The sequence below is a fragment of the Pleurodeles waltl genome, chromosome 1_1 (genome assembly GCF_031143425.1).
Source record: "Pleurodeles waltl isolate 20211129_DDA chromosome 1_1, aPleWal1.hap1.20221129, whole genome shotgun sequence".
Classification (NCBI taxonomy): domain Eukaryota; kingdom Metazoa; phylum Chordata; class Amphibia; order Caudata; family Salamandridae; genus Pleurodeles; species Pleurodeles waltl.
The window spans coordinates 25154055-25226143 of NC_090436.1; the positions used below are offsets into that span (position 1 = coordinate 25154055).

At 47.2% G+C, this 72089-nt stretch overlaps 1 protein-coding gene across 1 annotated transcript; it reads right to left on the reverse strand.

The window, feature by feature from the left end:
* Window positions 1-2759: 2759 nt before the first annotated feature.
* On the reverse strand, window positions 2760-51205 carry LOC138257708 (uncharacterized). Its single transcript, XM_069205903.1, has 9 exons — window positions 50835-51205; window positions 36365-36700; window positions 34317-34574; window positions 32691-32810; window positions 30495-30593; window positions 30179-30313; window positions 21779-21862; window positions 8052-8174; window positions 2760-5075 (listed from the first exon to the last, which is right to left on the reverse strand). Exons 1-9 carry the CDS (start codon window positions 50911-50913, stop codon window positions 4933-4935), a joined length of 1377 nt encoding a protein of 458 aa, XP_069062004.1. The 5' UTR covers window positions 50914-51205; the 3' UTR covers window positions 2760-4932.
* Between the last annotated feature and the right edge of the window lie 20884 nt (window positions 51206-72089).

A 72089-nucleotide genomic window follows, 5' to 3' on the forward strand; every position in this document is an offset into this window, starting at 1 on the left:
AACACACAAGGCCCTAGCAGGACTTTTAAGAATTTAGAAAAATTTCAAATTGCAAAAAATCAATTTCTAATGACAATTTTGGAATTTGTCGTGTGATCAGGTATTGGCTGAGTAGTCCAGCAAATGCAAAGTCTTGTACCCCACCGCTGATCCACCAATGTAGGAAGTTGGCTCTGTATGTGCTATTTCAAAGTAAGGAATAGCATGCACAGAGTCCAAGGGTTCCCCTTAGAGGTAAAATAGTGGTAAAAATAGATAATACTAATGCTCTATTTTGTGGTAGTGTGGTCGAGCAGTAGGCTTATCCAAGGAGTAGTGTTAAGCCTTTGTTGTACATACACAGACAATAAATGAGGTACACACACTCAGAGACAAATCCAGCCAATAGGTTTTTGTATAGAAAAATATATTTTCTTAGTTTATTTTAGGAACCACAGGTTCAAATTCTACATGTAATATCTCATTCGAAAGGTATTGCAGGTAAGTACTCTAGGAACTTCAAATCATCAAAATTGCATGTATACTTTTCAAGTTATTCACAAATCGCTGTTTTAAAAGTGGACACTTAGTGCAATTTTCACAGTTCCTAGGGGAGGTAAGTATTTGTTAGGTTAACCAGGTAAGTAAGACACTTACAGGGCTTAGTTCTTGGTCCAAGGTAGCCCACCGTTGGGGGTTCAGAGCAACCCCAAAGTCACCACACCAGCAGCTCAGGGCCGGTCAGGTGCAGAGTTCAAAGTGGTGCCCAAAACACATAGGCTAGAATGGAGAGAAGGGGGTGCCCCGGTTCCGGTCTGCTTGCAGGTAAGTACCCGCGTCTTCGGAGGGCAGACCAGGGGGGTTTTGTAGGGCACCGGGGGGGACACAAGTCCACACAGAAATTTCACCCTCAGCGGCGCGGGGGCGGCCGGGTGCAGTGTAGAAACAAGCGTCGGGTTTGCAATGTTAGTCTATGAGAGATCTCGGGATCTCTTCAGCGCTGCAGGCAGGCAAGGGGGGAATTCCTCGGGGAAACCTCCACTTGGGCAAGGGAGAGGGACTCCTGGGGGTCACTTCTCCAGTGAAAGTCCGGTCCTTCAGGTCCTGGGGGCTGCGGGTGCAGGGTCTCTCCCAGGCGTCGGGACTTTAGGTTCAAAGAGTCGCGGTCAGGGGAAGCCTCGGGATTCCCTCTGCAGGCGGCGCTGTGGGGGCTCAGGGGGGACAGGTTTTTGTACTCACAGTCTTAGAGTAGTCCTGGGGTCCCTCCTGAGGTGTTGGATCGCCACCAGCCGAGTCGGGGTCGCCGGGTGCAGTGTTGCAAGTCTCACGCTTCTTGCGGGGAGCTTGCAGGGTTCTTTCAAAGCTGCTGGAAACAAAGTTGCAGCCTTTCTTGGAGCAGGTCCGCTGTCCTCGGGAGTTTCTTGTCTTTTCGAAGCAGGGGCAGTCCTCAGAGGATGTCGAGGTCGCTGGTCCCTTTGGAAGGCGTCGCTGGAGCAGGATCTTTGGAAGGCAGGAGACAGGCCGGTGAGTTTCTGGAGCCAAGGCAGTTTGTCGTCTTCTGGTCTTCCGCTGCAGGGGTTTTCAGCTGGGCAGTCCTTCTTCTTGTAGTTGCAGGAATCTAATTTTCTAGGGTTCAGGGTAGCCCTTAAATACTAAATTTAAGGGCGTGTTTAGGTCTGGGGGGTTAGTAGCCAATGGCTACTAGCCCTGAGGGTGGGTACACCCTCTTTGTGCCTCCTCCCAAGGGGAGGGGGTCACAATCCTAACCCTATTGGGGGAATCCCCCATCTGCAAGATGGAGGATTTCTAAAAGTTAGAGTCACTTCAGCTCAGGACACCTTAGGGGCTGTCCTGACTGGCCAGTGACTCCTCCTTGTTTTTCTCATTATTTTCTCCGGCCTTGCCGCCAAAAAGTGGTGCCTGGCCGGAGGGGGCGGGCAACTCCACTAGCTGGAGTGTCCTGCTGGGTTGGCACAAAGGAGGTGAGCCTTTGAGGCTCACCGCCAGGTGTGACAATTCCTGCCTGGGGGAGGTGTTAGCATCTCCACCCAGTGCAGGCTTTGTTACTGGCCTCAGAGTGACAAAGGCACTCTCCCCATGGGGCCAGCAACATGTCTCGGTTTGTGGCAGGCTGCTAAAACTAGTCAGCCTACACAGATAGTCGGTTAAGTTTCAGGGGGGCACCTCTAAGGTGCCCTCTGGGGTGTATTTTACAATAAAATGTACACTGGCATCAGTGTGCATTTATTGTGCTGAGAAGTTTGATACCAAACTTCCCAGTTTTCAGTGTAGCCATTATGGTGCTGTGGAGTTCGTGTTTGACAAACTCCCAGACCATATACTCTTATGGCTACCCTGCACTTACAATGTCTAAGGTTTTGTTTAGACACTGTAGGGGTACCATGCTCATGCACTGGTACCCTCACCTATGGTATAGTGCACCCTGCCTTAGGGCTGTAAGGCCTGCTAGAGGGGTGTCTTACCTATACTGCATAGGCAGCGAGAGGCTGGCATGGCACCCTGAGGGGAGTGCCATGTCGACTTACTCGTTTTGTCCTCACTAGCACACACAAGCTGGCAAGCAGGGTGTCTGTGCTGAGTGAGAGGTCTCCAGGGTGGCATAAGACATGCTGCAGCCCTTAGAGACCTTCCTTGGCATCAGGGCCCTTGGTACTAGAAGTACCAGTTACAAGGGACTTATCTGGATGCCAGGGTCTGCCAATTGTGGATACAAAAGTACAGGTTAGGGAAAGAACACTGGTGCTGGGGCCTGGTTAGCAGGCCTCAGCACACTTTCAATTGTAAACATAGCATCAGCAAAGGCAAAAAGTCAGGGGGCAACCATGCCAAAGAGGCATTTCCTTACAATGTGTTAATGTCTGTTTGGTGCCCAGCAGTGCTCAGCCCGATGGCCGAGCATCTGCATGGCCTGCTCTGTGGTGCTGAGGAGAGGATGTCCTGCTCAACCCCTATGGCCAATCAGCTGTATGGCCTGCTTTGTGGTGCTGATGAGAGGATGCCCTGCAGTACTCATCCTCGGTGGACAACCAGCTGCATGGCCTGCTCTGTGGTGCTGATGAGAGGATGCCCTGCAGTACTCATCCTCGATGGACAACCAGCTGCATGGCCTGCTCTGTGGTGCTGATGAGAGGATGCCCTGCAGTACTCATCCTCAATGGACAACCAGCTGCTTGGTGTTGCTGAGGGGAGGACGAAACTGCACAAGTGCGAACTTAGGGCCATCTTCATGGCCAAGTCACGCATTGCAGCACAGCAAGTCAACTTGCATTACTCAAGATTTGTGAAGCCACTCAGGGTCATGCAGGGTGGCCTTGCATAGCTTCATAATGACACAAAGGGGCATGTAAATATGCCATTTAGAGCCAGATTTAGGAGAATATTACGGTGTGTGTTGTTGTGCTACATTTGGCAGTGTCGCACCCGTCATTTTCAAAATGCAGGGATGCGCCATATTTACTAGAATACGGAGCACCCGTGTTTCCCCCTGCGCCGGCGCTAAATATGCTGCCATGCACCAACGCAGAAACCCTTGCAACATAGTACAAGGATGGCTGCATTGAGGGGGAGATTGTTTTTGTGCAGGAAGGGACACCTTCCTGCACAAAAACAATCTTAAATGGTGAAATTGCTCTTTCTAAGTGAGCTGCAGAATGCAGCACACATAGAAATAGTAAAAAAAAAACAAGGGGAAATCAAAGCATTTCTCCTCGTTGCGCCCTGCTAACGCCACCCATTTGGTGGCATTAAATTTTGGCACTGCCTCAGGTTTCCAAAAAATCTGAGGCAGCATCTAAGTGCAATGGGTGTTGCTGTGGCACGCCCAAAGCAACACCCATTGCACGTCCCTTCCATGCAAAGTGCTGCGGTTAAAGGGGCCGTATTTACAAGGTGGCGTTAAACCACAAAAAGTGGCCTAACACCACCTTGTAAATATGGTGCAGTGCGCAGCGCCACTGGAGCGTCACTATGAGCCCGGTGGCGCTAGGGGCTCTTAAACATGGTACAAACATCTGTATTCTTTGTTAGTATGGTAATTCTGCCATTCTTTGCTTTAGTAATGATTTAGGTACAGACCAGATAGCTCTAAAATACTTTTACAGTGATTACTTGATGCCTGCCCTTTAAGTTTCCATTCCAAGGTAGTAAAAATACTGTCTTTTGTTGATTTATCTCAATATTCTGGCTTAGACATAAAAATACCGGCTCTGCCAGTAAAATGCTGACTAGGGCAAGCATGCCTTTTCTGAAGCCAAAAACTAGTTCAAGGGGTAATTATTTCACTTTCATTTGACAGCTGAACAGATGGATATTTTAAAGGCAATAACATGGACAGCACCTAATTATGCACTAAAATGGCGGCTTTTAGGCTGTGTATATGTCCAGGTGGTTAACGGTAGGTCTCATCCTACAGGCGTTGACCTTTGTGGGTCTGAAATATTTCTGTACAATCAATCGCCTTGGCTGAGGCAAGGTCAAGGCACCAGATCCCTTTTTAACACAATGGTTCACAGTCAAAACAATTTCACAAGACTAATGCTTCCTGAATATAAATTACAGAGAAATAAATACAATACATATTTAAATATCTAATCTAGAAGTGAGTCTGAGGGAAGGATTTGCAGCAACATAGGCTGTATCAATACAAAGTGTCAGCTCTCGGAACTCCCCAGAACTGTCAGTAAAGAGTCAAACAGCCAAGGAGAGGAAGATGTCCTTGCCCCAGAGGACACAGTAAAACAGCTCATATTAGAAAACAGAGAAGGAGTGTCTGTCCGAATGAGACAGTCCAAAGATGAGCCACTCAGGCACAGTGAGTGGGGCTCAGGCACCAGAGGAGATGGGCTCCTGTTTCAACAACAAGGGCTACTGCGTGGAACACCTTCGTCCAGCATAGAGCAAGCTTCAGAATCAGAGCATCAACGATGGAGACCCCTAAGGCACCGAAGTGTTATCTAACTGCCTGTTGTGTGAGACAAGGCTGTCGGTGGCACTGCCAACTGGCACCTTGTCAGGCAAAACCCCCACCTCCTCGGTGCTCTCGTTCGTCACCTGCTTCTTGCCAGGTCTCTCCAGCCCTTAAAGAGATAAAACAGAACAGAGTCACTAAGGCTTCCAGCACAGAAAGTCAAGAAGTAGAACACCAGCCAAAGTGCACAAGCAAACAAATTAGCGAGCAATGAATCTTGATGCACTATTGGGGTGCAATTCTAGGTCAAAAGCTACTACACGCTACAGGGTCCTTGATATTTCCAGCTTGTGTTACAACTTTACTCAATGCTGTCCTACACCCCAATTTGTCCAAATTCTCATGTCGGAGGCGACTAATAGGCTGAGTATGTTCTAACCTATGAATGGTCCCAGAGTCCAAATCTCAGCAGACTAGGAATACAACAGGGTCCATCCTAGTCCCCAGATCTGTAACACCACCACAGCACCGCTCTGCTGCTGCAACTGGTCGACACTTCTGTGTGATCCAATCATGCAGTGACAAGTGTCTGAATGAAAGCAAGCCTGGAGACTACGAGCCTCACTTCCAACGGGGAGGTTGCTGCTACACTCGCTACCTCCCCGCCGGACCCATTAAGAGTTTCCAGCTAGACTGGGAGGTGGAAACCTTGGTTTCTGCCCGTCCGCCAGCCTAGTGGGAAATAGGCTACAGCACTGTCTCCGGCTCAAAATCGAGCCAGCGGCAATGCTGTAGCCAGCAGGGTGCACCAGCAAAGCAGACCGTGAACATTGCGATGGTGCTGGGCAGGAGGCCCCTGCACTGGCCATGCCAAGTGCATGGGCAGTGCATGGGCCCCCCTGTACCTGTTCTCTGCCAGCCTTTTCATGGCGGTGTTACCGCCATGAAAAGGCTGATGGAGAACGAGGTTGAAATCCACAAGGCAGCGCTGCTTGCAGCGCTGCCCTGGCGGATTAGGATCTCTGCCACCGCCAGACCCCTGGGATCCAAGATCCTGGTGGAGCTGGTGGTTCCCTGGCAGTCTGACCACTGGGGCTTTAATGAGTGTAGGAGGCTGGCCTGGTTTGTAGTGGATACCAAAGGTACTTACACCTTATACCAGGTCCAGTTATCCCTTCTTAGTGAAATGTAGTCAGTGTCTAGAAACCAGGCTGTCTATGGGTAGTGTGGATGAGCAGCCAAGGCTGATCTAGGAGACATGCAAAGCTCGTGCAATACCACTGTAGTCACACAGTACTCGCACACATGAAAGAAAATACTCAGTGTTACCAAAATAAAAGTACTTTATTTTAGTGACACAAGGCCAAAAATATCTTAGAAGCTATACTCCCTTAGGAGGTAAGTATTATACATAAAATATACACTAGTAACCAAAATCAGGTAAAATAGTTAAAAACACCATAGGATGCAATGGGCCTAGGGTGAACACAAACCATATACTAAAATTGTGGAATGCGAATGTCGGTTTCCCACCTAGGCAAGTGTAGGGTGGAGAGGGGCACTGGGAGTGTAAGAAAACACCAAAGGTAAGTAATAGAACCCACCCCAGAGCCCAGGAAAGCAGGAGTAAATCACAGTAAGTTTCCTAGACCATACAAGAAGTTGTGCTAGAAGATTATACAAGAACCAGAAGAGACTGCAAGACACCAACGATGGATTCCTAGACCTGAAGACCTGTGGCAATCCAAATGCTCTGGGAGGCCACTCCTCCCATGCTTGTAACACCTATTTCAGTGACACAGACAAACACACTGACATCAGGCAGAAATTGTGGGTAACATGTCAAAAAAGAGGGTACTTTCCTACAATGAGGTAGGAACCGCTGCATTGGCGACAGTCCAGACCGCCACACTCGAAATGAGGCCATAAGGACCTGATTTAGAATTTGGTGGATGGATATCCAGTCCGCAGTATTACTATCTCCTTTTGTGATGGAGTAACCCGTCCCCCAAACTCTAAATCAGGCCCCAAGCAACCAAGCATCGTGAGGTAAAAAAGAAAACAAAAATATGATGGCAGCAACAGACACTTTGCAGTGCCTGTAACAAGCATATTTAACTACCTTGCCCCGTACACGTGAGGCAGTCATTCTACCACCAGAACAAGGCATGATGGAGACAGCTTATGCAAGTTATTTTGATTGGCCTTCTCTAGAAACAGTCAAGTTCATGTGTTTTTTAAATTGTTCTCTATTAGAAGGACCACAATTTAAATTCCATTTGTGGAAGAGACTGATCGTCTCAGATCCACTTTCCTCTCTAACCTCAAGGACCACTCCACACTCTGTCACAAATGTGTTTTTTTATAGATGGCCACTCTGGTGGAAGGACACACACTCACATGGTAAAAACACAACACAACTATTAAGTGAGACTTATCAAGCCACGCAAGCCAAACTTATGTGACCCTGAGTGGCTTGATAAATTTGGAATAACACAACGCAGTGCACATTGCTGTGCTGCCTTACTCTGCCCCAAGGAGGTGTTCCATAGGTGGTATATGGGTGTTTCCAGGTAATGCCCATGGAGTTTGACACATTCCAAGATTTACCATAAGTGGTAGACCCGGGAACGAGCCAGTATCTGCTACGCCTCCCCAAGTGAATTTCCTCTTTCTTGTTTAAATGCCTTCGGGGATTTTTTTTGTGCAGGAAGGTGCCCCTTCCTGCACAAAAATAATCCTTCTTACAATGCAGGCACCCTTGCACCAAAATGTCCTTCTCTTGACAGTTAGCTTTTTATCATTTAACAGTATCACCTGTGACCCCAAAGTGCACCTGAAAAAGCCAAGGCACATGTCAGTCTTGGTTCAGATGTGGCTTGTGTGGAGCCAAGTCACTCCCTTATGCTATTTCCCTGTAACTGAATGACCAGTCACAATGTTATGTGATGTTTCACACAGTATCAGGTCAGCTCAGCCCTCGAGAGACCATGACCAAACCAAAATGATTTAACAGCGGCAGAGGAATAGCATGCGGCTTAGGAATGCGTGTTTGTACAGGGTTGTCAATTGTGAAGCTTGAGCCTTTGGGGCTATAGAAACTCTGCCCAGCTCCCCATCATGGATTCCCGACAATCCCACTTACAGCGACTGATCGGCCCATTTGGTCGGCAGCACCAGCAGATAGGAATGAAGAGTGCGGTTGGCCCCACGGCAGCAAGTGAGACGGTCAACTCAAAGTGGGCTGGTTTTTCATAGGCACGAAAATCTGCAAAGATTAAAACAGAAGAAGTGACTTTTTAAGCAGTATTTTATTATGACATGAACACAGGCATTCTGTGATCAGGTTCTGAGAAAACCCCGACACATGAAACTGCTTGCACAGGAGTCCTACCTGGTGATCTTAGACCACTAGACACCTGCTCCATCACCATCGCTCTGCCTCACCTCCCACCTCACCAATCAGAGTGCCACAGAACCCTCTGAGATCCCATGCCACTGCCATGTCCAGCCCAGATGTCCCAGGTGATGGGCAGATGAAGCTGTGGGAGGCCTTTGAGCCAGCTCCTCTGTTGGGACCTGATACTCCCTAGAAGGGCTGAAGGCCAGAACTTTGGTTCCACATCATATGAGTAAGGAAGTATGACCTCCACCCCACCCCACCCAAGTAAAAGTTATTTTCAGTATACCAGGCCCAAGTTTACTAAAGTTTTGGGAGAGTGCTAGTGCAACACAAACCATAGCGCTGATAACCTCTTGTACGCAAAAGGTTCTTTTGAAATTAAAGTTGACAAGAGAGCAGCATCGAAAAAAAATCCACCATGAAGTGCCACCCCCCGCAAAACTCAAAGGGGACAACTCATGGCGGGAATAGCGCAAACACCCCCAGGTAGTGACAGAGCCAGATTGACTAATTACCCTGGACCTGGCTTCGAGTGAGATCCTAGCACCACATGAAAATAGGGGCAAACCAGGGGCAAGAGAAATACGTGGGCTACCCTTAGATGGTTGTCATCACATGGACATTTTCACTGGGGGGTGTAATTTGAGTGCAAAATTTCAAGCCAAAAAAACAAAAGTTTAAGAATCCTGGCAGAACACTAACTGCAAGAACATTTATTTCACAGCTGATGACATCAATGGCCGGTGAATCTTTTAGGTGGCACTTTTGGCGCGGTTTGTTGTTCCCCATTCGCGCAGTGTTGTAGATTTCCTTGTAGCGCTGCATGAAGAACAGTGAGGCTGGGTCTCTAGTTCTCCATACAGATTAAGTTTAGGTAGAATGTAATTTGCAATTAGAGTCAATTCTGGTTTATTTATCAAAATAGACACACTTCTCCGATTTCCTGTAACTTCTATTTATTACGGATCCATACCTCAAAACACAACAGCGATTCTTTAAGTTTCAATAACATGAATGGGACTATCAGATAAGCAATTTCAGAAAAAATAGTTTATTTGAGCTAGCCTTGAGTTTTATTTTTTGAAGTTGACCTTTGTGGAGAACAGTTTATGGGTGAAAAAAACGTGTTTCCCAGAAAAACACAATCCAAGTTGGACTAAAAAGCGTGGCAATCATGCAGGGTGGTAGACACCCCCCTCACAGTGGCACCGATCTCACAAGCGCGTGTGTGAAATACCCAGAAAGAACTAGACGCACTAAGGCGCACGTGGCAGAGAGATGTGGGCGAGCTAGAGGGAGCTGGATGGACAGAAGCCTTACAATTCCCCAAACAAATGTCGATTAAAGCCAGAAATGAATTAATACAGATACAAATATTACAGAGTTTACTACTCCAGAACATAACTACACACTATAGGAAAGATCACGAACTCGTGTCTAGGGCAATGTGGGCTGGAGGGAACATTATACCACACACTGTGGGAGTGCCCAAAGATGATCAAAGTCTGGGAGGAGGTGCCTCAGCGCCTAGAGGCGACCCCTGGAATAGGGAGCACTGCTGGGAATATGGCCAACAACGGAGGCCAACTCATATCAAAGCGCACTGATACACCTAGGGCTGCTACTAGCCAACAGAGAGGGAGCACGTAGATGGGGAGCAGTGGGACCCCCTGGAATGGAAGAGTGGGAAGAAGAGATGGACATAAGCAGGAAGCAAGAGAGAGAGAGATATGTAAAGGAGGATGACCCAAAACTTTCGATAAAGCATGGAAAGGATGAATCAATGCTTCTGGTATCTGAGCAGGGGAAGAAGGGGGAGGGGAAGAGGGTAAAGTGGCCCAGTTAAGCTTTGTATATTTCAATAAAATCAATAATATATATATATATTTTTTTAAAGCAGGGCAATCCCTAGATGGACACTTACTTGGCAGTATTCTGTAACACAATCAAATCTCCACATCTCATGAATGAGTTCAACCCCCAAACAGCTTATGGCTGTGGGTGATCAATATGTAAGGGGCATTTACAACAGTAACCAGCTGTTGCGGCTGGACTTTTGTCCCTCTTCCTGTGATGCTCTTTCTGGTCAGTTTAGTATTGGAAATGTAGGAAAACTCCTTGTAAGGAAATGCCTCCTTGGCATGGTTGCCCCCTGACTTTTTGCCTTTGCTGATGCTATGTTTACAATTGAAAGTGTGCTGAGGCCTGCTAACCAGGCCCCAGCCCCAGTGTTCTTTCCCTAACCTGTACTTTTGTATCCACAATTGGCAGACCCTGGCATCCAGATAAGTCCCTTGTAACTGGTACTTCTAGTACCAAGGGCCCTGATGCCAAGGAAGGTCTCTAAGGGCTGCAGCATGTCTTATGCCACCCTGGAGACCTCTCACTCAGCACAGACACACTGCTTACCAGCTTGTGTGTGCTAGTGAGGACAAAACGAGTAAGTCGACATGGCACTCCCCTCAGGGTGCCATGCCAGCCTCTCACTGCCTATGCAGTATAGGTAAGACACCCCTCTAGCAGGCCTTACAGCCCTAAGGCAGGGTGCACTATACCATAGGTGAGGGTACCAGTGCATGAGCATGGTACCCCTACAGTGTCTAAACAAAACCTTAGACATTGTAAGTGCAGGGTAGCCATAAGAGTATATGGTCTGGGAGTCTGTCAAACACGAACTCCACAGCACCATAATGGCTACACTGAAAACTGGGAAGTTTGGTATCAAACTTCTCAGCACAATAAATGCACACTGATGCCAGTGGACATTTTATTGTAAAATACACCACAGAGGGCACCTTAGAGGTGCCCCCTGAAACTTAACCGACTATCTGTGTAGGCTGACTAGTTTTAGCAGCCTGCCACAAACCGAGACATGTTGCTGGCCCCATGGGGAGAGTGCCTTTGTCACTCTGAGGCCAGTAACAAAGCCTGCACTGGGTGGAGATGCTAACACCTCTCCCAGGCAGGAATTGTCACACCTGGCGGTGAGCCTCAAAGGCTCACCTCCTTTGTGCCAACCCAGCAGGACACTCCAGCTAGTGGAGTTGCCCGCCCCCTCCGGCCAGGCCCCACTTTTGGCGGCAAGGCCGGAGAAAATAATGAGAAAAACAAGGAGGAGTCACTGGCCAGTCAGGACAGCCCCTAAGGTGTCCTGAGCTGAGGTGACTCTAACTTTTAGAAATCCTCCATCTTGCAGATGGAGGATTCCCCCAATAGGGTTAGGATTGTGACCCCCTCCCCTTGGGAGGAGGCACAAAGAGGGTGTACCCACCCTCAGGGCTAGTAGCCATTGGCTACTAACCCCCCAGACCTAAACACGCCCTTAAATTTAGTATTTAAGGGCTACCCTGAACCCTAGAAAATTAGATTCCTGCAACTACAAGAAGAAGGACTGCCCAGCTGAAAACCCCTGCAGCGGAAGACCAGAAGACGACAACTGCCTTGGCTCCAGAAACTCACCGGCCTGTCTCCTGCCTTCCAAAGATCCTGCTCCAGCGACGCCTTCCAAAGGGACCAGCGACCTCGACATCCTCTGAGGACTGCCCCTGCTTCGAAAAGACAAGAAACTCCCGAGGACAGCGGACCTGCTCCAAGAAAAGCTGCAACTTTGTTTCCAGCAGCTTTAAAGAACCCTGCAAGCTCCCCGCAAGAAGCGTGAGACTTGCCACACTGCACCCGGCGACCCCGACTCGGCTGGTGGCGATCCAACACCTCAGGAGGGACCCCAGGACTACTCTGATACTGTGAGTACCAAAACCTGTCCCCCCTGAGCCCCCACAGCGCCGCCTGCAGAGGGAATCCCGAGGCTTCCCCTGACCGCGACTCTTTGAACCTAAAGTCCCGACGCCTGGGAGAGACCCTGCACCCGCAGCCCCCAGGACCTGAAGGACCGGACTTTCACTGGAGGAGTGACCCCCAGGAGTCCCTCTCCCTCGCCCAAGTGGAGGTTTCCCCGAGGAATCCCCCCCTTGCCTGCCTGCAGCGCTGAAGAGATCCCGAGATCTCTCATAGACTAACATTGAAAACCAGACGCTTGTTTCTACACTGCACCCGGCCGCCCCCGCGCTGCTGAGGGTGAAATCTCTGTGTGGACTTGTGTCCCCCCCGGTGCCCTACAAAACCCCCCTGGTCTGCCCTCCGAAGACGCGGGTACTTACCTGCAAGCAGACCGGAACCGGGGCACCCCCTTCTCTCCATTCTAGCCTATGTGTTTTGGGCACCACTTTGAACTCTGCACCTGACCGGCCCTGAGCTGCTGGTGTGGTGACTTTGGGGTTGCTCTGAACCCCCAACGGTGGGCTACCTTGGACCAAGAACTGAACCCTGTAAGTGTCTTACTTACCTGGTAAAACTAACAAATACTTACCTCCCCTAGGAACTGTGAAAATTGCACTAAGTGTCCACTTTTAAAACAGCTATTTGTGAATAACTTGAAAAGTATACATGCAATTTTGATGATTTGAAGTTCCTAAAGTACTTACCTGCAATACCTTTTGAATGAGCTATTACATGTAGAATTTGAACCTGTGGTTCTTAAAATAAACTAAGAAAAGATATTTTTCTATATAAAAACCTATTGGCTGGATTTGTCTCTGAGTGTGTGTACCTCATTTATTGTCTATGTGTATGTACAACAAATGCTTAACACTACTCCTTGGATAAGCCTACTGCTCGACCACACTACCACAAAATAGAGCATTAGTATTATCTATTTTTACCACTATTTTACCTCTAAGGGGAACCCTTGGACTCTGTGCATGCTATTCCTTACTTTGAAATAGCACATACAGAGCCAACTTCCTACATTGGTGGATCAGCGGTGGGGTACAAGACTTTGCATTTGCTGGACTACTCAGCCAATACCTGATCACACGACAAATTCCAAAATTGTCATTAGAAATTGATTTTTGCAATTTGAAAAGTTTTCTAAATTCTTAAAAGACCTGCTAGGGCCTTGTGTTAGATCCTGTTTAGCATTTCTTTTAGAGTTTAAAAGTTTGTAAAAGTTTGAATTAGATTCTAGAACCAGTTTTAGTTTCTTAAAAAGTATTCCAACTTTTAGAAGCATAATGTCTAGCACAGATGTGAATGTGGTGGAACTCGACACCACACCTTACCTCCATCTACAGATGAGAGAGCTAAGGTCACTCTGTAAACTAAAGAAAATAGCAATGGGCCCCAAACCTACCAAAGTACAGCTCCAGGAGCTTTTGGCAGAGTTTGAAAAGGCCAACCCCTCTGAGGATGGCAACTCAGAGGATGAAGATAGTGACTTGGAGGGAAATTTCCCCCCCTCCAGTCCTACTTAGGGAGAGCAGGGCTTCTCAAGCCCTGACTCCACAAATAATAGTCAGAGATGCTGGTTCCCTCACAGGAGGGACCAACAACTCTGAAATCACTGAGGATAACTCCAGTGAAGAGGACATCCAGTTAGCCAGGATGGCCAAAAGATTGGCTTTGGAAAGACAGATCCTAGCCATAGAGAGGGAAAGACAAGAGATGGGCCTAGGACCCATCAATGGTGGCAGCAACATAAATAGGGTCAGAGATTCTCCTGACATGTTGAAAATCCCCAAAGGGATTGTAACTAAATATGAAGATGGTGATGACATCACCAAATGGTTCACAGCTTTTGAGAGGGCTTGTGTAACCAGAAAAGTGAACAGATCTCACTGGGGTGCTCTCCTTTGGGAAATGTTCACAGGAAAGTGTAGGGATAGACTCCTCACACTCTCTGGACAAGATGCAGAATCTTATGACCTCATGAAGGGTACCCTGATTGAGGGCTTTGGATTCTCCACTGAGGAGTATAGGATTAGATTCAGGGGGGCTCAAAAATCCTCGAGCCAGACCTGGGTTGACTTTGTAGACTACTCAGTGAAAACACTAGATGGTTGGATTCAAGGCAGTGGTGTAAGTAATTATGATGGGCTGTACAATTTATTTGTGAAAGAACACCTGTTAAGTAATTGTTTCAATGATAAACTGCATCAGCATCTGGTAGACCTAGGACCAATTTCTCCCCAAGAATTGGGAAAGAAGGCGGACCATTGGGTCAAGACAAGGGTGTCCAAGACTTCAACAGGGGGTGACCAAAAGAAAGGGGTCACAAAGACTCCCCAGGGGAAGGGTGATGAGACAACCAAAACTAAAAATAGTAAAGAGTCTTCTACAGGCCCCCAAAAACCTGCACAGGAGGGTGGGCCCAGAGCCTCTTCACAAAACAATGGGTACAAGGGTAAAAACTTTGATCCCAAAAAGGCCTGGTGTCATAGCTGTAAACAGCATGGACACCAAACTGGAGACAAGGCCTGTCCCAAGAAAGGTTCCACTCCAAACTCCCATCCAGGTAACACTGGTATGGCTAGTCTCCAAGTGGGATCAACAGTGTGCCCAGAGCAAATCAGGGTCCACACTGAAGCTACTCTAGTTTCTGAGGGTGGGGTGGATTTAGCCACACTAGCTGTCTGGCCGCCTAACATGCAAAAATACAGACAGCAACTCTTAATTAATGGGACTAGAATAGAGGGCCTGAGGGATACAGGTGCCAGTGTCACCATGGTGACAGAGAAACTGGTTTCCCCTGGCCAATACCTGACTGGAAAAACTTACACAGTCACCAACGCTGACAATCAGAGAAAAGTACATCCCATGGCAATGGTTACTTTAGAATGGGGAGGGGTCAATGGCCTGAAACAGGTGGTGGTCTCCTCAAATATCCCAGTGGACTGTCTGCTTGGAAATGACCTGGAGTCCTCAGCATGGGCTGAGGTAGAACTAAAAACCCATGCAGCAATGCTGGGTATCCCTGAACTGGTGTGTGTGAAAACAAGAGCACAATGCAAGGCACAGGGTGAAAAAGTAGAGCTGGAGTCTGGAAAAATGGCCCAGCCTACCAAGAGAACAGGAAAGTCAGTTGGGAAACCAACTGCAACACAGCCAAAGAAAGGGAACCTCTCTTCTCAGGAAGAAGTTCTGCCCTCTGAGGGAACTGAGCCTTTGGAGCTTGAACCTTACCAGGTTGAGCTCTTAGGCCCAGGGGGACCCTCAAGGGAGGAGCTGTGTAAGGGACAAGAAACCTGTCCCTCTCTTGAAGGCCTTAGGCAGCAAGCTGCTGAAGAGTCCAAAGGCAAGAAAAATGGAACACATAGGGTCTATTGGGAAGAAGGACTCCTGTACACTGAGGCCAGAGACCCCAAACCTGGTGCCACTAGGAGAGTGGTAGTGCCTCAGCTGTTCAGAGGGTTCATCCTAACATTGGCCCATGACATTCCCCTTGCTGGACATTTGGGACAAACCAAGACGTGGGAGAGGTTAGTCAACCACTTCTACTGGCCCAATATGTCCAACATGGTTAAGGAGTTTTGCCTCTCCTGCCCCACCTGTCAAGCCAGTGGTAAGACAGGTGGGCATCCAAAGGCCCCCCTCATTCCACTTCCAGTGGTGGGGGTGCCCTTTGAAAGAGTGGGTGTGGACATAGTTGGTCCACTAGAACCTCCCACAGCCTCAGGAAATCTGTATATCCTGGTAGTAGTGGATCATGCTACCAGGTATCCTGAAGCTATTCCCCTTAGGTCGACTACTGCCCCTGCAGTAGCCAAGGCCCTCATTGGTATTTTTACCAGAGTGGGTTTCCCTAAGGAGGTGGTGTCTGACAGAGGTACCAACTTCATGTCAGCATACCTAAAGCACATGTGGAATGAGTGTGGAGTGACTTATAAATTCACTACACCATACCATCCACAAACTAATGGCTTGGTTGAGAGGTTCAACAAGACATTAAAAGGCATGATCATGGGGCTCCCAGAAAAGCTCAAAAGGAGATGGGATGTCCTCCTGCCATGTCTGCTTTTCGCTTACAGGGAGGTACCACAGAAGGGAGTAGGGTTCTCACCCTTTGAACTTCTGTTTGGTCATCCTGTAAGGGGACCACTTGCCCTTGTTAAAGAAGGCTGGGAGAGACCTCTCCATGAGCCTAAACAGGACATAGTGGACTATGTACTTGGCCTTCGCTCTAGAATGGCAGAGTACATGGAAAAGGCAACCAAAAACCTTGAGGCCAGCCAACAACTCCAGAAGTTTTGGTATGACCAAAAGGCTGCACTGGTTGAGTTCCAACCAGGGCAGAAGGTCTGGGTTCTTGAGCCTGTGGCTCCCAGGGCACTCCAGGACAAATGGAGTGGCCCTTACCCAGTACTAGAAAGGAAGAGTCAGGTCACCTACCTGGTGGACCTGGGCACAAGCAGGAGCCCCAAGAGGGTGATCCATGTAAACCGCCTTAAACTCTTCCATGACAGGGCTGATGTGAATCTGTTGATGGTAACAGATGAGGATCAGGAGGCAGAGAGTGAACCTCTCCCTGATCTTCTGTCATCAGACCCAAAAGATGGCACAGTAGATGGAGTGATCTACTCAGACACCCTCTCTGGCCAACAGCAGGCTGATTGTAGGAGAGTCCTACAACAGTTTCCTGAGCTTTTCTCCCTAACCCCTGGTCAGACACACCTGTGTACCCATGATGTGGGCACAGGAGACAGCATGCCTGTCAAGAACAAAATCTTCAGACAGTCTGACCATGTTAGGGAAAGCATCAAGGTGGAAGTCCACAAGATGCTGGAATTGGGAGTGATTGAGCGCTCTGACAGCCCCTGGGCTAGCCCAGTGGTCTTAGTCCCCAAACCTCACACCAAAGATGGAAAGAAAGAGATGAGGTTTTGTGTGGACTACAGAGGGCTCAATTCTGTCACCAAGACAGATGCCCATCCAATTCCAAGAGCTGATGAGCTCATTGATAAATTAGGTGCTGCCAAATTTCTAAGTACCTTTGACTTGACAGCAGGGTACTGGCAAATAAAAATGGCACCTGGAGCAAAAGAAAAGACAGCATTCTCCACACCTGATGGGCATTATCAGTTTACTGTTATGCCCTTTGGTTTAAAGAATGCCCCTGCCACCTTCCAAAGGTTGGTGAATCAAGTCCTTGCTGGCTTGGAGTCCTTTAGCACAGCTTATCTTGATGATATTGCTGTCTTTAGCTCCACCTGGCAGGATCACCTGGTCCACCTGGGGAAGGTTTTGAAGGCTCTGCAATCTGCAGGCCTCTCTATCAAGGCATCCAAATGCCAGATAGGGCAGGGAACTGTGGTTTACTTGGGCCACCTTGTAGGTGGAGGCCAAGTTCAGCCACTCCAACCCAAGATCCAGACTATTCTGGACTGGGTAGCTCCAAAAACCCAGACTCAAGTCAGGGCATTCCTTGGCTTGACTGGGTACTACAGGAGGTTTGTGAAGGGATATGGGTCCATTGTGACAGCCCTCACTGAGCTCACCTCCAAGAAAATGCCCAAGAAAGTGAACTGGACTGTGGACTGCCAACAGGCCTTTGACACCCTGAAACAAGCAATGTGCTCAGCACCAGTTCTCAAAGCTCCAGATTATTCTAAGCAGTTCATTGTGCAGACTGATGCCTCTGAACATGGGATAGGGGCAGTTTTGTCCCAAACAAATGATGATGGCCTTGACCAGCCTGTTGCTTTCATTAGCAGGAGGTTACTCCCCAGGGAGCAGCGTTGGAGTGCCATTGAGAGGGAGGCCTTTGCTGTGGTTTGGTCCCTGAAGAAGCTGAGACCATACCTCTTTGGGACTCACTTCCTAGTTCAAACTGACCACAGACCTCTCAAATGGCTGATGCAAATGAAAGGTGAAAATCCTAAACTGTTGAGGTGGTCCATCTCCCTACAGGGAATGGACTTTATAGTGGAACACAGACCTGGGACTGCCCATGCCAATGCAGATGGCCTTTCCAGGTTCTTCCACTTAGAAAATGAAGACTCTCTTGGGAAAGGTTAGTCTCATCCTCTTTCGTTTGGGGGGGGGGTTGTGTAAGGAAATGCCTCCTTGGCATGGTTGCCCCCTGACTTTTTGCCTTTGCTGATGCTATGTTTACAATTGAAAGTGTGCTGAGGCCTGCTAACCAGGCCCCAGCCCCAGTGTTCTTTCCCTAACCTGTACTTTTGTATCCACAATTGGCAGACCCTGGCATCCAGATAAGTCCCTTGTAACTGGTACTTCTAGTACCAAGGGCCCTGATGCCAAGGAAGGTCTCTAAGGGCTGCAGCATGTCTTATGCCACCCTGGAGACCTCTCACTCAGCACAGACACACTGCTTACCAGCTTGTGTGTGCTAGTGAGGACAAAACGAGTAAGTCGACATGGCACTCCCCTCAGGGTGCCATGCCAGCCTCTCACTGCCTATGCAGTATAGGTAAGACACCCCTCTAGCAGGCCTTACAGCCCTAAGGCAGGGTGCACTATACCATAGGTGAGGGTACCAGTGCATGAGCATGGTACCCCTACAGTGTCTAAACAAAACCTTAGACATTGTAAGTGCAGGGTAGCCATAAGAGTATATGGTCTGGGAGTCTGTCAAACACGAACTCCACAGCACCATAATGGCTACACTGAAAACTGGGAAGTTTGGTATCAAACTTCTCAGCACAATAAATGCACACTGATGCCAGTGGACATTTTATTGTAAAATACACCACAGAGGGCACCTTAGAGGTGCCCCCTGAAACTTAACCGACTATCTGTGTAGGCTGACTAGTTTTAGCAGCCTGCCACAAACCGAGACATGTTGCTGGCCCCATGGGGAGAGTGCCTTTGTCACTCTGAGGCCAGTAACAAAGCCTGCACTGGGTGGAGATGCTAACACCTCTCCCAGGCAGGAATTGTCACACCTGGCGGTGAGCCTCAAAGGCTCACCTCCTTTGTGCCAACCCAGCAGGACACTCCAGCTAGTGGAGTTGCCCGCCCCCTCCGGCCAGGCCCCACTTTTGGCGGCAAGGCCGGAGAAAATAATGAGAAAAACAAGGAGGAGTCACTGGCCAGTCAGGACAGCCCCTAAGGTGTCCTGAGCTGAGGTGACTCTAACTTTTAGAAATCCTCCATCTTGCAGATGGAGGATTCCCCCAATAGGGTTAGGATTGTGACCCCCTCCCCTTGGGAGGAGGCACAAAGAGGGTGTACCCACCCTCAGGGCTAGTAGCCATTGGCTACTAACCCCCCAGACCTAAACACGCCCTTAAATTTAGTATTTAAGGGCTACCCTGAACCCTAGAAAATTAGATTCCTGCAACTACAAGAAGAAGGACTGCCCAGCTGAAAACCCCTGCAGCGGAAGACCAGAAGACGACAACTGCCTTGGCTCCAGAAACTCACCGGCCTGTCTCCTGCCTTCCAAAGATCCTGCTCCAGCGACGCCTTCCAAAGGGACCAGCGACCTCGACATCCTCTGAGGACTGCCCCTGCTTCGAAAAGACAAGAAACTCCCGAGGACAGCGGACCTGCTCCAAGAAAAGCTGCAACTTTGTTTCCAGCAGCTTTAAAGAACCCTGCAAGCTCCCCGCAAGAAGCGTGAGACTTGCCACACTGCACCCGGCGACCCCGACTCGGCTGGTGGCGATCCAACACCTCAGGAGGGACCCCAGGACTACTCTGATACTGTGAGTACCAAAACCTGTCCCCCCTGAGCCCCCACAGCGCCGCCTGCAGAGGGAATCCCGAGGCTTCCCCTGACCGCGACTCTTTGAACCTAAAGTCCCGACGCCTGGGAGAGACCCTGCACCCGCAGCCCCCAGGACCTGAAGGACCGGACTTTCACTGGAGGAGTGACCCCCAGGAGTCCCTCTCCCTCGCCCAAGTGGAGGTTTCCCCGAGGAATCCCCCCCTTGCCTGCCTGCAGCGCTGAAGAGATCCCGAGATCTCTCATAGACTAACATTGAAAACCCGACGCTTGTTTCTACACTGCACCCGGCCGCCCCCGCGCTGCTGAGGGTGAAATCTCTGTGTGGACTTGTGTCCCCCCCGGTGCCCTACAAAACCCCCCTGGTCTGCCCTCCGAAGACGCGGGTACTTACCTGCAAGCAGACCGGAACCGGGGCACCCCCTTCTCTCCATTCTAGCCTATGTGTTTTGGGCACCACTTTGAACTCTGCACCTGACCGGCCCTGAGCTGCTGGTGTGGTGACTTTGGGGTTGCTCTGAACCCCCAACGGTGGGCTACCTTGGACCAAGAACTGAACCCTGTAAGTGTCTTACTTACCTGGTAAAACTAACAAATACTTACCTCCCCTAGGAACTGTGAAAATTGCACTAAGTGTCCACTTTTAAAACAGCTATTTGTGAATAACTTGAAAAGTATACATGCAATTTTGATGATTTGAAGTTCCTAAAGTACTTACCTGCAATACCTTTCGAATGAGCTATTACATGTAGAATTTGAACCTGTGGTTCTTAAAATAAACTAAGAAAAGATATTTTTCTATATAAAAACCTATTGGCTGGATTTGTCTCTGAGTGTGTGTACCTCATTTATTGTCTATGTGTATGTACAACAAATGCTTAACACTACTCCTTGGATAAGCCTACTGCTCGACCACACTACCACAAAATAGAGCATTAGTATTATCTATTTTTACCACTATTTTACCTCTAAGGGGAACCCTTGGACTCTGTGCATGCTATTCCTTACTTTGAAATAGCACATACAGAGCCAACTTCCTACACTCCTCCAATAGCCCCACATACAAGAGGGGGCTGGGCAAAGGCAGAAAAGGGGTAGAGTCATGAGGAGGGAGTTTGACGGGGGGAATAGTATGATATGGTGTCCCAATATAAGCAACATGGATTAAAGACCTGTGAAGTATTTTTTAAAGATCTTGGTGCAATCCTGGCTGAATGCACAGAAGTCTCCGGGCTTCATGCTAGATCAAATTCTAAACTTACATGGAGCGCCACTGGCATTATGAGATTGTGCGGTCGCTGCAATTTCTGCATAATTATAGATTTGCCACATTTGCAGATAATCCATCATCTGCTGTATAACCATCAGATTTTACCCCAAAAAATAGTTTCTAGCTCAAATGGTTCAAAAGTTACTAAAAATGCAGCGACACAGGTTGCCGTGCAGTGGAAAGCTCTTTGCAAACTGGACAGATCACCTTTCTGTTGATTATTGCTACATGTGGGTGTTAATCTGGTACTAATGAAGTGCAACCAATGTGCAGACAGTGTTAACAAGTTTAAAAATGGCAAAATACTAAAGTAATATTACAAAACGTGCCAAATTATGCAGCATAATTTGTGTGTTCTTGCTACATAATTTAACCTGCAGCCTAATTCGGCCCTCCCCTGCCACATAATTCCAGTGGCCCTGCATACATGTAAACACCATAACAGAATATTTATCATGAACGCAAACTTATTTGCAAAGTTTATCACTCCATACCAGGATGGGACTTTAAAAATGTGGTACAATAACATTTAGATTGTGCTTTACAGGAATGACTTATTCACTGATATATCCAAGCTACATCTGGTGCAGCCGAGGGAAGCCCTACCCGTGACAACAACATCAAACGATATTTTTTTTAAAAAAAGTCAAATATTCATCTCTTGCTGGCACTCACCAAAAATGAAGTAGAACAGCAGTGTAAGCCAGGAACTCACCAAGGCAACCAGGCGCAGGATGAGTAGTAATTTGTCCAGGACACCTGAGAAAGAATGACAATATCTGAGCAAAGAATTAAAGACAGGACCGACAGTCAGTATCACAGCAGAGAGTTAAAGACAAGACCGACAGGGCTTCATCTGGGACCAGGCACTAAAGAGGCAGGTTCTGGAGAGTCTCTGCATCACATCAAGTAGCTTCTCTGGTCTGGTAAATGAATAAGTGAGAAAATAGGTGAGTGTAGGAAGCTGGCTCTTTATACGTTATATCAAAATGAGATATATCATGCAAAGAGTCCAGGGGCTTCCCTTACTAGTGGACAGGGCTTACTCTAGGAATCCCAAGGTGCTCTTTTAGGGGGTAGTGTGGTCGAACAGTTTTAGGCTTATCAGAGAGTGCGAGACATCTGCAAATACACACACACAGTCAATAAGTGAGACACGCTACTCAAGGAGGAGATCCACACCAATTTACAAAAATATCAAGCATCTTTATGTTTTGGCACCAGAATCATTAAGATCAGGTAAGTACGTTTTGAAAGAAAAATCTTTCCAGTTTTGAAAAGGAGACAAATATGGTAAAAACGTACAGTACGGAGACTTACGGGACCAATCTCCTGGACTTAAAGTAAGTATTAGGCAAGGGTCAGGACCACACCAATGGGTCACAGCGGGCGGCACTGGGGCGGCTGGGTCAGAGGTGTAGTACGGCGTCGGGTGCCCAATGTTAAATGTTGGAGATCAGTCCTGTTAGAAAGAAGCTGCAAGTTAGGACAGGGAGGCCACTCGAGGAGAACCAAAAGGAGGGTTCATGTCTTGAGATGCTCAGGGACACCTTTGGTTCTCTTCTCCACGGACCAGGGGTGACATGTGCAGAAGTGTCCAGAGGCGTCGGGTTTTCTCCACCAGGAGCACTTGTGGTTGAGGGGCCCTGTGGGCAGATGCTGCAGAAGGCAATGAGTCCAGAGTGGGCAAGTCGAAGGTGGGCTTTGTCTCCGGACGGCTGGGGGACCATGTTGGCTCCACTGGCCCAAATCAGCTCGGGCTAGGTGTCTTGGGTGCAGTGGTGCTTTCCAGTGTCAGGTTTTTGTAGTTCAGAGTCTTCTCAGGTCTCTTGGGGTGCCTGCAAGATGCAGCAAAGCAGCTCCCCTGCTCCACAGGAGTTCCTGGGTCTTTGTTGAAGGCATGGAGTCCTCCCTGGCTTTTGGAGGCACAGCAGCTTGCAGGACGAGTCGACTTTGGTGCATATCAGCTGGAACAACAGACAGGCCAGCAGAGCTGGGGCCAAGTCAGGTGCTCCTTCCTCGGGCTTTGCTTTGGTGGCTCTTGGGTGTCCTTCATAGGTGAGCAGAAATCTTCTTTACTGGTGCCTGGGGCTCCCCTAAATACTGAATTTAGGCACGATACGGGGAGTGTAGGGTAGTAGCCAATGGCCTACTTATCCCTGGGTTCACTCCACCCCCTATATGACCACTTCCTGTGGGAAGTGGGCAATACCCTGTCTCAGAGTTTCTAAATCTGCCAACACCAAGATTGCAGATTTCTAAATGTGGGGTTCACATCAGGGGGCTCACATTAGGGAATGGGACTGACATGAGGGATGGACATACCTCCCTGAATACTAAATTTCCTTCCTGACCAGCTGCCAAATGGGCCCTGGGGCATGGTGGTCAGCATCTCTTCTTTGAGTGAAGCCAGTGGGGGGTGAGATTCTTTGTATCCCCGGCCCTAGAATGCAGATTCGTAGGTCATCCTGTTGGGCGGGGTGTGAACACACCTCTCCCATAACAGGCTTTGTCTCTCACCGCCCCAAAAACAAAAGCTCTCACCCTTCGGGTGAAGACTCATGTCTAGTGGTGGAAGCCTGGCCAAAACTGATCAGTCCGCACACAGGTTTCTGGTAGGTTTTCAGGGGGTACATGCTGCAGCCCTTGGGGACCCACTTTGCTACCCATGCCCTAGGTACAAGTGGTACCATCTACTAGGGACTTACGGGGGCAAAGGTATTGTCAACTGGGAACAATTGCACAGTTTTAGGGAAAGGGATCTGGAACTGGGGACTTGGTTAGGAGGAACCCAGTGCACTTCCAGTCACAACTGCATCATGTACCAGGCAAAAAGTGGGGGTGACCATGTCAAAAAGGGCACTTTCCTACACCCCCCCCCCCAAACGAAAGAGAAGGGCACTTTCCTACACACACCCCCCCCACCAAACGAAAGAGAATGAGACTAACCTTTCCAAAGATAGTCTTCTTTGTCTAAGTTGAAGAACCTGGAAATGCCATCTGCATTGGCGTGGTGAGTCCCAGGTGTGAGTTCCTCTGTAAAGTGTATTCCCTGTATGGAGATGGACCACCTCAACAGTCTGGTGTTTTCACCTTTCATTTGTGGGGGTGACCATGTCAAAAAGGGAACTCTCCTACAGAAAGTGATCCTCAAGGTGAAGACGTTAGTGGTTGACTGAGTGAGGAACAAGTGAGCCTGTGACTCAGTGATCGAAAGCAATCCAAAGCAAAAGTGAGTGAGTGAAACAGACATCAGTGGACCAGTGCCCTTAATCAGTGCATTTTAGACTTTAGAACGAATACTGACCTATAAGCAGTTTTATATACCAGTACCTCTTCCATTTCTTTTTGTCAGTTTATTTTTACAGCAATTCATGCGACACACATTTCAATTTGAGTGGAGCAGAATGTGCTCTATATATTGCTTCACATGGTATGTGCATCAAGATCGATGGGTCCCTGGTCATGTCACCTCTATCAAATGCCAGAGGCAGGGGCACTGAACCTAATTCACACATTTCTGTTGTGCTTTGAAGCACAAACTGTGTGCATCAGAAGGATGTTGTTGACAAAGCCTATGATCTGGATGTGCAGAGTATACCCATATGTGGTACTTCGTACAGTGATAAAACTACACCTACAGTACATTTTTTGCAGCACTTTGACTAGGGCTTTCATCTGCTTATTCTTCAGTTTTCAAAGAGACACCTGAAAAGAAACACAAAATAAATTCGGTGTGTGCCCCTAATAAGAATCCTTACACCTATCTAAGACTTGTGAAGCACCCAGGATCCTGTTAAGTGCCTAAGACTATAAAAGACCTGTGATGGGTAGCCTTCTAGACTCACTCTACTGCTGACAGAGCCCAGGGCCAGGGCTCATTGATCTGTGAAAGAACACATCACCCAGCTGAGAAGAAACAAACTGAATTTTGCTCCAGAGAAATAGTGTACGTGTTAGTGAATGAAGACTTTGGGCATGTATTTGGACCTTATAAAGCGCACTACACCATGAAAATACCCAGTACCAAGCGAAAGCTGAGGGGCTCCGAACTTAGGAAAGGTAAAGGCTGAAAAGCCATGTTTTCAGCTGTTTTTTAAATGCTGCAAAGGAGTCGATTTCTGAAATATGGGTAGGCAGGGTGTCCCACATCTTGGCAGCAGCCACGGAGAAGGCCCTACCTCATCACCTGGCCTTGTGGAATCTAGGAACCTGCACCAGTTTACGATAGGAAGATCTGAGCATCCTGCCCGGGGAGTACCAGTGAAATAAAGAGTTCAAACGGTTTGAGCCTTTTGGATGCAAGGCCAGAAAAACAATACAAAAAACCTTGAAAACAATCCTTTTCTTGAGCGGAAGCCAGTGGAGGGAACAAATACCTTCTATGACCGACATATGCCTTGGAATATTCAGAATGAGACGAGCAGCTGCATTCTGAATAACCTGGAATTTGATGCATTGATATTAAAATAAAAAGAATTACAATAGTCCAGTCGCGATGTGATGAGTGCTATAGTGACGCTCTGGCCCAAATTCGCTGGAATGTAAGAAGAAATCTTACTAAAAGCACTGCTATAGTATGTATACTATGGCATTCATGCCAGTACACAGCGCTCAATCAATTTGTGTATCACGTAGATCATACTCCACAGTGTAATGTATATTGGGGGGTGGGGGGGCTTTGAGCAGGCTGTGGATGACCCCCCCCGTGCACGATACCTACCGAAGACTTTATCTTGCAGCGTTCACAATAGTCTGGTGATTGTCGGTCTGTCCATGTCCAGGAAGGTGATCATGTGCTGAAAAGAGGGACTGAATCCAGAGCGCCCACCACTGACATTCCTGTGTCAGATCCACCCGTCTTCCACCTCATTCATAGCCACTTCCGGTTTCCCCTGGGGTCATCCAGTGACCAGCTGTGCTACAGGCAGGTTGTGGTGAATTTGCAGGGGGGGGGGGGGGGGGGTTCAAAGTCTTGGTAGTTTGTCAGGACGTAGCAGCCATTACCCGCAGGCACATGCAGAACAAGCTAGACAAACTCCCCTGACACCAGCCACCCATGGTCTTGATCTGTGGGTTTTACGACCACCAGCGGGAAGGGGACATAGGTCATCCCACGCTTTTCCACCAGTATCTTTACCACATTTGCTGCTTAAAGCCCCAGCTGCTTCCATCAGCCTCCAACTATACCACTGCTCCCATTCGAGAGGATTCATGATGGCAATCAGGCGGTGCTCCTCCGCCAGGCGCGCGGTGCTCCTCCGCCAGGCGTGCGGTGCTCCTCCGCCAGGCGCGCGGTGCTCCTCCGCCAGGCGCGCGGTGCTCCTCCGCCAGGCGCGCGGTGCTCCTCAACCTGTGTCATCTGCACTTCCTCCGTAGCCTCCCACTTTCCCAGATGATCGAGCCAGGGTGACCATTCTTCTGTTTTACTTAGAAGGAAACTCGTCTAATGGAAAAGAATGAGATGTAGAAACTCTGATGAAACAGTCATGAAGTGGCGCTGGAGAGTGGGTTGTTATTCAGTTGGGTTATCGGCTGTTTGAGAGCCCTGCAGACCTGACCAATCACGAGGCCACGATGGTCTAGTAGTAAAGTGTTAGAAGAGCTGCTTAAATTAGGAGCAGGGTCTGCTGGTAACTAGGTCTGGAGACCACAACATCTTCTCATTGGAGGCGTATGCCAGACCGCCGACATTTGTCAGGCTCTTAGTAATCTGGCTACTTCTGCATCATGGCTCTCTCCAGCTCTCCAAGAATGAGTAATATCACGCCTAGTCACGTGACTGGACACTGCTTACAGAGATGTTACTTCGACGTTGCTCTTACGAAAGTATACACCAGGTCATGTGTTGTGCGCATTAACACCCTTTATATGCACATTGTTTCATATCTTTAGCAATTAAATTGTTTCCACCCATTGTGTCAGGTGACCCTGTGATCCGACGAGGTGACCCAAATACAAATATACGAGTGGCTATGATAGCGTGAAACAATATCTTTGCACAAGGACATGTAAGCGAAGTGTTTTGGGTCTTAAAATAAAATACCACGCAGACAGGCCAATGCCATGAGCAACCTACTGGTTCTATCTGTGGTACAAGAAAGGCTGGTAACCTGTCAGGCCCCCTGATTTGCCAATTAAAATGAATTTGCTTTCCTTGCTTGATTCCTGCGTGGCATGTTTTGCATTTTTCACACACTCAGAAATGGGCCCTTATAACTCCTTTTCCCTCTAGTCAGGGGCCTCTTGGTTATTTGGGATCTGAATCCCATCCTCACATATATAGCCTTTAGCAGCCATAAATTCCTGTCTGTGAAGAAGGGGGTTCCTGTCCCCATGTCATCCTCCAGGTTCACCAGAAAACATTAGGCTTCAAGCAAACCATGGGCTGTTCTATTAGGACATGTTGGAACCAAGAACACATTCCGCAAGCATCCCCAAAGTAACTCAATTCCATCTGAACACAGGTGTTTTGCTGCCAACCTTTTTATAGCACAGGGCACTTTCTGGGTTGTGCACTAACCTGCATTATCCAGATTCACCAAGAGAGATGGGGTTTTGTCTGGCACATGCCAAACTACCAACCTTTTTCTACCGCTGCTCAAAGGGTTTTCCTGGGGGATCCTAAAAGTGGATATGAGTGAGATAGAAGAGAGGGTGGAGGCGGCATGCAGGGCCAGGGATGGATGCTCCATCACCAGTCACACCTTTCAGCGTGTGAAGACAGTCTGGTTTAGGCAACATGGACAATCAGTAGAGCAGCAGATTAATGTAAACATAACTTAAGTTATTCATTGAGTATCCTGCTCTAGGTACCTTGCCACAGCGTTCTCAGGACACGCCACCTCACATAACATGCCCTGATATTGCCTGTCCTATAAGTAACAAGCAGAAGAATTATTGGTGCACATTGTACTGGAATAATGCAAGATATAAACATTATTCAAAATCTACGCAGTCGGTCTTTATGGGAGAACCCAAATTCTATCTCATCTCATCTGGGTGATGTGTTTTTTTCACAAGTTACAATGCACCTTAGGCCTTGGCGGTACTTGTTAGCACATCTTAGCAGAGTGATTTGACAAAGTTTTTTGTTAGTCAGAGTTCTTTTACATTGTTAACTCCTGTAAGTGTCAGATAGTTCATAAGTCTTAGTTATTAAGGTTGTTATCACAGACTTGGGGGGGTTGCAAGCATGCAATGACCCTTTATGTTCTTTTGCAGATACCACTCTGGAAAAAATGACGTCTGCTGATGGCAACATGGGGGTTCAGGACATGGCTTGCAAGGAACCATTGCAAGGTATGTTTTCTCTCTAAATATGGTTCTGGTCTTATCAGATAGTATGCAATCTGTTGTATAATGATCAATTCCGGGGTGACTAGAAGGGTAGTCAACAGTTGGCTACAGTTTAAATATTGATGGCGGGAAACATCACTCACAACAAGGTCAATGCAACGCAATGCTTAGACCACGCTGCCATTACCACGCATATGCAAACAGCACGCATGCCTTTACCATGCATATGCGAACAGCACGCATGCCTTTACCATGCATATGCGTGGTGACGGCAGAGAGAGCTGTCTAGCTGTTCGGGCAGAACAGGAAGGAGGAGAGGAGAGAGAGGTAAGTGGGGCTGGGGCTAGGTTTGGGGGGGAGGGGTAGTTTTGAGGATGGGGAGGAGGCCAACTAACACCGGTTATCCTTTGGCATTCAAGTATTGCTTGATCTCAAAGAGCTTGTTTTGAGCATTGATGTCAGGACTCTGATCTGGGAAGAAAAGGAGGTGTCTGCCTTCAAGTGTTGGTCTATTTTTGTGATATGAATTCATAAAATCCTCGTGCAGCTTTCTGATGAATCCAAAGCGGTCTTAAGATCACTACTACACCACATAGACAGTACCCATCCCCTTAATGTGTTTCTACCTTCAGGGCACGTTTTGATACATATTCCAGTTTGTTCTTTAGAACACAACCCATAATTTGGCTTTGTAGAGCTTTGGCATGAAGGACTTTGTCCAACTCAAGACAGAAAGCCGTTTGGACTGCAGCCACCCAACAACCCACTGAGCAATAGTTGAGTGAGGTATGTTTCAGGTAACAATTGATCCTTTGAGAAATCGCAGAAATAGTCCTGGAACCACCAACTATCTTCCATTAAAGAAAAACACCCTCAAGAACACTAGTAAACAATTGATACTTTTAGAAAATGATTTTTGTTTTTGTTTTTTTTTTAAACAAATCCTATCTTGGTGCACACAGTGTGAACTGTAACACCAATAAAGATAGAATTGTAGCTGCACTGTCTCCCAAAAGTCTAAACAGATGAAAAATCCAACATATTTGCCGTACAATGTTATACCAATACTACCCTCATTCTTCTATTTCTATTCACCAGGCTGATCTTAGCACAAAAAGGAAAGCCTCAGTTGGTCTTCAGAGATGGCTCACACCTGCATACTTGTTTGCACAACAAGGCCTGTGTTCAGTCTAATGGTGGAGACTGCTATTCTCGTTGTGAGCTGGCAGCTGGGTTGAAAAGCGCAGCAAGTGAAGGCTGAATGCCCTTCTTGTATCCCTCAGCTAAAGTAAGCGATGCAATTGTATGTGTCCTGTCTCGTCCATTGTTGCCTGGCATGATGTTCCTCTCTAACCCTTCACATCCTGTGCGTGGCTTTTATAAACATTACTTAGATGTTGTTGAAGCTTTCAGAATAAAAAGTGAGCCGAAAGTGTTGTGAGCCCCTTTTCCTTATTGTTCAAAGAACAGTCTTGCAGAATGAAAATATCAATTAACAATGCATACTTGTCAGCTTTCCATGAAACTCTGTTCAGAACTCCGTACCAATTATTGGGAATAGATGATCATGTTGCAACGAAAAAGGACATTAAACAAATGCACTTTCTATTTAATCACACACATTCACTTCTAAGTGATTAACATGTATAACTTAAAGGGGAGATACCTAGAAGAGAAGAAACAGTCATAACAGTTTGTGCTATATAAACACCACATACATACAGAATGTGAACAGGTAATCGCCATGCATTCTTCAGCACGGTCATGCCCATTTACCTTGGCTACGATGCCTGTTCTCCTTTTTCAAATGGTAATTCTGCTTCATACACTTCCAGTCCGATAACGAGAAGATCTCTGTGATGAGGCAAGTCATCAGAACAACCAGGGAGAGGAGATTCAACACGGAGAAGGCTGCAAAAACCAGGGACTTTTAAAAGACAACCAGTAAATCTGTTTCACAGAGGGCACAGTCAAGCTTTGTTAACATTCAGTGGAATGAATACAGAAGTAAAACCTATGAGAGAGGTGAAGACAGACACTTTCTCCTCAAATTCCCGAAGTCCTCAGTTTTTTCCCTTGAGTGAATACTCACCATATGAAACCGCAGCGGCCTGTCCAACAATGGCAGAAATCAAGGCACAGACCAAGAAGAGGAACCAGCAAACGAAACCCGCGCGCTGGGATACACAGACTGGCCATATAAAAAAAAGAATACAAAATAGTCCTGGTTACTAACAGAAATAATGTAACACCAAGCCACCGTCACACTTATTACATAGCGCTGACATCACAGAGTCAAGTCCAATACATTATATGTGCATTCAACTAATTAAGAGACCCGACAACACGGATAAATTACACCTCATGAGGTTTCCACTGGAAGGAAATTTAGCTGCAACCAAATGGGTTAACTTACGGGTGATCCAAGGTTAGTCAGCGATGATAAAACTTAAAGTAACTGCCCGCCTGCTGAACCAACAACCAACAGGAATGAAGATCCTCCAGTGTTGAAATGTTTTGTGGTTCACAACAACATGGGGAACCCCTTAGGCCACGAAAATGTGAGCTCCTGTGCAAGGTGGTGCAATACTGAGTCACCCCTAGTTGTTCAAGCTTCTAACTGCCTAAAATGAATAAGGAGGTGTCGCTTTCATCCCAGGGCTCTGCTGGATGGACTAAGTAGCATGTGGCTTTCAGCTCCCTTTCAGCTTTTTCTTGTGGTTTCTATGTGCAGGGAACTCCTTTAGATCATTCAGTAGCTCCACCTGGAACAAGGGAACTTCCATCTTACAGCACTGATGGGTGCAGAGAAGGGACACCCATCACAGGCCTCATTACTTTTATGAGTGATGTCAGGAGGCATCCTTTAGAAGGTCAGCCATTAACAACCAATATACATCTTCTGTACTGCTTGTCTTTGCAAGTGCCTCACCCTCTTTTGTGAGGTCTCAGTCAGTGAGGGGCCTTAAGATAAAAAAAAAAACAAAAAAAAAAAAAAACTCAGGGACATATTTACAGGCTCAGTGGCTCAGGGCAGGGTCGCCAGTGACCTGCCTGTGCTGCCCTGCACCACAGGGAAAGGGCAGAAATGCACTATATTTACAAGTTACTGTGCATTTCTGTCCTCTCCCCCTGCGCTGCACAAATTGCTGCCTTGCGCCGACGCAGGCACCCTTGTACCACGGTGTAAGGGTGTCAGCAGGATTGTTTTTGTGCAGGAAGGGACACCTTACTGCACAAGAACAATCCAGTGTGGCATTTTCCTCTTTCTATGTGTGCTGCAGAATGCAGCACACATGGGAAGAGGAAAAAACAAGGAGAATTGAAAATACTTCTCATGAGGCCTGCTCTGGAGAGGCGTAAGGTTTTGGTGCTGCTCCAGGTTTACGTGATTAAGTAAATCTGGGAATGCGTCAAAACACTTGGGTGTTGCGTGGGAACACCCACTGCAATGCCAGTGGTACACCTCTCTGTCACAGTTAAGGCAACACAGCAACTTGCGCTGCATTGCACCATATCTTCAAGGGCATGAAAAGCCAAGCAAAGTGGCTTTGCAGGCCTTGTAGATATGGGTCTGCACTATGCGTCGCTGGTGTATCACAAAAAGTGACACACCAGCAACGTACAGGGCTTGTAAATATGCCCCTCAGTTTATTGCCCCAACCCATTGTCAGCTTATTCTATTCCACGCCTGTCCAGTTACTGCAACACAATTGTGGCATTGTTCCCTTGACAGGGCTAAACATGTGTTGCTAGTGGTAGCAGCAACATGTACACCTTTGCAAGGCATGGAGTGAGTGATCGCCGAGTCGCTGGCTGAGTATGCGGGTGCTAGTGATTGAGTAACCATGCACCTGAGCTAGGCCCTAAAAGCGGTTTGATATTTGCACTAACATGGATCACAAATATGCTGAACTCTTTGCTCACACCGGCTCTTCCCAGGGTTCACCAGGATAGTCTGGATGGGGGACTCGCTCACTTTTGCAGGAGGTACCTATACTATCTGAGATCGACCAACTGAATACGATGGCATTACCTCTCAGAGTGTCAAGACCTGATATCGCTGATCCTCACTACTTTAAACATAGAATGGTAAGAGAACAGAGTTAGAGAGTCTCTAGTCGCTAAAGACAATTTCTGCCCTAAATGAAGCTCATCTGCCAACGCTTACCCCACAGTCCGCATTTCCACCCAAGCACCAACCATTCTACCTAGAATCCTACCCAATTCCTTGTCTCAACAGCCCAATCTTGTATAATCAAACACGACAAATGCTACAAAAACTTACCCCTCTGTTCAGTACATTGGCAACAGCACTTCCAGCGCACATAGAGGAAGAGTTGAGTTAATAAATAGAGGAGACTGAAAACCAGAGCAACAATCAGCAAGCCCAGGACATACAGGATCACTGAAAGAGAAACAAGAAGCAAGATGAGCTGTGCTAGAGGGGCTCTCAGGGCCAGGTGTTAGATCTTTATTCTACAGCTTACACAGCTTAGCCCAGCGGTTCCTAGCCTTTTGACTTCTGTGGACTCCCACTCAATCGTTACAGGAATCCGGGGATCCCCCCCCCCCCCCATGTCATTACTGGAAGCGGGGGACCCAGGGCCTAAACAATTTCTATGATTTGAACTTCAAACCATTACACAAAAACAAAATATACACTTAACAAATGCTCAGATATTGAAATGTTTTGTTTGATTCACAATCAGTTTTGCTTCTCTATCTGCGTATAATTTATTCATTTTAGTGCAGTGGTTTTCAATCTGCTGACTTCTATGGACCTCCACTTTATCATTATTGGAACTCGTGGACCCCCTGAATCATTATTGGAATCTGGGGACCCCTCACTGAGTCGTTATTAGAAGGTGGGGACCCCGACCTTAACAAGGTCAATGATTTGAACAGCAAAATAATACACATAAAATACAGAAGGAAGCAGTCATCAAATACATACACAAATGACAACACATTTTATTTAATTTGCAAACAAATGTAAATAAAAAAATGAAAAATTGAATTTTAATAGGAAGGTTGGAGCTTTTCTAAGTCCAATTAAAGCCACTATGTTCTGTTTGATGCTCCTGTGCTGCTTCTACAAATCAAGGTTTCTAATTTTTTAGCCTCCAATTTTCGAATTCCTTGACATTTATAGTACGTTTTAAAGTTTTCAATTGTACATTTGGCCACTTTATTTATATACACTTTATTAATCTGAGAGTATTATTTAATTATCTAAGATGTCGCGGACCCTCGGAGGAGGTTTTGCAGACTCCCAGAGGTCCCCGGACCACAGGTTAGGAACCTCTGGTCTAGTGTATTAGGTTTGATATCATTTAATTTAGTAGCACGTTCGCGAACCCCTTGAGTAGGCCTCGCGGACCCTTGGACCGCAGGTTAAGAATCACTGTCACAGCCCATTCACATCCCAATGAATGAATGTTTACTTACATTTTCCCATCCATCACTGGCAGCCAAAGAAAACAAAGAACCACTGCATTAGTACAGAACAAGCCTTGGATTAACCAGGTTCCTAACAGTGTGAACTAGAGCAGACCCCAGTGCAATACCACCTCCTTGTCTAGGTCTGGGGCATCACTTATCCATAACAGGATGTGTGACATTCTTTACCTCTAGATAGCTCAAGGCCTTCCATTACTTCTCCATCAGCTCAAGCCCCTTCGTGTCTGTGGTCCACACAAAATCACTTACCCTATTTACAGAAGTGCCAGACAGACTTATGGGGCGCGAGGAGCAAAGTAAAAGCTGAAAGCGATGTAGGTCTAAGTGTCCGGAGGATGGGGAATGAATGGACCATGCCAGGGAATCCTCACTGGCTAATAGTGCACTATGGACGCCCAATGGGTTGGAAAGTGGTTGAACATTTCAAAATGTTTTGGGAGCAGAAACTCACCGAAGCTTTGCTGAGCAATCTGGTAAGAGGTTTGCAAATGGCTGACTGGGTTCCAGGCGACACAGTTGTATGAGCCCGGTCCCATCTCCTTGATGACCAGTTCCGAGGTGTTCCCCTCGCGGGTGATGTCCTGCATCAACTCCCACCCGTTGTTCCACCAGGTGAGGTTCCAGACATCACCTGAAGCTTCACACATTAGCCGGACACCAGAGTCACCACTCAATAGGATTTTCATCACCTTTACCTCAGATATGGGCTCTAGGGATCCAGAGAGAAGGAAAACCAGCATTAACCTGAAAAAAACCAATATTATCCACACTTACAGCTGTGGGCACTTTGCTTTCTGGGACCTGTAGTTTACTTGGTACTTGGAGCAGTTATTAGAATGCACATAACATCCCAGCCTGGAAGGTGTTGAGGCCAGGACTGGGTGAAAGTGGCCCCATGACATGAGTCCCCTGGAAGCAACGTATGCAACTGGCGGGCGACAAGGAACAAGACCTATATCTCTGACAACGTATATCTCTAGCAGCCAAGTCACTGTGTCGCCCCCATGAAGTACAGGTTTAGGAGTATTTGGACTCAAATGCGCATAGGATCACACATGCAGTATTTGCTGTGAACAGTGAATAGAAACAACACAGCTATAACTTCATGACCTGGATAAACATTTTGTACAAATTTAGGGGCATATTTAAAACCAAGTGGCACAGGGCGTCGCAGCAGAAATACTGTACACAGAGTACCTTATTTACAAAGTATGGTTTCTTTCTGTTGTCTCCCCCTGTGCTGGCACCCTTAGGACTGCATAGCACAAACGCAGGCGCTGAACAGCAGCCTTGCTCCATGGTGCCAGGGTGCTTGCGTGGCACGCACAATTGGTTTTGTGCAGAAGGGACACCTTCCTGCATAAAAACAACCCATGAAGGTGTTTTCCTCTTCCTACGTGTGTTGCAGAAAAAAAACAAAGAGATATTTCTCCTTGTTACGCCTCCCCTTTGGCCGCATATAGTTTTGACACATTCCCAGGTGTACACAGTCCTGTAAATCCCATGGGTGTTGCATGGGAAACCCACCGCAGCACCCATAAAACACCCCTCTGATGCAGAGTAAGGCAACGCAGCACCTTGCACTGCATTGCCTTACACCATATCTACAAGGCCATGAAAAGCCACACAAATTGACTTTTCGTGACCTCATAGCTTTGGGTCTGCATTGATGAAGCCTCCAAAAAGTGATGCTTCTGTGGCGCATGGGGCTTGTCAAATAGCCCCCTAATTTGTAGCACAGTGACCCAACGGCCAGGGCAGTGGAATGCACATCTTCACTCTCACATGACCTTTCTTCTAATAGAGTACCTCAGTAATAGGATGCAGATGGTCAGAAACACCCACATCCCAGTTAAGTCTCAGTGCAGCCTGTCCACTCCAGCCAACAGCCCTCTCCACGCGCTCTGGAGACCAAAGGAAGATTGGAGACCACAAGAGACACTGTTATCCCAGGGTCCATCTTCAGAATCCATCTCCAGGACATTGAGTGTCAGAAGCCACCTCTGATTAGGGCTAGTGCCTAGAAGCCCTCATCTTGAGCGCCAAAGAGAGGCCACGGGATATCCAAGTCTGCCCTCAGGAAGTAAACATCTGACGGGACCTCCTCCAAGGCCTGCTGCTCCCCAATCAGTGCTCTGCGAGTCTTGAATGGAAGCAAACAAACATGCTGCTCTGACATCACCCTCGCCCACCCAATCAGAATCCCTTAACCCATCAGAGCTCTAGAACGTCTGTCGCAGTGGTCCTGGGGACTTGTCTGTGTACAGCAGTCCTGAAACATTCATGCGCGCCTTACCCAGTGCGTGTACACAGAGCAGAGCTAGAGGGCTTCGGAGCAAGGAACCTGGGATTTGGACTTGAATGTTTCATTGGGAAATATAAAAGTGCAGGCACTCAACATCCTAGAGCACCTGTTGGCTGCTGGGAAGGGCTGGTAGCCAATATCCTGTACCATCAACTCACAGTATACGTTTAAAGGTAAGACACCATCATGCTTACCGATCACTCTCACCAGGACATGCTTTTTATCCTGTCCATCCACCGAGTTTAACTCCAGGATGTACTGACCATCGTCCTGGTGGGTCAGGTTGAGTAGCTTCAATGACGCATTTTTCATGGAAAAATGTACGCGATGTTCATACTTTGCTGACATTTCGGCCTCGCTGGTGCCATAGTGATAGCTCAGGATCCACTGGCGTTCCTGATCTCCAGCCTTCTTGACATACCACTCCAGTACCCCTTCACCTTGCAGGTCAGTACCTGCCCCTGGGATCAGCACGTCAGATCCATGGCCAACGTAGATCTGCACCTCTGCCGGCTCTGGGTGTGTGGCATCTAGGAAGAGATTAATTCATGGACGTTAGCACGGTGAGCATTTGGGATGCCTACAGCATCTCCCCTCAGGAGAGAAGATTCCATAATACACAAGAGTTCATCAATAACAGTGTTTGAGGGTCCATCACTTCATGATTTCTGTCCATGCTCTCAGTAAACCTAAGGGTCTCACGGGTTACAGGTCACAGGGGTGGCTAATAGCCCGTCCGCCAAAATCTAAATCTCATTATTTCCTATGGGATTTAGATTTCAGCGGACGGATATCTGTCACGGAATGAACTTGTGCACCAATATCTAAATCAGGCCCTGAGTGTGTCAAGTGACCCACTGGTGTGGAAACTTCCACAGTCACAGAAAGACAAGAAGCAGGGGCGCCATCTTGAAGGCATGACTACCAGGAAGAGGATCTACCCACACGTGTCCACTGCAGCACCACAATGAGCCCTGCCCTGGACTGACTTGAGACTGGTAAGACAGAAGGAGAAGTCAAGGTACCACACCTTCACCATCACACATTCACCCCACTCCCCCCCGACAATGAATGGACGCCTCTCTACAAGAGTGTCTAAAGGACCAAGAAACTCTGATGTGTAGACCCTACGCATGCTTCAGCAACACAAAAGGATGATGGACGGAGTGCTGAACAATGCAAACACTCACCCCTAGACACAAGAAGTCAAGGTACCACACCTTCACCATCACACCACACTCTCCCTGATAACGAATGGATGCCTCCCTACAGAGTGTATCAAGGACCAACCAACTCTGCTGTGTAGACCCTACTTATGCTTCTCCAACTGTACTCGGAGTCTGGTACCATGACACATGTGGGAGCCATGTACAGCATAAGAATTCACCAGGACTAATGACTGCTACTCCTATAACACAAGAGGCCCAATGTCATGCTTTTGACCTCTGTATGGAACTCACACGACACGTGTGTGCTGCCCATGGGGCACACGTATCTTCTTTATTCTTATTGTATTGTATTGGTTAATTTATAGAGCGGATTCCGGCAAAAGCATCGAAGCGCTAATCAAACCGAGGGCAAAGGGAAAGAGCACCAGCTACCCACAGGCATGTCTAATTTGCAAAAAGCCAGGTTTTAAGGCTTTTCCTAAAAGTAAAATGAGTCGCCATTTGTCGGAGGGTAAGAGGTAGGGCATTCCAGAGCCTAGCCGCTTCCACCGTAAAAGCACGGTCTCCCCACCTAGCCTTGTTGCAACGAGGCACCGTGATCATATATTTGGAGGATGATCTCAGATATCTCGTCGGTTGATAAAATTGCAGAGCGGACTTCAAATAGTCACAGCCCTCCGACTGTAATGCTTTGTGAGTAAGACAAAGTGTTTTGAAAATAATTCTCTTTTTAATTGGTAACCAATGTAGAGATGTCAAACAGCTGCTGGCTGATATAGACTGGCGGAGATTCAGAGTTAGGCGTGCTGCCGTGTTCTGAATAGACTGTGGTTTGTCTAGGGATGATTTATTCGCATTAAGCAGCAGCGCATTACAGTGGTCAAGTCTTGAGGTGACTAATGCCAGCACAACCGGCAGCCTTAAATCATCTTCTAAAAGATGTAAACATTTTTAACGTGTTTTTAATATCCAAAAACAGACCTTGACTATATGATTAATCTTTAGCTTAAAGGAGAGGGTGTCGTCAAAAATGATGCCTACGTTTTTAGCGGAGGGCACGGGTGACGGACAGCCCCCACAAGCCGGGGGCCACCAACTGTTGTTCCAAGGGGAGTTGTTACACCCAAAACACATAATCACCGTCTTGTTCCCATTAAGTTTAAGCCAATTATTGGCCATCCAATTGTTAATTGCTGTCATACCGCATTGGAATTTCTCCTTTGTGTCCTCCCAATTATGAGAAACGGGCACAATCACCTGCGTGTCATCTGCATAGGAGACAATCTGGAAGCCAAAAGAGCGTACCAGATTCGCCAGAGGCACCATATATAAATTAAAAAGCGTCGGACTGAGGGAGGACCCCTGCCGAACTCCACACGGAAGATGAAAAGGGGAGGCACGATGGTCGCCACAGGCCACCGTGATTGTTCTGTCCGTGAGAAAGGAGCTGAGTAACTTCCAGGCCTTCCCTCTCACTCCGACCTGGGACAAACGATTAGGCAGAATGGTAGGAGAAATAGTGTCAAATGCTGCTGATAAGTCTACCAGAACCAAGATTGTACCTTCTCCCAAATCGCCTCTTTGGCGATAATGTCAGAAGTAGAAATTAATGCTGTTTCCGTGCTGTGAGCACCACGAAAGCCGTGCTGTGACGGGTCCAGTTTGCCATTCTCTTGAAGGAAAACGGACAACTCATAATTTAGATGTTTTTCTAACATTTTGGCCAAACACGGCAGTAATGAAATCGGGTGAAGATTTGTGAGGTCAGCAGCATCTTTTCCCATTTTTTTAGCGAGAGGAATCACTGTGGCCTGTTTCCACATCGCCGGGAAATTCCCTTCCTGGAGAATTTCTGCAAACACTGGCTCCAAAGCAGCGGCCACCGGCAGAGGGGCTAACTTGAAGATGCGAGGCGGACAGAGATCCGTAGGTGAGCCTGATTTCACTGCCATGAGAAAGTCAAAGATTTCGTTAGCAGAAAGGGGCCGAACACAGTCCAGCGAATTCACTGGCTCTGCATAACAAGAAGGAGCTTCACCCTCTAAGTCAAGAGGGGGGGGGGGGTACTGAAGTCCATCAGAAAATTGGTAATTTTATTATTTAAAAAATCCGCCACCAATTGGCAGTATTGTGGAGAATTTTCTAACGGCGAGAATCCTGTCGTAGAAGACGTCAGGGCACGAACTGTATTAAACAGTTCTTTACAGGAGTTCAGAGCCCCTCTAATTGCTTTGGAAACGTACAAGGTTTTCGCTAACTTAATGGCCACTTTATACTTCCCAGGGACTTCCCTGAGTTTTCCTCTTTCTAATTGGATTTTATTTAGAAGCCATTTCCGCTCCTGCCTGTGATAAGTTCTTTGTAAATCTTTCAGCTCCTCCGAGCACCAAGGTGCCGACTGAACACGCCGGGCTTTGGAAATTATCACAGATAGGGGTGAAAGCACATCAATGGCCCTATTCAAACCCTGGTCAAAAATCCCAAGGTGCGGACTTATTAATTTTATGCCATGGTCTTTTTTGGGAGGTGCCAGGAGTCAATTTGGGTGCAGGGGGCATCCAAGATAACAAAAGATAATAAAAAGTGGTGTGACCAGTCTACCTCCCTATTACCATTTCTAGAGATCAATCCTGATCTGGTAAAGATGGCATCCAGCGTATGGCCAGCCGTGTGCGAGGGAGCGATGTCTCCCAAGTGCCAATCCAAGCTCTGCATATAGCTGGTAAAGTCCACCAAGGCAGGGTCGGATAAATCATCAAAGTGTAGGTTGAAGTCGCCTAATACCAAAGCATTCTTAGCTAGAAGCAGTGGTTCCAACAATGAAGGCCAGGCAGCCATAAAAGTGTTCTTGGGGCCCGGCGGTCTATAGAGAAGTAGGCCTTCAATGACCAGGCTATTCTGAACTTTAATTTTAAAACAAGAACCTTCACATATATGAAGACTGCCCTTGAGTTCTGTTAGTGAACAACTTAGAAATGATGGCTGCCACCCCTCTCTTTTCTTCTCTGTCATGTCTCGCGAAAGAGTAGCCTGGGGGCGATGCAATTAAAAAGTCAGAGTCCGCTCTTGCCCAGGTTTCCGTAATGAAAAGACAATCAAGGTTAGCTGAATTAATCAATTCATTGATTTCAAAGGCATGTTTAATCAAAGAACGGGCATTAATTAAACCCCATGTCATGCTCGGCTTGGAGGGCTTCTCATAGCTATTTAAGTCTAAAATAGCACTGACTTCCAGGTGGGGCGAAGGCTTCCCGTGACAAAAATTGCAAGTGGCACTCATATCTACTGCAAGGTCTAATTGCCTGCAGCCATGATTAGAAGGGACTTTGTGTAAAGATAATAAATCCTGATTAAGATAGGTAATCAATGTTTAGAGGCATAATGACCAGCCCCCAGACGCGGACGGGCGCAGACGGGCGCAGACGGGCTTGCCTTTGGCGAGCACATCAGTAGTAAATGACCCCCCGGAAGCTAAAGCGTCAGCCGGCAACTAGCCTGCTGACCCGGAATCCTCCCAAGATGTCTGCCCGCTTAATGCCGAGAAGGAGGTGGGCTCTCACAGGCCCAAACCTCGAAGGAGAGTGGCAGACCAGCAGCAGAAAGAACTCTGCCGGGGTTCAAGGAGATATGCCCCCGAATTATATCCCCAGTAAAAGGTAAAATCTAAAAGAAATTTAAAAAGCTTTCAGAAGATTCTCAAAAAATGTAAAAGCACACCAAGATCACATCCGTATTAGCCCCAGATGCCCCAATTAAAATTAAAGTGCAATTAAAATAGATAATGCAGCAGTTCTCTTACTCGATTTAGTTCTGGAACCGCTTTGACTTATTCCACCCCATGGCAAAGCACCTGACCTTGGACCTGTGTAACCAAATGACCCCAACATGCCCTACTGACTGTCCTGGCTTACTTTCTGTAACCAGGTACCATCAAACTCATGCATAAATGAAGGTGTTTTGTACAGCACTCAGGTATACTATGAAGTGTCCCATCACATATCCAGGTTCTGTGTAAACTCCATCCCTGAACCCCAACGGTTAAGCCCCACTCTGTACCTACCCTTAATAATATAAGCGGAAGCCTGAGGCACAGCAGAATGTACTGCAGGGATGTGTAATTCCTATAGCCCGATGTCCAGGACATACTGTTTGGTGTCCATGGTAGGCCCAATGACCTGCCGCACAAACCCTCTGGATGCTAGTTTACAGTACCACATCATTAAGCAGGGAAGGGAATGGTCTGCAGTTGAGGTAATATTTGTGGCCGTATGTTAATGCTGTTTGAACTTGTATATATGGGTCATTAGTGCAAAGCCTTCATTATTAGGGTGAGCGCTCTAAATAAATGTTGTAAGCTTGGACTGCACTACTTACAGTGGTTCCAGTAGAAAGATGTGTACACAGGTTTGCAACGTTTAACAATATGAGGCTACATACAAGGCTCCCAGAATGCTTTCTGATTAAATGCAACTATTTGCAGAAGCACAAACTCAAGATTGATGATCCTTCGCTTTCAAAATAAAATATCCACAAAAAATGCAACTAAGAAAAATAGGGGCAGATTTATGAAAAGTGGTGGTGTACCTAGTGCAGCGCCACTTTTCTTGCGCCCCTTAGCGCCCCCCTAACGCAAGCATTGCGCCACTTTGTAAGTATGGTGCAGCGTTTTTTGCCTTCCAATGCCATATTAGCGTAAAACAATTATGCTAATGTGCCGTTGGAATGGCACGAGCCTCTCTTAAATCTGCGCCATAACGTTTTGCTAAATTACTGTGAATTTTTAGGTACCATTTCTTTGAAGCACTATTTAGTAAAAAGTGTTGATGCATGCTAGCAATCGAAAAAAAAACATTATGGAAAATCAGCGTAACCAGTTTCAACAAGATCATGTAGACTATGAAAATAAACAAGCATTGGCAAGCCAGTAGGTCCAACATTGGTGGTCAGTCTTTTGGTTTTGTCAATGTTTGTCTTGCTTTTACATAGCTTTTGTAAACTTTTTTCTTGGAGAGCTGTTGGGCCATCACCATTGTAACAAACATTGGCAAAAATCAAAAGTATTTTTTGGTTTCAAAAAGTAAACATCGCCACAGTAGTTCCTGGCACTAAGCAAAAATACTTTGTACTGATAAGCTCCTTGTGAAATAGCTGATTGCTATCACTCATAGTAAAGGCAGCCGAAAGATGGATAGAGAGAGACAGGATTTCAATATAAACAAGAGGTCTTGGTTAATGCTAGATGTAATTAGGGGCCCAATTCTTAAAGAAAGTCATAAAAGTGCACCTATGGTGTAGGTCTTTGCATCAGCTAAGATTTATGTGTTTTTTAAATTCACAAACATTTGCAGAGCTAGACCAGGAAATCGTACTTCCTAGAAAATATCTGAACAGTATTTTAGTACGAGCAAATATGCATGTGTAGAATTGCTCATGTGAAAATCTGTCCAGCATTTACAAGTTCACTTTCTCTCCAACCACTTTTTTTCCCCAACCCTGGAAGAAGTTTCCCATCTGCCCTTGTCAGGAGTGAATTCAAAACCGTATTTGCAGTACTGGAAAAGATTAGAGAAGAGCTGGTGAAAACCCTTAAGAGATGCAAGTTAGAAGGTTTACACAGACTCAAAAGTGCCTTCCAACCCTGGAACTATTGCTTACCTCTACCTCCAGCCCCAGTATGTAGATCTGCGGAAAGACGGCAAAATAAAGAAATGCTAGTATTCAAGCCCTACTGTAGTATTCGCCCTGGCATAATCAGAGAGGCTGTTATCTGAGTTCTTATATAGTGATATTGCTGCCACAATCTGCTGCTGCTCTACATTGCACCAAAGGAACAAGTAGATTTTTTTTACAGAGTAAGTAGATTTATGAAGCAACCTGTCCCACGGGCAAGTAGATATTTTATTAAATTCCACACCCCTGTACTGCACTTTACCACCCCACCGGGGAGGATGGTAGAGAGGTCCCGAGACATGGCAATGCTATTATGATAACTGGCGTCACATTTAGAATGAGGGATAAATTCTTGGCACCGCAGGTGGTACATATAGACGGGTCTACAATCTACGGCATAGCTGTGCATGGGGAGAACAGTGAAACACAGGAAAACAAACCACTGAAGAGACGGAGGGGCACATTTAGTAAAAAGGAACACATAATGCAAGTCGGCAATTTGCTGTGCTGTGTTCGTGAACAGGAGAAAGGGCTGAAAAGGGACAGATTTACAGGATGTGGTGCTGTTCAGCTCTCTCCCTGTGCTGGCCCACTTGAGGCCCTCTAGAGCCAACGGAGACACCTTTGTGCCATGACGCAGAGGTGCCTGTGTTGTCGGTGGAACTGTTTTTGTGCGGGAAAAGAAACTATCTTGTATTCAAACAATCCTAGGAGGCAGTTTCTGCTTTCGACGTGTGATGTGGAATGAATCATGCATAGAAGGAGGAAATAAAAATATTTCTGCTTGTTACGCCATCCTCGGGAGGCACATCATTTTGGTGCAATCCCAGGTGTACTGATGTTAGTAAGTTCGGGACTGCATCAGATTCCATGGGTGGAGGCGCAGGAACGCACATGCTCACGGGGAACACCTACCATTATGAAATGTAATGTGACGTGCAACATTTCTTTACAAAGTCACGCAAGGCTGCGCAAATCGCCCCTTTGCATGGCTTAGAAAATATCACTTAAGGACTTGCGTAGCTTTGCACCAACTTGTGTTACGCAAGCACATCGTAAGTCTTTTTTGTAAGTATGGGCTTAGCATTTTGCATCTTGGCTGCGCCAAAAAACTGGCGCAACCATGGCGTAAAATGTTAGTAAATATGGGCCTGTATGAAAAGGAGCGAGCACAACAGACATTCACTGCTAAACCTGTGCGGGAAGAGGAAATGTATCCATACAACAGGAAGTGGATGGAAACAACCGGAAGTCGAGTGAAAGGGGTTGTCCAGATAAAGATTCATTCATAATATAATCTCTACAAGGTCTACTAGGATCATTGACAAGACTGATGGGAGAGAACTGATGGAGAAACACGTGACTAAGGAAGAAAACTAGAGAGATGCTGGTCTGTTAACAGATCTCTGTGCAGGGCTTGAAGACTGGAGTAACAAACATTTGCAAAGCCAACAGGTGTCGGCAATCCAAGTGCTATTGGAGCTGTCAATGTCTTTTAGCCATGTTGTATAGAACCAGGGCAGCTGTTCAGCGTGGCTGAAAGTCACGGAAAGAAGTGCTTTGGGGCAACCGGGGCTGCCCGTGTCATAGCACTTTTCTGATTGGCCAGAGGGGCGGGCGAAGCAACGCAATGGGAGGGCAACTCAAAAAACAGGAGGGGATGGAGGCCGGTTGGGATCCTATGGCCCATGTACCAGCCGAGCCCTAACAATATTTGCTACGTACCTCATACAACACACGTCACGTTAACAGTGAAATGTTTCATCAAAATTATTTTAAAAAAATCTTTGTTTACCATGTGGAACGTAGACACATGCCTAGACATGTAGCAGACATGAAACAACGCACTGACTTGATTTAGCTCCTCTGATACAAAAGGGCTGCAGGAGTTCAAAAGCTGTGCACAGTAATACTACCATCTCCAGGAATGTGAGTTCAGTGATTGCTTTTTTACTCACACTCGGCCTATAAACCCAGGAAGGCAGAGACTGGGGCACACCAACGAAGTGCGACGCGGTACCACCATTACTAGCCACAAGAAGCTGAGGGCACCAATACTAACCTAGTGCAAATCATTACAATGAACCATCTGCAGAGACTGGGGCACACCAACGAAGTGCGACGCGGTACCACCATTACTAGCCACAAGAAGCTGAGGGCACCAATACTAACCTAGTGCAAATCATTACAATGAACCCTCTGCAGAGACTGGGGCACACCAACGAAGTGCGACGCGGTACCACCATTACTAGCCACAAGAAGCTGAGGGCACCAATACTAACCTAGTGCAAATCATTACAATGAACCATCTGCAGAGACTGGGGCACACCAACGAAGTGCGACGCAGTTCCACCATTACTAGCCACAAGAAGCTGAGGGCACCAATACTAACCTAGTGCAAATCATTACAATGAACCCTCTGCAGAGACTGGGGCACACCAACGAAGTGCGACGCGGTACCACCATTACTAGCCACAAGAAGCTGAGGGCACCAATACTAACCTAGTGCAAATCGTTACAATGAACCATCTGCAGAGACTGGGGCACAGCAACGAAGTGCGATGCATTACCACCATTACTAGCCACAAGAGATAAGTGCACCAATACTAACATAGTGCAAATCATTACAATGAAACCTCAGCAGAGACTGGGGCACACCAACGAAGTGCAACGCGGTACCACCATTACTAGCCACAAGAGATAAGTGCACCAATACTAACCTAGTGCAAATCATTACAATGAACCCTCAGCAGAGACTGAGGCACACCAACTAAGTGCTGAAGAGGAACGCGGTACTACCATTACTAGTCTGCATAGGACTGAGTGCACCAATACTAACCTGGTGCAAATCATTACAATGAACCCTCAGCAGAGACTGAGGCACACCAAATAAGTGAGGAAGAGACACAGTGCCACCATTACCAGTCTGCATAGGATTCAGTGCACCAATACTAACCTAGTGCAAATCATTACAATAAACTCTCTGCGAGACTGAGGCACGCCAACTAAGTGTGGAAGAGACACAGAACCACCATTACTACTCTACATAGGACTGAGTGCACCAATACTAACCTAGTGCAAATCATTACAATGAACCATCTGCAGAGACTGGGGCACACCAACGAAGTGTGACGCTGTACCACCATTACTAGCCACAATAAGCTGAGTGCACCAATACTAACCTAGTGCAAATCATTACAATGAACCCTCAGCAGAGACTGAGGCACACCAACTAAGTTCGACGCGGTACCACCATTACTAGTCTGCATGGGACTGAGTGCACCAATACTAACACAGTGCAAATCATTACAATAAACCCTCTGCAGAGACTAGGGAACCTCAATGAAGGGTATGAGAGGGATGCAGTAGTACCATGACTAGTCTGCATGGGATTGACTGAATAATACTAACTGGCTGAGAGTCATTACAATAAATAGTCTCTGCCCCCTGGTGCCAATGCCTGCTGCATTCTGCAGACTGCCTTGGTGTAGCTCCCAAGTCTGTGTGAGCGACCAGGCTAAGGTTGTACATCACATACTTTTGCGCACATCTCTTGCAAGGCATGGCGGCAACGCTTGGCACTTATGGATCCCACTGCTTGTGGCACCCTGGAAATCCACTGAATCCTGCTGTGCCTTGGGACGGGTCCTGCCTGGGTGCCACTCTGCCCATCGTCAGCAAGGGCTATCACACCCCGCTTCAGCAGGCTCCGTGGTGAGGAGGCCATGCTCTCACCATGGCAACCCTCGGACAGGGGCGGCACTGTCTTCCATACTTCTAGACACGTTTGTTGAACAATAATGGACACACGTGGCACTATTGGAAGATGCATCAGGTCCTGCTCCAATGGCATCAGTCCAGCTTGGAACGCCAGGCCACATCCCTTCCACGTGGGAACACAAGCATCCCCAGTCCAGGTGCAGTCTAGTGGGGGCTCGTCAGTGGGGTGCAGCTTACGACATTCAGCAAAATCTGTGCCTCATCCCTGAGATGTAGCACTGGTGCCATAGGTACTCCGAAACTACAGCAACTGGTGCAGCACTTTCCCACTTGTGTAGTAAGCAACAAAACAACCAGTAATAAAAAGCAACAGCAAGGTACAAGACATGCATGCTGCTTAATCACTGCAATTATAGAATAATAAGTTGAAGACATACTTTCTCCACATTAAAAATGTGAAAGACGGAACTGTGTGTGAAACAAAATAATATTTCCCAGTAGAAATATTGTGCAAGACCAGCTTGGTTAGTGTTTGAAGGTATATTGATGAAAACACATTTGATAAACTGTTGCTATGTTGCAACTGTATTTATATAGCGCTTAATACCCTTGACGAGGTGAAGCACTTTTCGGCGAGAAGCACTATTCTGGAACCCAAAGTATTACTGGTGAATTAGTAGAGGGAAAAATAAGTTGTTTATTCGAGCTGTGGCTGTTAGTTTGGTTGAACAGGATAAAGGAGGGGTCGAGTCTAGAAAGGGTTAAAAGGGAGATCACAGTAGCAGAATGAGGTTTGGGGTGAGTGAAGGAGGGTTAGAGGAGGGAAAGGGTCTAGAAAGAGTTAAAATGGAGATCACAGTAGTAGAATGAGGTTTGGGGTGAGTCAAAGAGGGTTAGAGAAGGGAAGAGTCTAGAAAGGGTTAAAAGGGAGATCACAGTAGTAGAATGAGGTTTGGGGTGAGTCAAAGAGGGTTAGAGAAGGGAAGAGTCTAGAAAGGGTTAAAAGGGAGATCACAGTAGCAGGATGAGGTTTGAGGAGGGTTAGAGGAAGGAGGGGGTCTAGAAAGAGTAAAAAGGGACACCACAGTAGTGGAATGAGGTGTGGGGTGAGTCGAGGAGGGAAGAGTCTAGAAAGGGTTAAAAGGGAGATCACAGTAGTAGAATGAGGTTTGGGGTGAGTCAAAGAGGGTTAGAGAAGGGAAGAGTCTAGAAAGGGTTAAAAGGGAGATCACAGTAGTAGAATGAGGTTTGGGGTGAGTCGAGGAGGGTTAGAGGACGGAAGAGTCTAGAAAGGGTTAAAAGGGAGATCACAGAAGCAGCATGAGGTTTGAGGAGGGAAGGGTCTAGAAATTGTTAATTAGTAGATCATATTAATCAGATGAAGTTTGGGATGAGTCATACATAAACAAAATGTGTCATGTGTGCGTTCACAGCCCGTATCCTTCTGGTTTTTCCAGTTTGTAAATCTATCTCTACTACTGACTGGAGCAAACATGGCTTGGTCCATCCCCCATTACCAGTCCGTGCAACGACGTCCAAGGACATTCAGTGCAAGAGACGAAGATCCCTGTGCACTGTGGGGTGCTGCAGGTGTGTCCAGCCCACAATCACACGTAAATGTTGAGAGGCACTTAACAATAAGGCCCTGATTTATACTTTTTGGGGCAAAACTGCAGTAACACAGTTTTGCACCAAAAGGTTTAGCACCGGCTTGCACCATTTCTGTGCACCAGCTGGGCACCATATTTATGGAATGGTGCAAGCCGGTGCAAAGGGTGGGCCAGCGTAAAAAAATGACTTTAGTCGGGTGGGGCTGGCGGTATGGAAAAGTTTTTTTTGGATTATACGACAGAACACCGAATTAAAAACAACTACTAACCTTAACAACGAGGTCGGAACACCGACCTCGTCCTTACTACTAATGATTTTACCACGAATGCCTTAACAACGATATTTCGTTGTAAAGGCATTCCTGATAAAACCATTACTAATAGGCACCATTCACCCTACATCCCTCACCCCACCCCCCCAACCCCACCCAAAAACCCCCTGACCCCCCACCCCAAAACCAAAAACACCCCACTCCCCCAACCCCACCCCAAAACCTCAAACCCCCTGACCCCGCACCCCAAAAACCAAAAATGCCCCATCCCCCCACCCCTCCCCAAAACCTAAAACCCCCTGACCCCCCACCCCAAAACCTAAAACGCCCCACCCCCCCAACCCCACCCCAAAACCAAAAACACCCCACCCCCCCCCCAAAACCTAAAACCCCCTGACCCCCCACCCCCTCCCCAAAACCAAAAATGCCCCATCCCCCAACCCCACCCCAAAACCTAAAACCCCCTGACCCCCAACCCCCTCCCCAAAACCTAAACCCACTACTTACCTTAGTCAATCCCTTGTCACCTGCGTCGTCCTCCTTCACCAACTCCCTTCTTTGTACCTTAACCACGCATGTTCGTTGTTCAGAACATACGTAGTTAAGGCACACAAAAAACGAAGTTGTGGTTAAAGAAAGCGTTGTAGCGCTTTCGTTACCATGACTTTCGTAATAAAAAAGTATGTTTCCCGGGTTTTTGCACCAAAAAATTACGTTAGGCAGGTTAGAGTAAAAAAATGACTCTAACCTGCCTAGAGTCATTTGTGTGTGTCGCGGGTGCATAAGGCAGGGTGCATTTTATCACGACTGAAGCACAGACCCGGCGAGCTACAAAGGACCTGTAACAACCTCCGAGGCTACTGGGTGGGAATCAGAGGCTTCTTTCTACGGACAGTGCTCTGCAGCGGGCGCACTCACCCCCTGAGCTGTTTTAAGCCAGTGAGCAGAGTTTACACAGAATAGACTGTCAGTGCACTGACGTCTGGGCTACCCGGAGACTGACTGGATAAGAAACGTGACGTGGATCTCGACAGCAGGGGCTCTATACAAGGACACCTTCACTGTACGTTTTCTCCTGTCATCTGCTGTGGGAGTAGAGGGAGTAACACGAGGCCTTTCTTCTGGCAGACGGTGGACGGGCTGGCTGTCAGGACACACCCCAGCATGGGGGAGACAGACACTCTCACACACCCTTTTCAGAGGATGGGCGTTTCCATTCACAGGAGTAGTGAGAGTTCACCCAGCGCCTTGAGGCGGGGAGGGCACTTGGGGGAAGTCCCGGTCATGAGACCGGTTCAGTCTCCTCTGTCGCAAGAAGCTCGGTTGTAAACAAAGTGCCATGACTCCCGCCACCTGAGACTGTTCCTGGAAGAAGCCCTCAGAGACTAGGGTGACCAGATTGTGAGGAGCAAAAACCGGGACAGGTCAGACATAAAAGTACTAACGACTTTACACTCACTTTTATATCTGGCCTGTCCCGTTTTTTGTGTAGCTTTGTGAATGTGTGCCTATACATGTGTATGTTTATATATATATATACACACACATAAAATTAGCTATGCTTGACCACCCACCCTGCACCCCCAACCCGCCCCCACCCACCTCTCTCTGCCCCCACTCCGTCTCGCAGCTGGGAGCAGACAGGGGACTGTGCTGCCTGACAGTAACAGATAAATTACTTAATTATTTCATACTTTGTAGCCATCTGTTAAAGGAGAACATACCTTTAATTTAAACTTCTCTAGATAATCTGACCTGTGTCCCAAAAACCGGAACAATTGTTTAAAATTAAGAGAAGACGTAGGGACACCTTCCTCGGGACACCGGGACTGTCCCGGGAAATCCGGGACGTTTGGTCACCTTATCAGAGACCGCCCCTCCAAGATATCAACCTGTTTAATTTGTAAACAGAAACGTGCCGGTGCCCAAAGCTCTCCTTTGAAACCCGCGGCTGCTGCAACTAAAAGTGCCAGCACTGAATACCGAGGCAGCGTGATCCCGAAGCCACCTCGGGCCTCTTCAATCCATTTACAGCCACTCCCTGCCCCTTCACCTCCCTCTTGCACCCTTCTGCCCTTGTAGCGTTTCCCGTTTTTCTCTTCCGCCGTCTCTGTCAGCACTAGGCGCTGTAGACGGATCACATCATCACACCTCCTCAGGGGTACTAGGCGCTATATAAGATAAAACCACCCCTTCCTCCCCCCCCCCCCCCCGCAGTGTTACCTGCGGCCCCTAGCATCCAGGCCAGCACCACGAGGGTGCAGAGGGGTCTCGGGTGGTGCTCTGTGCGCGCGGGGTCCATGGTGCTGCTGCTGCTGCTGCTGCTGTCCACAACTTTTTATCAATGACTCGTAACGCAAGAGCTAGCCGCTCCCCGTCCGAATCGGGTCGGCTCTATTATGTGCGCATGCGCAGAACTGTGCGCATGCGCAGAACTGTGCACATGCGCACCGGCGATTTGGTCAATTTCGCCGTTCCGCTGGGGGAGCGGAGACGGGCACACGAGCTGAAACATTCAGGAAGGAGCTGACTGAAAAAGCACCCTCTGACGTAGGGGGTGCAGATTCGGACGGGGGAGCGTCAAGCGTCAGAACAGGCAAAAACACGTCCTTGGGCGCGGGTTGTGGGCGTCGCCTTGCGCTCTTATTGGAGGGTTCCTCGTCACTAGGACAACAAAGGACTGTTCGAGTCTGTGAGCCGCGCCTCCGGAAGTGCACGTGCTGTGGCTCTTGGGGGGGGGGGGGGAATGCCATTCCTAGACAAACGTCAGAGCGAGCACGCCTGGCGGGTCAGCCGTGCGTTTGTTTGCAAACAGTACCAGCTTCCGGTCTGACGTCGCGCGGCTCTGCTGTAGGTTTGTCTGCGAACAGTAGCCTCTTCCGGTCTGACGTCGGGGCGGGTCAGCTGCGCGTTTGATTGCTCCAGACATTATAACCCGCAAATATTGTGTGTAAATGTATAAATTTCCTTTTTAGTATATCATGTATATATTTATTATGATTAGGTATTTTGTGTATAGAACAGTGCTCAGAAAATGTTTTAGTTGTGCGATCTGCAATTGAGTTAAGTAAATGGTACATTCCAGTGTTCCTTCCAATGTAAAGATAATGGTATACCCGGGAGTCTGCCTTGGCACGTGGAGGTTGTGTGAGACAGAACCTGGAACGGTTAACCTCTTAGCTGCTGGGCCTTTTCCCCCCCAGTGCTGAGCCCTTTTTTGGCTATTTGGGGCAGTTCGCGCTTAGGGCTTCATAACTTTTTGTCCACATAAGCTAACCACGCCAAATTTGCGTCCTTTTTTTCCAACATCCTAGGGATTCTAATGGTACCCAGAGTTTGTGGTTTCCCCTGGAGGAGACCAAGAAAATAGCCAAAATACAGTGAAAATTTCTTTTTTCAAAAAAAATGGGAAAAAAGGGCAGCCGAAGAAGGCTTGTGGTTTTTTCCCTGAAAATGCCACCAACAAAGGGTTTCTGGTGCTGAAATCACTATCTTCCCACCTTTCAGGAACGGGCAGACTTGAATCGGAAAACCACATTTTCCAACACAAATTTGGCATTTTACAACACAAATTTGGCATTTTACTGGGACATACCCCATTTTTACTATTTTTGGTGCTTTCAACCTCCTTCCAGTTAGTGACAGGAATGGGTGTGAAACCAATGCTGGATCCCGGAAAGCTAAAAATTTCTGAAAACTAGACAAAATTCTGAATTCAGCAAGGGGTCATTTGTGTAGATCCTACAAGGTTTTCCTACAAAAAATAACAGCTGAAATAAAAAAATATTGAAATTGAGCTGAAAACAACAGCCATTTTTCTTTATGTTTTACTCTGTAACTTTTTCCTGCGATGTCAGATTTCTGAAAGCAATATACCGTTTTGTCTGCTGGACTCTTCTGGTTGCGGGGATATAAAGGACTTATAGGTTCATCAAGAACCCTAGGTACCCAGAGCCAATAAATGAGGTGCACCCTGTAGTTGGTTTTCATTCTATACTGGGTATACAGCAATTCATTTGCTGAAATATCAAGAGTGAAAAAGAGGTATCAAGAAAACCTTTGCATTTCCAAAATGGGATCAAGATAAGGTTTTGAGGAGCAGTGGTTATTTGCACATCTCTGAATTCCGAGGTGCCCATACTAGCATGTGAATTGCAGGGCATTTCTCAAATAGACGTCTTTTTTACACACTCTCTTATATTTGGAAGGAAAAAATGTAGAGAAAGATAAGGGGCAATAACACTTGTTTTGCTATTCTATGTTCCCCCAAGTCTCCCGATAAAAATGATACCTCACTTGTGTGGGTAGGCCTAGCGCCCGCAACAGGAAATGCCCCAAAACACAACGTGGACACATCCCATTTTTTGACAAAATACAGAGCTGTTTTTTGCAAAGTGCCTACCTGTAGATTATGGCCTCTAGCTCAGCCGGCACATAGGGAAACCTACCAAACCTGTACATTTTTTAAAACTAGAGACCTAGGGGAATCCAAGATGGGGTGACTCGCGGGGCTCTGACCAGGTTCTGTTACCCAGAATCTTTTGCAAACCTCAAAAAGTGGCTAAAAAAACATGTTTTCCTCACATTTCGGTGACAGAAAGTTCTGGAATCTGAGAGGAGCCTCAAATTTCCTTCCACCCAGCGTCCCCCCAAGTCTCCCGATAAAAATGATACCTCACGTGTGTGGGTAGGCCTAGCGCCCGCGACAGGAAATGCCCCAAACACACAACGTGGACACATCACAGAAAACAGAGGTGTTTTTTGCAAAGTGCCTACCTGTAGATTTTGGCCTCTAGCTCAGCCGGCACCTAGGGAAAACTACCAAACCTGTACATTTTTTAAAACTAGAGACCTAGGGGACTCCAAGATGGGTGACTCGCGGGGCTCTGACCAGGTTCTGTTACCCAGAATCCTTTGCAAACCTCAAAAAGTGGCTAAAAAAACAAGTTTTCCTTACATTTCGATGACAGAAAGTTCTGGAATCTGAGAGGAGCCTCAAATTTCCTTCCACCCAGCGTCCCCCCAAGTCTCCCGATAAAAATGATACCTCACTTGTGTGGGTAGGCCTAGCGCCCGCGACAGGAAATGCCCCAAAACACAACGTGGACACATCACAGAAAACAGAGCTGTTTTTTGCAAAGTGCCTACATGTAGATTTTGGCCTCTAGCTCAGCCGGCACCTAGGGAAACCTACCAAACCTGTACATTTTTGAAAACTAGAGACCTAGGGGAATCCAAGATGGGGTGACTCGCGGGGCTCTGACCAGGTTCTGTTACCCAGAATCCTTTGCAAACCTCAAGAAGTGGCTAAAAAAACAAGTTTTCCTCACATTTCGATGACAGAAAGTTCTGGAATCTGAGAGGAGCCTCAAATTTCCTTCCACCCAGCGTCCCCCCAAGTCTCCCGATAAAAATGATACCTCACTTGTGTGGGTAGGCCTAGCGCCCGCAACAGGAAATGCCCCAAAACACAACGTGGACACATCACAGAAAACAGAGCTGTTTTTTGCAAAGTGCCTACCTGTAGATTTTGGCCTCTAGCTCAGCCGGCACCTAGGGAAACCTACCAAACCTGTACATTTTTGAAAACTAGAGACCTAGGGGAATCCAAGATGGGGTGACTCGCGGGGCTCTGACCAGGTTCTGTTACCCAGAATCCTTTGCAAACCTCAAAAAGTGGCTAAAAAAACAAGTTTTCCTCACATTTCGGTGACAGAAAGTTCTGGAATCTGAGAGGAGCCTAAAATTTCCTTCCACCCAGCGTCCCCCCAAGTCTCCCGATAAAAATGATACCTCACTTGTGTGGGTAGGCCTAGCGCCCGCGACAGGAAATGCCCCAAAACACAACGTGGACACATCACAGAAAACAGAGCTGTTTTTTGCAAAGTGCCTACCTGTAGATTATGGCCTCTAGCTCAGCCGGCACATAGGGAAACCTACCAAACCTGTACATTTTTGAAAACTAGAGACCTAGGGGAATCCAAGATGGGGTGACTCGTGGGGCTCTGACCAGGTTCTGTTACCCAGAATCCTTTGCAAACCTCAAAAAGTGGCTAAAAAAACAAGTTTTCCTCACATTTCGATGACAGAAAGTTCTGGAATCTGAGAGGAGCCTCAAATTTCCTTCCACCCAGCGTCCCCCCAAGTCTCCCGATAAAAATGATACCTCACTTGTGTGGGTAGGCCTAGCGCCCGCGACAGGAAATGCCCCAAAACACAACGTGGACACATCACAGAAAACAGAGCTGTTTTTTGCAAAGTGCCTACCTGTAGATTTTGGCCTCTAGCTCAGCCGGCACCTAGGGAAACCTACCAAACCTGTACATTTTTGAAAACTAGAGACCTAGGGGAATCCAAGATGGGGTGACTCGCGGGGCTCTGACCAGGTTCTGTTACCCAGAATCCTTTGCAAACCTCAAAAAGTGGCTAAAAAAACAAGTTTTCCTCACATTTCGGTGACAGAAAGTTCTGGAATCTGAGAGGAGCCTCAAATTTCCTTCCACCCAGCGTCCCCCCAAGTCTCCCGATAAAAATGATACCTCACTTGTGTGGGTAGGCCTAGCGCCCGCGACAGGAAATGCCCCAAAACACAACGTGGACACATCACAGAAAACAGAGCTGTTTTTTGCAAAGTGCCTACCTGTAGATTTTGGCCTGTAGCTCAGCCAGCACCTATGGAAACCTACCAAACCTGTACATTTTTGAAAACTAGGGACCTAGGGGAATCCAAGATGGGGTGACTCGCGGGGCTCTGACCAGGTTCTGTTACCCAGAATCCTTTGCAAACCTCAAAAAGTGGCTAAAAAAACAAGTTTTCCTCACATTTCGGTGACAGAAAGTTCTGGAATCTGAGAGGAGCCTCAAATTTCCTTCCACCCAGCGTCCCCCCAAGTCTCCCGATAAAAATGATACCTCACTTGTGTGGGTAGGCCTAGCGCCCGCGACAGGAAATGCCCCAAAACACAACGTGGACACATCACAGAAAACAGAGCTGTTTTTTGCAAAGTGCCTACCTGTAGATTTTGGCCTGTAGCTCAGCCGGCACCTAGGGAAACCTACCAAACCTGTACGTTTTTGAAAACTAGGGACCTAGGGGAATCCAAGATGGGGTGACTCGTGGGGCTCTGACCAGGTTCTGTTACCCAGAATCCTTTGCAAACCTCAAAAAGTGGCTAAAAAAACAAGTTTTCCTCGCATTTCGGTGACAGAAAGTTCTGGAATCTGAGAGGAGCCTCAAATTTCCTTCCACCCAGCGTCCCCCCAAGTCTCCCGATAAAAATGATACCTCACTTGTGTGGGTAGGCCTAGCGCCCGCGACAGGAAATGCCCCAAAACACAACGTGGACACATCACAGAAAACAGAGCTGTTTTTTGCAAAGTGCCTACCTGTAGATTATGGCCTCTAGCTCAGCCGGCACATAGGGAAACCTACCAAACCTGTACATTTTTGAAAACTAGAGACCTAGGGGAATCCAAGATGGGGTGACTCGCGGGGCTCTGACCAGGTTCTGTTACCCAGAATCCTTTGCAAACCTCAAAAAGTGGCTAAAAAAACAAGTTTTCCTCACATTTCGGTGACAGAAAGTTCTGGAATCTGAGAGGAGCCTCAAATTTCCTTCCACCCAGCGTCCCCCCAAGTCTCCCGATAAAAATGATACCTCACTTGTGTGGGTAGGCCTAGCGCCCGCGACAGGAAATGCCCCAAAACACAACGTGGACACATCACAGAAAACAGAGCTGTTTTTTGCAAAGTGCCTACCTGTAGATTTTGGCCTCTAGCTCAGCCGGCACCTAGGGAAACCTACCAAACCTGTACATTTTTGAAAACTAGAGACCTATGGGAATCCAAGATGGGGTGACTCGCGGGGCTCTGACCAGGTTCTGTTACCCAGAATCCTTTGCAAACCTCAAAAAGTGGCTAAAAAAACAAGTTTTCCTCACATTTCGATGACAGAAAGTTCTGGAATCTGAGAGGAGCCTCAAATTTCCTTCCACCCAGCGTCCCCCCAAGTCTCCCGATAAAAATGATACCTCACTTGTGTGGGTAGGCCTAGCGCCCGCGACAGGAATGGATCACACAAGGGTCAATGGTAGTCCTTGCTTGAGGTCTACTGTTAACCCTGGAGTGATTCATTCCTGAAGCAGGCACTAGGCGCAGGCACACAAGCGGGGTTGTGTTTTTATCAGGACAAGTGGGGAAACACTGGGTGGTAGGAATTTTGAGGATCCCTGCAGATCCCTGGACTTCTGCTCATTGGAATGCAAGGAAAATGTGTTTTTTAAGCACATAATGTAATTTCAAGGGGATTCTGGGTGAAGGAAAACTGGTGAGAGCCATGCAAGTCCTGCACCCTTGGTCTCCCCTGGTACTAGTTTGTTAAAGTTAACCCACCACTCACACTGGTTGGTTTTAGCACCTCCAGAAATGATGGTTTTAAAGCATGATTACTTATCAAAGTATCTGAATGTTGAAACCAAGCCTTCTGAAGGTGGGCCATAAAGCCGCGTCCAGGCACCAACCTCTTTATGGTCCATTCACACGCCATTCACGCACAACAAACAACCCTTTCATATCGCCAGCCACGGGCCCAATCCAATCAATCACTCCACTCACATTAACTTACCGCTGCCAGACAAGGGCCCATCACATTCACACGCCACAGAACGGAATAAGTTTGACTACATTTTACCACCTGTCAAGTAACTGCCTCCTTCTTCCTTAACATTACCAAATGCATGCGTAACAAACCTTTACTAATGACTCCTGTGACAGCCACCTGAGGCTCAGGAAGACATGTTTTTCATGCGCCTTTAGCGCACTCTCTGTGCTAAATCCAACTCCTTCCAGTTTGTGGATGCAAGTTGGGGGTGTCCGAGTATGCCGTACAAAGCGATTCCTCGAACTGAGTGAGCATATCTACCTTTGAAACTAAGGGAGACATGCTGGGGATTTCTCATGCTGTTGCCTAAAGAGAAGGTCATAGGCTACCTGCCTCCTTCTTCCTTAACATTACCAAATGCATGCGTAACAAACCTTTACTAATGACTCCTGTGACAGCCACCTGAGGCTCAGGAAGACATGTTTTTCATGCGCCTTTAGCGCAATCTCTGTGCTAAATCCAACTCCTTCCAGTTTGTGGATGCAAGTTGGGGGTGTCCGAGTATGCCGTACAAAGCGATTCCTCGAACTGAGTGAGCATATCTACCTTTGAAACTAAGGGAGACATGCTGGGGATTTCTCATGATGTTCCCTAAAGAGAAGGTCATAGGCTATGGAAAAGGGTAGTGTTTGGTACATAGGGGAGTCCATGAGAACGTAGCATATGTCCCAGCCAACATTATGTGCAGTGATGTGACTATAATGCACTTATACAGCAAACTGAACATCTACTAAGTTCTGATGGAGGATGAACATGAAAAGCAGGTCAAACACTGACCTATACAAGTCATTCTCCTTTAGTGCTGGGATGGCACCAATGGGTTTGAATCCATAGGTGTAGATGATGTACATCTGTACTACCTTTACTATCTGCCTTCTACCTGTGCAATAACCCTGTGAAGGCACTCCTACCATAAGCTTTCCTTACCCATCCATGTCTCTGTTCTCATCAGAGTCCTGGCTAATCCTGTATAATAGCCAAGTGAACCTATACTAGTTTGTGGAAGCAAGTTGGGGGCTTCCAAGTATGCCCTACAAAGTGATTTCTCGAACTGAGAGAGCATATCTACCGTTGAAAGTAAGGAAGACATGCAGGTGAAGAAAGGGTACTCCGTGGCAATGTGGCATATGTTCTGTCTACTAGTATATGCAGTAGGGGGAAGAAAATGCATGTTAATTGAACAGAACACCGACCACGCCAAAAGGAAGTCCATGATGAAGTAAAATTCTGTGGCTCCTTGCCTAACGAAGCAGTGGCCCATGGACGTTCGGTATCCATGCACTGCCACTGAAAGGATTACCCAACAGCAGCTCAACCTCAGTCGATTTCCCAGAACTTTGCTTTAGTATGATACAGCGTAAAGCAAGTAGGGATACAGAGGCCTGGTTGTGATGGACACTGGGGACAGTAATACCGACTCTCCTGCCGCTTTCCATGCTTTGAGCACACTTTACAGCGACGACATGGGCGATCCTTTTTGGGTGTTTTAGGTATGCGATCAGCAAAGTGTCGCTCCTGCAGCCTTGCCACATCCTCCAGAACATATGAGGTGGAGGCTGCTGCTTCTTCAGTAACAGCAGTGAGGCTTTCAATTACAGACAACTGGAAGTCAAGGAAAGTCATGAGTCTTCCTGTTGTTGTCTGACGGTAAACAACATACGCATTATATGTTGCCATCTGAATCAGGTGGGTAAACAGTTTCTTGTACCAAGTGCGAGTTTTACGACACGCATTGTATGGTTGAAGAACCTGGTCGTTCTTGTCCACTCCACCCATGTACTTATTGTAATCGAGTATACAGATGGGCTTGTGGACTTCGGCCATCTGACCCCAAACCGTGATGGGAGAAGTGCTCTCATCATGAATTGTAGTGAGCACGTATACATCACGTCTATCTAGGAACTTGACTGCGAGCAGTTCGTTAGAACGCAATGCAGTACTCTGTGATTTCTGGAGCTTCTTGCAAACAAGCTCCCGCGGGAATCCTTTGCGGTTACAACGAACTGTACCGCATGCCACAGTGCCAGCTTTGTAGAGCTCACTGAACAGCTCTACTCCTGTATAGAAATTGTCCACATAAAGGTTATAACCTTTGTGAAGAAGTGGCTGGACAAGTTCCCATACAATCTTACCTGTGACCCCTAACGCGGGAGGGCAACCTACAGGGTTTAGGGTAGAATCCTTCCCTGTATACACTCTCAGGCTGTACACATAGCCAGTAGAGCTCTCACACAGCATGTACAGCTTTATGCCATAGCGAGCTCTTTTGCTCGCAATGTACTGTCTGAAAAGCAGCCGTCCTTTGTACAGGATCAAGGACTCATCGACTGCTATATTCTTTCCAGGAGTATAGATCTCTGGAAACCTGGCAGACAAATGTTCCACGACAGGCCGAATTTTGAACAACCTGTCATGATCTGGATGGTCCCGGGGCAATGCAGCAGAATTGTCATTGAAATGCAGCATGCGCTGCAGTAGCAAAAAACGATCTCTGCTCATGTATGGTGCGAAGATGGGAGTTACCCAAACCGTGCGAGTCGTCCAGTAGGACTGCAAGGTGGGTTTCTGTACTAACCCCATTTTGAGGGTAAGGCCCAAAAATATCTTCAACTCCGCCAGCGAAGTGGGAGTCCACTGGCGTGCCCTAGAACGGGGCCCTAGAGTGCCTCCGCGCTCCCTCAGAAATTGGTCTGCACGCAAATTTGTTTGCTGCACAACTTTCTGAAGAAAGTCAACATCCAAAAACAGATAGATGTAGTCGACTGGCAAAAAGTTAGCTGTATCGACTTTACATCCAGCGTCACCAGTAAAAGGTGGAATTTGGGGCTGAACCAAACAGGGGGGCTGCCAAGAGAGCACTCGTTCTGTGCTTGCGGCAGCAAGCACGTGCTCTCTGGGTTCGGCTAACCCAATGTGGTCCCGCTGCCCAGAATGTGCTTGCGAAGGGACAGCACGGATGTCGTCATTGTCTCCTTCAGACTCACTGGAAGAGGTGTCGTCAGATGGGACTCAGCCGACTGAAAAATCACTCCCAGAATCTGCCCCATTGTCCTCTCCCTCAGATGCTGTCTCAGTGTCTGCTGTCTCAGTCTCTGAGCCTACATCAGAACTGTCCTCCATAACCCGAGCTAGGGCTTGATCAGCAGTCATCCAACGAGACGCCATCTCTGCAACTGGCTAAACTGTCCCTCTAAATTACTATCCTACGTAGAAGGCAGATAGTCACAAAATTGCTTGTTGGTATGTTTGTTGTGTACAACAGGAAATGTCGTCACCTTACCTTCGCTTCTTCTCCAATTCTGCAGATTCTCTGAAAACACTGAAAAAAACAAAAAAAGAATGTATTACTTCACCTTACCACACACCCTGTGCAACAGTCATTTTTGGTGCTCTGCCTCCCATTACCTCCTCTTCTAATTCCCTCAGTACTATCCAGCAAAACTGCCACTACAGAAAAGACATGCATGCATATTGTGTATATATATATATATATATATAATAATATATATATATTTATATGTTTAGAAACAAAGTGGTTGAAGGGTTGCTGGGCGGCACACTCCACTGCCGGTGCCCAGTGACAGGGAAGAACAATCTAGAAATTATCTAATGCCGAAAAATTTCACCGCACTCCATGAAGTACAAATAAACGTGTATTTTATTGCAGTCAATAACCACCAACGTGTTTCAACTCACCAAGGAGTCTTGATCACGGTCCTCGTGGAGTGCGGTGAAATTGTTCACCATTATAAAACAACACACACAAGAATAACAAGCATTTACAATGCAATGGGTCTCGCATCTGCTCGAGTTAGAGCTATTAGCGTTATAAACTCCTAACCCAACTTTTCTTAACACATAAATTGATAATTTAAAGTTAAACTCTTTCACATAAGAGAGCCGATTCACAGCGCCATGGCCACCATGAGCATCATGTGAAGAGTTACACAAAAGGAAAAGAAGTTCGCTTGCAGTTAAACGTAACAGCAAAAGTGCAATTAGCCATGTACCAGGGGCGATGGCCAAGGCGGTAGCAAAACCTCCCCAAGGAGGGACAAAGGTAAATCATTTTCCAATGCCATCAAAGGAGTGGTAGTGATGGGCGTGAGGTGGGCGTTGTTAGAAGCCCAGCTACACACAACAAGTCAGAAAAGCAGCACATGGACGCTGCAATGCTTGTCCTGAAAAAAATATATATATCTATCTATATATATATATATCTATATAGATATATATATATATATATCTATATAGATATATATATCTATATAGATATATATATGTGTATACATATATACACATATATATGAGACTCATGTCACAAATCTTTTTCTTTTTATACATGTGTGCTTGCCCTCGGCAAAGCACACATGAATAAAAAAAAAAATGGCCCCATTGATGGTCACCCTAAGGGCTGACCACCAACAATTTGTTTTTTTTTGTTTTTTTTTACCCTGGGGGGGCGATCGGCCTCCCCAGGCAAAACGACGTTTTTTTTTTTTCCCCTGGGAAACCGACCCCGCCATTTTTTTTTTCTTTTTTTCTTTTTTTTTTTTTTGTGGGGGGCGCGATCGCCCCCCAAAACAGTGTCAATAATTTAAATATTGCCGGGGGGGGGGGTGGCCCTTTTACGAGGGGGCCGACCCCCCCAAAGAAGATCCCTGGTGCCTAGGGGCGTTTCCTGGCCGTGGATCGCAGCCGCGCTGCGATCCACGGCCAGGAAACGGTGCCAGGGAGGCATCGATGGAAAGGGGAGAGCCTCCCCTTTCCATCGATGCCTCCCTGGCATCTGGGGAGGCCGTTTTGGCCTTTTTTTCCCCACCGGAGAAGGAAAGAACGCTTACCTCCGTCTCTCCTTCTCCGGTGGGGAAAAAATGTGACGTCAGCGCGCCTCGCGGCGCGCTGACGTCATAAGGGGGCGGGAGGGGGGTGGGATGGAGACGCGGAAGCTCTTCCGCGTCTCCTACGGTGAAAAAAATAAAATAAAAAATCCTCCGGTGCATTGCACCGGAGGATTTTTAACCCCCTCCCTGGTGTCGGCCACTGGTCGTGACCCGCACCAGGGAGGGAGTGTGGGCGTCGGCCAGTGGCCGACGCCCGCATTCAACGGGTTAAGACGGATTTCAGGGAGTGCCTGAATGAATAAAAGCATTGAAGACTCTCACTTTTCTTAATATTTATTACAACGTATCTTTTATGGCGACGAGGATGGGATCACTGTGCAGGGGGCAGTGAACGCTCCTTGCCCCTGACTGATTTCTCCGTCTTTTGTTGGAGGTCGTTACATCACAGAAGAATTTTATCTTACCTGTCGAGAGTCCAGCGTTCCGGATCCTTGTCAGGGCAGGTTGAGTATTGGTGTTCTGACCTGCAGGAGTTGTCTGGATATTAATCTGTCAGTCCGAGAGGCAAGTCAGGTTGCGGAGATTGCTGTGGAGCTGACAGCGTGTTGGCGTGTCCATGAGGGACTTTATCAAGCAGCCTCATTTCCTTCCAGTGTCTTTGAAAGGGATGCGCTTCGGCGGTTCGCGTTTCAGCAGGCTATTCGGGCATTGTGAGGTATGCGGCCGAAATGTGAAGGGTGATCTGTGTTTTGAGGATCCTGTTCCGGTGACTCTGTGTTGAGGAGAGGAGTGCCGGCAGCGTGTCGAGGATCAATACTTCCTCGAGGCATTTCCAGCCGGATACACGTGACCCAGACAAGGCGGAGTCACATCTTTGAGTGCACTCGTCTAAATAAACATTAGAAAGCCTTGTCGGAGAACAGCTCCAGAAGGAATTGCCAAACGTATTTTCTTCTTCATGAACTATTGTCATCCCAGTAAAGAATTATTCAATCTACTAACTGGTTCGTTTACAGTCCATTGAGCTATATTTAACTGAATTATTTTCTTGATATGTAGTTTCCTCAAGAATGTTTAATTCCAGGTGAATTGGAGTCTCTTTTTACCTCATGAATACTTGGTGGAGTGTAGGGGGTGGGGGGCACCTGTACCAGTCTATTTAAGCAGGCAAAATTTTGAAATTTCCCAAGAAGCATAGTAAATACTGTCACATATTACAGAAACCTATATTTAACGTATAAGGAAGTGTGTCAGTGTGCATTATATTTATATTGTGAAATTTCTCAGGAAGCATAGTAAATAATGTCACATATTACAGAAACCTATATTTAACGTATAAGGAAGCGTATCAGTGTGCATTATATTTATATTGTATAGGATTCTATAAAGGAACTTTTCTGTTTGTTTCTGCCATGGCGGCAGCAAGTATGTCGCAGCCCCCTCCATTTCTAAGTGAATTAGAAGAACCAAATCTTCCTTGGAAGGAGTGGATAAAACTTTTTGACTCATATTTGATAGCCATTGGGGGAAAAGATTCACAGCTCTGAGGAAACAGCATATTTTACTACACAATCTAGGTATTCAGGGACGCAAAGTTTCTGAAAGTTTGACGGACCCTGATGAACAGGAGGAGGATGACGGAGAAGATTTAGATGATTACGAAAAAACGATCAGGAAATTGGAAAGTCATTTTGGACATTAAGTCAATGTTGTGTTAGAAAGGCATACATTTTTCAGTACAACACAGGGTAAAGACGAACAAGTATCTAGTTACATTGCATGTCTGAGGGGTTTGGCCAACACATGTGAATTTGGGAGTCTGGAGGACTTCCTCATTTGAGATCAGTTAGTAAGATGTACAAATAATCTCATGATACAGGAGAAGTTATTGGTTCACAATCCGGCCCTAAAAGAAGTTGTCAACATAGCTAAAGACATAGAACACGCAGTTGAGTGTATGAAGCTTATCAAGCACTTCCCAAACAATGATGAAGTAAGGGAAATTAAAACATATTCCATGCAGGAGGAGAAGGAGTTTAGTCAGGAAGGAGGTAGTAGAGTTCATGAAATTTCAGTCAAGAAAAACACCACAAAGGGCAGTGAGATTGGAAAAAGTAAATGTTTTAGGTGTGGTAACAGTAGACACCTGGCCAACAACCCAATTTGTCCAGCCCGAACTTGTGTGTGCCGGAAATGTGGGGCTAGTGGGCATTATGCACGTGTGTGCAAAAATGAAGAGTGAATTTAATGAAAAGAAAACCGTACACAGAATTGAATAGTCTCAAGAATTAAAGAAAAATTATGTGCTACAATTGAAGGAAACTGATGAGGTTAAGCAGGGCAACAACTCTTACCCAACTTGTGATATTGAACTTGATGGTGTAAGTGTAAAAGCATATGCCGATTGTTCCTCTCCTTTTATCTTCATGGAGTGTAGTGTGTATGTGCCAAATAGGTGTAGAATCAGTTGAATATCTCGGTCATAGAATAACAAAGGAAGGGGTAGAAACTAAATGAGATCTTGTGGTAGCTGTGAAAGAAACTCAAGCACCCAGGAACTCAGGTCCTTTTTGGGGTTAGCTGAGTACATGGCAAAATTTGTACACAACTTTGCTGAGGTCATGACTCCCATGAGAACATTATTAAAGAATAATATTCCTTTTGATTAGAATCCGGATTGTCAGGCAGCTTTTGTAAGGATAAAAGAAGCCATTGTTACATCCCCTAATTTGAGTAACTTTGATTTCAGGAGAAAAACTATAGTAACCACTGATGCGAGTGGAAAGGGTTTAGGGGCTACTCTATCTCAAATTGTAGAGGGACAAGAGAAAATCGTGGCATTTGCTCCAAGGTTTCTTACGGTTGCGGAAGAGAATTATTCCACCATAGAGAGAGAAACATTAGCATGTTATTGGGCCATTAAACATTTTTTTTTATTTTTTATTTTTTTTATTTTTTTAATGGGGTTTACCTTTTACCATCAGAACAGATCATAAACCCCTCACTGGTATGTTAACCACCAAAGGAAGAGAACAAGCCACACCACACATTGCCAAATGGATCCAGGGTTTGGAAAGTTTTAATTTCGGAGTAGCATATGTTCCTGGTAAAAGGAACATAATAGCAGACTTTTTATCTAGGTCACCTAGGAAGGTAGAGATGGAGGAAGATTCCAACCTCCTGGAACCGGTACTGCATGTAGACCTTGCTGGTGTTACTAGAGACGAATGGGTGGAAGGAATCAGAAATGACCATGTTTTTTTAGTAATGCTAAAGGAAAAAAAATTGTCAGGGGTTGGCCAGAGAGGTTGAAATGCCTGGAAGAAGAACTGGAGGGGTATTGGGAAGTAAGATCGGAACTGCATATTTCGGATGACATGGTGATGAGAGGAGAGAGAATAATACCTCCCCGAGTGTTATGGGATAAACTCATTACCTTAGCCCATGAAGGTCACCTAGGAAGGAACCTCACTAAAAACAAAACTCAGGGCCACATACTGGTTCCCGACTATGGATAGATTAGCAGAGATCACTGTAAAAGCGTGTATTAAGTGTGCTGCAAGTGATAAGTCTAATGTAACAAGGAGAGCTCTATTGTCACCAATTGAAGTCCCACATAAACCATGGGATAAACTAGGATTGGACATTTTAAGTCCGTTAGCTAAGCTGGGGGTCAGTGGGAAATTCATATTTGTGTTGGTGGATTACCATTCACACTGGACAATGACCAAAACAGTAAATCAGGTAACCATGCATAAAGTAGTAGCATTCCTAACAGAAGCCTTCACGGTTGAAGGCATTCCCAGCACACTGATAACTGACAATGGCGTACAATTTGTCGGACGCCATGAAGGAGTGCCTTAAGATGTGTGGTGTGCAACATTTCAGAACTGCATTATATCACCCCCAAGCAAATGGATTGGTTGAGAGAACTAATAGAATGATTAAAGAATGTCTGCAAATGGCAAGAGTAGTCCGGGAGCCAGGGGATCTTGCCCTAAAACAAATGTTATGGTCTTATCATACCACGCCGAACCTGGTTACAGGAATATTACTTTTCATGTCACTTAAGGGTAAACAACCAGTGTTAGACTTTTTATCCTTGGCGTGGTCTCCCTTAACTTTTTGCCTCTGTTCCCCAGGTTGTTGATGTGTGCTGGACTCCGATTTTACTGTTTTGTTACTCTGGGCACTTTACCACGGCTAACCAGTGCTAAAGTGCAAGTGCTCCTGTTTAAAATGTGTACGTAATTGGTTCTCCATGATTGGCATATTTGTTTTACTGTTAAGTCCCTAGTAAAGTGCACTAGAGGTGCCCAGGGCCTGTAAATCAAATGTTACTAGTGGGCCTGCAGCACTGGTTGTGCCACCCACATAAGTAACCCTGTAATCATGTCTCAGACCTGCCACTGCAGTGTCTGTGTGTGTGTGTGTATTTTTACACTGTAAAAGTGTACCCACTTGCCAGGCCTAAACCTTCCCTTTTCTTACATGTAAGGCCCCCCTAAGGTAGGCCCTAGGTAGCCCCAAGGGCAGGGTGCAGTGTATGGATAAGGTAGGACATATAGTAATGTGGTTTATATGTCCTGACAGTGAAATACTGCCAACTTCGTTTTTCACTGTTGCAAGACCTGTCTCTCTCATAGGATAACATGGGGGCTACCTTTAAATATGATTAAAGTGTAGATTCCCCTAGAGAGTAGATGGACATGTGGAGTTTGGGGTCCCTGAACTCACAATTTAAAAATACATCTTTTAGTAAAGTTGATTTTAAGATTGTGCGTTTGAAAATGCCACTTTTAGAAAGTGAGCATTTTCTTGCTTAAACCATTCTGTGACTCTGCCTTGTTTGTGGATTCCCTGTCTGGGTCAGTTTTGACAGTTGGATTGTTTTTCACCTCGCACTAGACAGTGACACAAAGGGAGCTGGGGTGTAACCTGCATTTCCTGATTAGCCATCTCTGCTAGTAGGGAGGGGTGGAGTGGTCCCTCTCATCTGAAAGGACTGTGCCTTCCTCTGACAATGCAGACTCTAACCCCCTGGTGTGTGTCTGAGGCCTTGCCTGGGCAAGGCAGGACTTCACAAGTAGGTGTGAGTCCCCTTTGAAGAAAGGTGACTTCAAAGACTGAAATGGGTATAAGAAGGGCACCCAAATCTACAGACTTGAGAAACACTTCTGGAACCAAGAGGAACCTCTGCCTGGAGAAGAGCTGATAGCTGAGGAAGAAGTGCTGCCCTGCCTGTGACTGTGCTTTGTGGAGCTTTCCTGCAGTGCTGCTTCTGCCAGAGTAAGAGGGCAAAGACTGGACTTTGTGTGCCTTCCATCTTGTGAAGAAATCTCCAAGGGCTTGAGTTAGAGCTTGCCTCCTGTTGTTTGATGTCTCGGGGACAGCAAAGAATTCTCTCTGCCAGCACCTGGAGTCTCTGGAGAAACTCCTGCCCGGACAAGTGGTGCCCTATCCAGTCCCTGGGCCCTTGAAAGGAAAGCTGGTGGAAATCCAAGGAAATCAACTTCAGACGACTCCGGACCGACGCCGCTGCTGAATCTGGTGACGCCGCCTGCACCCGACGCCGTGACCTTCGCTGGAACGCGACGCTCTTCGCAGGCCCGACGCTGCAGCAGCCCCGCTGAAGTCCGCGACTCCGTGGAAGTCGCCACACCACTTCGTGACCGACGCCGCTTGAAGTGCACGGATTCAACGTTTCGCACAGACGCTGCGATCCCCGACTTCGCGCATCGGCTTGTTTTCACCTTTCACCAAAGGTACTGTACTTGGGGGTCTACACGACTCAGTGTCCGGCGCCGCTGGTGTTGGCTTGTTGGGAACGACTCCGTCACGACGCCGTGTTAACATCTCATCGAAGCATTTTTGTTTCTAAGCGCTATTTCTGAGTTTACTCTTTAAAAATTCATAACTGGACTTGTGTATGTCGGATTTTTGTCGTTTTGGTCTTGTTTTATTTAGATAAATATTTCCTATTTTTCTAAACAGGTGTTGTCATTTTGTAGTGTTTTCATTAAGTTACTGTGTGTGTTGGTACACATACTTTACACCTAGCACTCTGAGGTTAAGCCTACTGCTCTGCCAAGCTACCAAGGGGGTAAGCAGGGGTTAGCTGAGGGTGATTCTCTTTTACCCTGACTAGAGTGAGGGTCCTTGCTTGAACAGGGGGTAACCTGACTGTCAACCAAAGACCCCATTTCTAACAACCAGGAACTAAACTTAATCCTAAGTGGTTGGGAGAGGTGGGAAACCTCAATGTGTGCAGCACAAGGAAGCCACAGCTCGTGTCCGGCAAAACCAGGGTAAATACAAGAAGTGGTATGACAACAAATTTGGAACTAAGAATAGGCCATGGAAGGTGGGGCAATGGGTTAAGGTCAAACTTCCTGAAAACACCAGAAGGGATGGTAGCAAGTTCTCGAGCTCTAAGAGAATCATCGAAGTACAAAAGAATGTAGTAAAGGTGGAGGATGGCAGGATATGGAGCATGGACAGAATATCTTGCAGCAGGGAACCAATTGTTGATTCTAGTATTTCACACGATGAAGAAGAAGAGGAAGCATTGGATCGTTACAGCCCGAAAGATGAAATAAGGACCAGGAGACGAGCATCGTGGCACAAGGACTATATGTTCAAATATTAAGGAAAGGAGATATGTTATAACCCGCAAGTATTGTGTGTAAATGTATACATTTCCTTTTTAGTATATCATGTATATATTTATTATGATTAGGTATTTTGTGTATAGAACATTGCTCAGAAAATGTTTTAGTTGTGCGATCTGCAATTGAATTAAGTAAATGGTACATTCCAGTGTTCCTTGGAATGTAAAGATAATGATATACCCGGGAGTCTGCCTTAGAACGTGGAGGTTTGTGTGAGACAGAACCTGTAACGGTTAAGACGGATTTCAAGGAGTGTCTGAATAAAAGCATTGAAGACTCTTGCTTTTGTCAATATTTATTACAAAAAGACAGTAACACATTCCTGTCAGTCATCAGCTGCTCCGTCGTCTCAGCTCCCCGTCTCTTTCCAGCCTCTCCCTCCTGGGTGAAGGGAAGCCGTGTATTCCCGTTTCTTTCAAACCATGCAGCAGGTCCTACCCGGGATAAAGCATGGGCCTCTGTCGTCGGAAAGCTAGCGGGCTTTTTAAACACCAACGTCTTCATAAAAAATATATTAACCCCTTCGCTGCCAGGCCTTTTCCCCCTCAGGTGCCGAGACTTTTTTTGGCTATATGGGCAGTTCGTGCTTAGGTCCTCCTAATTTTTTGTCCAATCAATCAATCAATCAATCATAGTATTTATAAAGCGCGCTATGTACCCGTCAGGGTTTCGAGGCGCTGAGGGGGGGGGGGGAGCGCTGCTGATTTAGCGGTCGAAGAGCCAGGTCTTGAGGAGCCTTCTGAATGCGAGGAGGTCCTGGGTCTGGCGAAGAGATGTGGGGAGAGAGTTCCAGGTCTTGGCGGCGAGGAAGGAGAAGGATCTGCCGCCGGATGTCTTGCGCTGGATTCGGGGTACGATGGCGAGGGCGAGGTTGGCGGATCGGAGTTGACGTGTTGGAGTGTAGAAGTTAAGTCTGGTGTTGAGGTAGGAGGGTCCGGTGTTGTGAAGTGCCTTGTGAGCGTGGGTCAGGAGTTTAAAGGTGATCCTCTTGTCTACCGGGAGCCAGTGGAGTTCCTTTAGGTGAGGGGAGATGTGACTTCGGCGGGGTATGTCGAGGATCAGTCGGGCGGAGGCATTTTGGATACGTTGGAGTCGTTTGATGTCTTTGGTTGGGATGCCTGTGTAGAGTGCGTTGCCGTAGTCAAGTCTGCTGCTGACGAGGGCCTGGGTCACCGTCTTTCTGGTTTCTGTTGGAATCCACTTGAAGATTCTGCGGAGCATTCGAAGGGTGTTGAAACAGGAGGAGGAGACGGCGCTGACCTGTTTGGACATGGTGAGGGCGGAGTCCAGGATGAAGCCGAGGTTTCTTGCGTGGCTGGCAGGGGTGGGCGGGGGTCCGAGGACGGAGGGCCACCATGAGTCGTTCCAGGCCGAGGGAGTGCGCCCGAGGATGAGGACTTCCGTCTTGTCGGAGTTGAGTTTCAGGCGACTGGATTTTAGTCCCTCGTGGAGGTTTGTTTTGGCGGTGAGCGGGTCTTTGGTCAGGGAGAGGACGAGCTGGGTGTCGTCGGCATAGGAGATGATGCTGAGATGATGTTGGCGGGCCAGTTGAGCGAGGGGGGCCATGTAGACGTTGAACAACGTAGGGCTGAGGGAGGATCCTTGGGGGACGCCGCAGATGAGGTTGGTGGCTTTGGAGCGGAAAGGGGAGAGACGGACTCTCTGCGTTCTGTCGGAGAGGAAGGATGAGATCCAGTGGAGGGCTTTATCTTGGATGCCGGCTTCCTGGAGGCGGGTCAGTAGGGTGCGGTGGCAGATGGTGTCAAAGGCGGCTGATAGGTCGAGGAGGATGAGGGCTGAGGTTTCGCCGTTGTCCATTTGATGTCTGATGTCATCTGTGGCGGCGAGGAGAGCAGTCTCAGTGCTGTGGTTTCGTCTGAATCCGGATTGTGAGGGGTCCAGGATGGAATTGTCTTCGAGGAAGTGGGTGAGCTGAGTGTTGACGATCTTCTCGATGACTTTCGCTGGAAAAGGGAGGAGAGAGATCGGACGGAAGTTTTTGAGATCGTTGGGGTCGGCCTTGGGTTTTTTGAGGAGGGGTTGGATGTCTGCATGTTTCCAGCTGTCCGGGAAGGTGGCAGAAGTGAAGGAGAGGTTGATGATTTTGCGGAGTTCGGGGGCGATGGTGGCGTTGGCTGAGTTGAAAACATGATGGGGGCAGGGGTCCGTGGGGGAGCCTGAGTGGATGTGTTCATGGTTGTTATGGTTTCTGCCTCGTCCACGTGGGTCCAGGCGGTGAGGCGGCAGTCGCGGGAGGAGACGTCGGGGGTGGGGTCTGGCGGTGGACCGGTGTTGAAGCTGTCGTGGATGGTAGCGATTTTCTGGTGGAAGAAGGTGGAGAGGTCGTCGCAGAGTTTCTGGGAGGGCGGGATGTCGTTGGAGTTGGCTTTTGGATTGGAGAGTTCCTTCACGATGCCGAAGAGTTCTTTGCAGTCGTGGGCGTTGTTGTTGATGCGTTCGGTGAAGTGGGCGCGCTTGGCGATGCGGATCCGTTGGTGGTGTTCGCGGTTGGCGTTTTTGAGGGCGGCGAGGTTGTCGGGTGTGCGTTCTTGGATCCATTTCTTTTTGAGCTTCTGGCAGATGCTTTTGGAGGTGGTTAGATCGTCTGTGAACCAGGCTGGTTTTTTCTTTCCTTGGATGGCGGTGGGTTTCTTGAGAGGGGCAAGGGTGTTGGCGCAGTCGAGGATCCATTGATGGAGGTTGATGGCGCCTGTGCTCGGGTCGGTTGCGTTGGGTGGAAGGTTGTTGATGAGGGTGCTGGTCAGTTGGTCTTGGGTGACTTTGCCCCAGCGGCGGTGGGGAGGTAGCTGGATGCGGTGTTGCTCTGTGGTTTTCTTATAGGTGAAATGGACGCAGTGATGGTCGGTCCAGTGGAGTTCGGAGGTGTGGCTGAAGGAAATGTGGTTGCTTGAGGTGAAGAGGGGGTCAAGGGTGTGTCCGGCGATGTGGGTGGGCGTGTTGACTAGCTGGTGGAGTCCGAGGTTGAGGAGGTTGGAGGTCAGTGATGCGGTGTTGACGTCGTTGGCCACATAAGCTACCCACGCCAAATTTGCGTCCTTTTTTGCCAACATCCTAGGGATTCTAGAGGTACCCAGACTTTGTGGGTTCCCCTGAAGGAGACCAAGAAATTACCCAAAATACAGTGAACATTTCTTTTTTTTTCAAAAAATGGGAAAAAGGGGCTGCAGAAGTAAGCTTGTGATTTTTTTTTGATTTTTTCCCCCTGAAAATGGCATCAACAAAGGGTTTGCGATGCTAAAATCACCAGCTTCCCAGCTTTCAGGAACAGGCAGACTTGAATCA

Coding starts and splice junctions, on each gene's coding strand:
- LOC138257708 (XM_069205903.1), bottom strand. CDS start 50,913: ATGGACCCCGCGCGCACAGAGCACCACCCGAGACCCCTCTGCACCCTC. Junction 32,811..34,316: donor GATTGCTCAGCAAAGCTTCG/GTGAGTTTCTGC, acceptor TTTCTCTTTCAG/TGATCCTGTATGTCCTGGGC. Junction 30,594..32,690: donor CCAATGTACTGAACAGAGGG/GTAAGTTTTTGT, acceptor TTATATGGCCAG/TCTGTGTATCCCAGCGCGCG.